We start from the raw sequence: 70653 nt of genomic DNA on the forward strand, positions 1-70653 counted from the left end.
ATGATCTGATTGTCTCTTCAGGCACTCATTTTTCCAGTGCCCCTTCCCCCTGCAAATTGCACATTGATCTCTCCTCAGTGGAATTCTATTTCCCAAATGCCCTCCTACTCTATGTCCTCTTCAACCTCCTTGTCCTTGCAGAAAACCACTTCCCTGAGAGGAAGTTTGTGCCTGGCCAAATGCAGCTGCCAAGATTGCAGCATTTTGCCCCTTATCTTTCAGTTTCTCTTTTTGTTCTTCCTTTCTCTCTACTTCTTCCCTGTTATTGTACACTTTATATTGACATCCCCGACATATCATCTACTTTCTGAAGCTTTCTCCTTTTATCTGGTGCTGATTGTCCTACTTGTCTCTTAATTGTTTGATTCATTCTTTCCACTTTTCCACTGGATTGTGGCCTCCAGGGGGTATGTCAGGAGGCCACTCGTTATTCTCCCATTTTTGCATCCCACCCAAATCTACCTTAATGGATCGCGTCTTACGGGCAACCCTTCTGTCTCCGAGGTTATCATATACCTTTACACCTAACTGAGGTCCACCTGTTTCTGGTAAAAGGAAAAACAAAGGTCTGACAATCCCTATATAACAAATTCCCGACCACCCCGGGGATAAAGATTTACATACTGTGTGTCCACAGATCCAATAATGCCCCTGCTTAGCTCCGACACCCTGAGCAAACGACCCATTCATTCCTGTTGGGAATTGAAAGTAAGTTGTGTCTCTGTTGCCCAGAGGGCTGACAAATGTAACTGCCCCATCACCTATTTGGCCGGTACGATACCAAGCCCCAGAAGTGTCTTTCCATTTGCAGATTCGCTTGTAAGGGGGATAATTAGATTGTCGGTGAACTACAGTTTCATTTTTATTTGACCAGTATCCCTCAAGTCCCCGACTGTGCCCCATTTCATTGAGCCACATCCATAGGTAGAGATTCCTGTTTTTATTGAGTGGCTTATGAGTGAGTGTCCATCGACATTTACTTTCCCCCACTTCGATCCCTCCCTCCTGGGTATGATTTAAAAAATATTACCCCATGGCTGGAAACTGAATTGGCCAGGTCCCACCGTCGTCCCACGGGTCGTCCATGGTTTTGCTATAATTGCTTACGATCTGGTCTGGGGTGAGGGATGTGGACATCCATGGCCAGCTTGATAACCCTATCGGTCCTCCACAAACCCAGCAGTGGCTTAAATTGAAAGTTTGGCTTACTGCTTTCGCCAGCAACACGAATTCGTTGTTCTCGAAGGGATTAAGTGGGTTGGGGGAAGGTAGAGGGAGTGGTCGTTCGTTGCCTTTGTGGATGCATCCTTGAATCAGGATGGTCCAGAGCAGTAGGTGTATCTTGGTCAGATCGCCGCCCTTAAAAACATAAATAAGAACAAACTCACTCCTCGGGTCAGAAGGAGGGAATAATCCATTTTGTGTGAATCTTGTGGATTTTCCCACTAGCATCTTTTGCTCTCCAAATATATTTATTTTTCAGGGTGTCTAATAGGAGTGGTACGGCTCCCATGGTGGGAAGTTCGACCAAAACAGGTTGGCCGGGGGAATGGGATGGGATATCAGGTGGGATCAGAGCTCTGGGAGGTGGGTATGCCACACAGGGGAATTGAAGGGGGACTGTGCCGGGATTACAACTCTCTGTTTTTTTGGGGTCTTTCCCAGAGCATTTGTTTGGAGGGGACCGAGATACCACACCGTTCCGCCTCACTCCGTGTTAGCGCTGTAATTTGGGCCCCTGTGTCAATTAAAAAGGTTACGGGCTTCCTCTTCGGCCCCACCGCTATGGTGATTAACAAATCTCCTTTGTTATTGCAGGTGAGCTGTCTTATACACATCCACCCTCTGCCTCCCCCCTCACCCTGAGGGGGTGGAGGAGCTAGTTTTCCACCTCCCTTTCACCCCCCTCAAACCCCTCCCCCACGTTTAACACCAGTGCGGAAGGTGGTTTCAGTCTGGGGGGGGGTCCCTGTCCGGACCACCCCTGTACCAGAAGCTCTAGTTTTTTGGTCGGGAGCCCGTCCATCAAGTCCCAGGGCACGCCTTTTTGCAGCTCCAGTTGCCATAGTTCCTGCCGGGTCAGGGATCTTTCTCTTCTGGCTAAGTCTGGGCTCCTCCCAGAAAATGCCAGTGGCTTGTTTGCTGGCTCTGCCGCCCGCACGGCCCTAGTTTCCACTTTTTGGTAAGTCCGTCCGACTGGCCCATATTTCCTCCCATAATTGATCAATTCCTGGGCTATCTCTCCCCAGGTCCACACCTTTTTCCCTAGCCGCCCATGCTTGGGGGTTACCATCCCCTCCAGGGCAGCCGCGATCCTCTCCTCGCGGGGCACATTTTGGATTCTCCCCTGCAATTGGATCCCAATAGGTTTCAGGGAATCGGGAAGTCTCCGTATTAGGGGTGTCATCCGCTCGGGATCTACTGGCAATAACATCGGAGAGCTCAGGGTCGGCTTGAGTTCCCGATTGTACATCATTTGCAGACAAGCTGCCTTTTGTACACTTTCCAGCAATTGATTGACAGAACCTGTTATAGCTAGGGGATCCCCCCTTTCCAAAGGGTTCAACCCCCCCGCCCAATATGCAGCCCTCTGAGTCAGGGACCACGGGGCTCGGCGATTGCCGGTTGTCAGGAACACGCCCGGGCCCCAATATCCCTCTGCCTCCTTTTCCGATAGCAGGATTCCGTCCCCCCCCCCGACAGGGATACCCTCCACACATATTCTGTTTCGGATTCCCTAGCCGTTCTAGCAAAATCTTTTCGCAGCTTGGCCAATTCGGTAGCTGTGAAAGGGATTTCTTTGGTAACAACCTAAGGGCGGTTGTCGCTGTCGTCCTCTTATATATATTCCGTTTTGATTAGTGGGCCCATATGGAGGGGGGCGTCTACGGCCTCCTTTAATCTTTTTAGGTCTCTTTGGGGGTAAATTTGGCATACCCCTTTCTCCTTGAGCAGCATCTCAGTTTCGGTGAGGGTGTCTGCCTCCCTCAGGAGCTGGTTTCTTAGCTTCTCTTTCAGTATCAGATTTTGGCGCTTCTCCTCCTCCAGCACCTGCTTGGTTTCCTGTAATTGTTCTTGCAGCGGCGTTAGCACCGCTTGCAGCGAGGCAGCCACAGCCTCCGCCTGACAAGGTGCCCGCTGCCTGTCCTCCACCGCAGCTGCTAGGCACGCTCCTAGCACAGCGCAAACAATAGCTTTCCCTTTTCCTCTCTTAACTTTGGCTTCTTTTTGCAAGACCGCTATTCGGTCCAGTACACTTTGCAATTGGAACCAATGGTCCCGTGCCCAGTCTCATCCCAGGGGTGAGGGACGAGAACGGTGTGCTTCCAAAAGGTCATATAATTTCTCGATTTCCTCATAAGAATCGCCTGCCTTCTGAGCAGCCATATCCTACAAAGGGGATTTCGTCCTGGGAGGGCCAAACCTTAAAGGAGTCCAAGTTTCCCCTATACGCTCCCAGGAGGCCAAACCGTAAGCTACTACAAAAAGTGTCTTACAAAGGGGATTTCATCCTGAGGGGGTCACACCTTAAAATCCAAGTTTCCCCTATACACCCTCAGGAGGCCAAACCGTAAACTAGTATACGAAAGATCTCACCATTCACTCCTTCCTCACTCTTCGTTCGTCTCCGGCCGCTTCCCTTGCGGGAGAGCGGAACCGCGGATCGGAACTCCGCACTCACTTCGTACTTGTTCGTACATCTCGTTCACACACAATCGCTCAGCACACCATACGGTTGTACGATACTCTCATCTCAAGGGATCCAGTCCGTGACGCCAATTAGATGTCCCGATCCAATATCGGGGGGGTTTCGTTACGATCCCAAGGACGAGATTAAGATGCTGAAACCAGCCACCTATCGTACAACCTTTTAACTTTATTTTCCACGGAGTGGGGAGAAAAGGTGGGGAAAGGCAAAGGGGAGGAGAGAGAGAAAAAGAGAGAGAGAGAAAAAGAGAGGGAAAGAGAGAGAGAGAGAAAGGGAAATCACCACCCGTGGATCCAGTGGCGTCCTGTTGGTCCTCTTCACCCTGGGTGTAAATTTTGGTGAAGCGCGTGCAGTAATTACAACTCGAGCAGGGTCCGACCCTAGTTTCCCACTGAAAAGTTCGGAGCCAAATCAAGGCAAATTAAATAAATAAATTGTAATGACACGCGTGCAGTAATTATAGCTCGAGTTGGGTGCCTCCGAAGAGGGACCCCGAACAAAGAAATCCCTGGGCAATGATACTTTCCAATCTTAAGCTCTCCGCCCTTCACACAGTAGTTTGGACCAATAGTAATATTTAGGTCTGGGGTCTCCTGCTCCTTATTGGGTCCCTAGGTAGGTTGTTTACCGTTGTGGTTTCTGCTGACAGATGCGTTTTCATTCTTCGGGTCTTGCCCTTGTCTCTCAAAGCCCTGACAATTTATTACTTCCCCAGCAGTGATGGTAGGTGTTATTTCCCAAGGTCCAGACAAAGAGAATATGATCTGGACCCCGAGATAGCCCAGACCCCCCAATCAGCAGTGTTTCTGCAGCGAGAGGAGGCCCTGCTCCCAAGGGTCCCGGTGCCCAAGCAGGCCTCACTTCAATGCCTTGACATCCTTCCTCCCGGAGCGTGAAGCATGGAAATGCAACCTGCTGGTAACCCCCTTGTCTTTGCTGCCTGCACCAGCTCTGGGGCCCTTTCTCACTGAACTAGGGAGTGCGGCCTAAGGCTTCAGCAAATTTAGCTACTCATGCTAAGCAAGTTTGATAGAAGTTGTGCTAAGCAGCAGTAATTTACAGTCCAGGTCCCAAAGTCTCTGCCCGATCGTGGTCTGGTTCAGCACAGGCTCGATGTGTCCTGAATGGTTACAGGGAGACCATTTTGGGGGTCGCAGCAGCTCAGTCCTGTTCCCGCCGGGAACAGATGGCTTGTTTGGGGTTATGGTTTGCTTGCACCTTATGTACCAAGAAATATTTAAGGCAAAAGTTCACTCATGTGTCCGCCACAAAAGGGAGCCCCCCTCCAAGGGAAACCTGGACCTGGATTGCCCCCTGCCATGATGGGATAGAGCTGTGGCTCAGGGCAGTGCCAGCCCCAGGACCCAGGAGTCCTGGCTGCCACATTGTCCCCTGGAACAGATGGGACCCTAAGGCGGGGTACCACTCTTGTGGCAGCCTCCAGCCCGGTCCAGCCACCCCCACATCCCTGGATCCACAGCCGTTTTTGCAGTTAACAGTCTCTGGGTGACACCTCAGGAAGGAGCTCCCGAAACCCTTACCCTTGGTGGAGAGCTCCAGGAGCATCAGGAACAAGGAACTGTGGTCCAGGCTGATGGTCTTGCTCCAGCAGCCCTCCATCTCGCTTACTTCTTGCTCTCGGCTCGCTTCTCCTGCCGGGAAGGAAGGACGCTCTTCCCATTTTGTCAGCCAAAACTCCTCTCCAGTGTGTCCCTGCTCCTCTGCCCGTCAGCAAGTGGCCCCAGCATGGCTCTACTGCCTCCTGTCCCCACTCCTTGCCATGGAGCAGCTCCAAAGGTCAGCAGTGGGGAGTGCGTGAGCAGTGCCCAGCAGCACCCAGGCCTCACATAGAAGTGAGGACAGTGCTGTGGCACCAAGGAGACCTCCCTGTGATGCAGCACATCCCACTGTGACCTCAGCTCCTGTCATCTGGGGGCTCAGTCATTCATCGCCATGGAGATGCACAGGCAAGGAGAGAGCAGAGCCATTTCCCCTTATGTTCTGGAAAGCAGCCACCTCCCTTTAGCTCCCAGTTCTGCTCCAAAACTTGCTTTTAAATCCTTCAGGAACATCTCTTGATGGTGCCAAAGGCTGTGAAATATTTAAAACGAGGCACTGGAGAGGTCACTTGTGCACCCCTGCACTGACAGGTCTCTGCACTGGGCAGCCCTGTGCAGGAAACTGAGGTTTGGGGGTTGGCGTTTTTCAAAGAGAGCATCAAAGTCACGTGGCATCCCACATGACAGCACAAAGCGTGACCATGTGCTGAGACGCTTTGGTGAGCCTCAAAACTGGTATCTACTGTGGGCCACTCTTTTTGTAGCAGTAGGATGTAGGACAGTATGGGACAGGATGCAGCCTTCCTCCTTGAGGCACCAGACCAGGCTCTTAGCTCTTAAAAGTCCTCAGCAAGTTTTCTCGGTCTATGGCAATGGCACCCCCACCTGTTCCCAAGCTGCTCCCCCAAACAGGCTGTCTTTTGGGTGCAGAGCTCTGACCCCCATTTGCAGGAGGACAGGGGCTGTGGCCACCTGAGGACAACATCTCTGAGCCCAAAACATGCTCTGCCAAGTTGGCAGCATGAAAGGATGCAGGGGGAAGGAAGAGAGGTTCTCCCAAACAAGTATATGCTTTGGGTTTATTACAGGGTGAAGGGTTCATTTCCCATGTGGGCATTTCCAGCAGGCTCTTGAGAGCCCCACAGGAGCTGCAGGACACCGCAGCCTTGAGGACACAGGACCGCTTTCCTGCCAGAGCCAGATCCCAGAGGGGGCCCACTCACGGGGAAACGTGGGTCATGGATTGCTCCCTGCCATGAGGGGGTGTAGCCAGCCCTAGAGGAGGTTCTCAGGGCAGACCCATCCCCAGGCCCCAGGAGTCCTGGCTGCCACGTTGTCCCCTGAGCCAGACAGGACCCTCAGGCAGGGCTCTCATGGCAGCCCCCACCCTGTCCAGCCACCCTCACAGCCCAGGATCTGCAGACATTTTTGCAGTTAACAGTCTCTGTGTGACTCATCAGCAAGGTGCTCCTGAAGCCCTTACCCTTGGTACAGAGCTGCAGGAGTATTGTGAACAAGGAACTGCGTTCTGGGCTGATGGTCTTGGTCCAGCAGTCCCCCATCTCGCTTGCCCACTTGCCCTCACCTCTTCTGTCCATCCAGGGAAAAAGGATGCTCTTTCCGTCTCGTCAAGCAAAACCCTTCTTCAAGCTGCTCCTCTGCCTTTCAGCGAGGGGCCCCAAGGCAGCCCGCTGCCTCCTGTCCCCATGCCTTGCCATGGAGCAGCTCCAAAGGGCAGTGGTGGGGAACGTGTGAGCAGTGCCCAGCAGCTCCTGGGCCTCGCAAGGAGGTGAGGACACTGCTGTGGCACCGGGGAGACTTCCCTGTGATGCAGCACATCCCACTGTGACCTCAGCTCGTGTTATCTGGGAGCTGAGTAGGTCACTGCCATGGAGATGGCACAGCCAGGGAGAGAGCAGACAGATTTTCCCTCCCCTCCCCTTCCTTCACCCCAGGTATTTTCCAAAAACTTGCTGATAAATTCTCCAGGAACTTCTCCAGATAGTGCCAGAGGCTGTGATATATCTAAAAGGGGGGCACTGCAGAGGTCACTTCTGCAGCCCTGCACTGTTAGATCTCTGCACTGGGCAGACCTGTGTGGGAAGCTGGGGTGTGGGGGTTGGTTTGGGGTTTGGCATCTTTCAAAGATGAGATCAAAGTCATGTGGGATGAAACAGGACAAAGTGCGGCCAGAGGCTGAGATGCTTTGATGAGCTTCAAAACTGGTTTCTACAGTGAGTTGCTCTTTTTGTAGAAGCAGGATGTAGGACAGTATGGGGAGAGGATACAGCCTTCCTCCTTGAGGCACCAAAGCAGCCTCTTTGTTTTTAAAAGTCCTCAGCAAGGTGTCCCGGTCTGTGGTGCTTAAGATAGAGATGAGATGCCAGAAAAGAGCAAACGTGCCCTGAACACACCTCATCCTGAGAGCTTTATCTGGGAGCCTGGTCCCTGCCGTGCTTCATAGCTGTGGTTACTGTAACGCATGAACATGATGCTGCCAATTAATAAGAAAGAAAAAAAATATATGGAAGTGGTAAAAATGTGTGAAGTTATTGAAAAGAGGATTTTTTTGTCAATTATCACATTGTGTTATTTCTTGAGAAGATTTCAGCTTATGGCTAGAATCTCCTTTTGGGGCTTGATTCATTTGCCCAGATGGAGAGGCTGTTGCTGCCTGAGATGCCCTGGGATGGTTGTGTTCCCACGTGGTGCTGGAGATTTTGGAGGTGGCTCCTATGGGACCTTTGCTTGTCATTAGGAAATGTATCTTAAAAGAAATCAGTTGAGAAAATCTGTTTCCCTCCATTGACTAGGAAGGAAAGTCCTGACAACTGGGTTAGACAGAGACCTCTGCACTGGCGGGGTCTGGCATGGAGTGAGATCAGCCTCCTCCCTGTTGTCCCGTAAAATGAAGTCACACTTCACTGACTCTGCAGGGAATGAAAAGGGTGTGTGGCTAAATGTTTTAGGGACTCCTTTAAAACGTCACAGTAACACAGGTATGTTGAGATTTGTGCAAATTTGGTCACCCGGAAACGGACGAAGCTGGTCACCTTGCTTTCCTCATCAGTCGAGAGAGCCCAACACCTCAGAGTGTGACGTGCTCTGTGCAAAGAGTGGGGAGTGGCATGGACAGCTGTGGGCAGGGGTAGTTTTCTGAGCACTGGGCTTTGTGTGAGACACAAAAATATCTTGTTTAGTGGTGCAGGCCTGATTATAGCAGAACTGTTTAGAAAATGACATTAAAAATGAAACAAGAAACAAATTAGGACAAAGATTCAAAGTAAAGAAATGTGTTGTCATACTTTCCAGTTTTTCTTTTTTTTTGTGTGTTCTTATTGTCTTTCTTGATTTGTTCTGTTTCAGTATACTAGTCTTCTGGGGTGATTATGCGTTATCTTTTTGTCTGAAAAGGAAAGAGATTTGTCAGAACTGGGCTGGGATGCAGTCACAGGGTCATGGATTTCAGGTGCCCTGGTCCCCTCTGCCCAGCCTCCCTCTGCAGCTCCCAGGGGCTCCGGTCTCCTGCAGGTCCCCTGTGAGAGCTGCCAGGCCCAGGCAGGTCCCTCAGAGACACCGGGGCCTCTCCAAGTGCCACTGGGTGCTTGTGGTTGGACACCTGAGCTGGGCCTGGAAAGGAGAAGAACTGTTCTCAACATTTAAAAAAATATATATATGAAAACATTTTCATCAGCTGGGATGACTGAATAATTTTTATAAAATGCCAGTGTTTTCCCATGATGACATAATGGAAACTTTGAGGAAGGGCGTGAATCTTGGGAGAAAAATGTTGATCTGCCCCCTAACTTGTGTTACCACTGCTCTGTCTGTTATGCTGTGGTTTTAACCTCACTAATCTTTCACCTGTTTCCACGTGCCCTGATTAAATTGACCATTTCTAAAGTCAACTTTGCATCAGATGATCTGGGCATATGCACTTTCCATAGTTTCCCAGTCTTCCTCCTCCCCTTGCTCTTTATCATTCAGATACTTCTCTACTCTCCAGTTGCTGCTTTAAGCTTCTGGGAGTCTAAAGCTTGCATCATCTTTCAGCAGTCTCATTGTCTCTTCAACCAGCTCCTTCACTGTGTGTCTGTCCAGCCTTTCCTATCTATTTGTGAAGAACCTTTCAAGGAAGGTTGTTCCTTGCAGACTGTGGACCTCACTGGTGGCAACTTAATTTGATCACAATTAAGACAAATCCTTCTGTGTCTGTTTACAGCCAGTTCACTACTGAAAGCAGGTGGGAATTGGTGCACATGAGCTGTAACATTCAGCTGCAGCCTTGAGTGGAAAAAGGTCAGATTTTTAACAAGGGTGATCCAAGTCCCCAGTGGCTGATGAGAGAAATGGCAGGGCTGGGGAGGTGGAGAGGAGTATTTCCCATGGATATCTGCCCTCAAAGATGCTGCTTTTCCTCCATGTCCAGACAGCATTAGGAGCCACTCTGGATCAATCTCAGTTGGAGAATGCGGATATCACTCTGTTCTGTAAGGTGAAAAATAAGGAAAACTTTAAAAGCAGGCATCTTTTTTTTTTTTTTGACGCTCATTGAAATCTTTCTCTTGTCAATACACTCCTGAAACCTCTCCAATTAGCTACACAAGACTTGAAGAGCTGAAGAAAATTATGGAAAGAGGCATGGCTCCTTAGGGGTCTGTGCATTTTAATGAGCCCCATGGTGTATTTGGTGCTGAGCCCATGAACCTCCGATGCTGAGACTGAGCAGACTTCTCAAGAATTCAAGTCACAAGCCAAGTTTCCAATTTTCTTGGAGTGTTAATGGGTCCCACTGAGGCCCATTACCAAGAAAGCCTCCCCAAGGGCTGATTAGAGCAGGAAGTTGAAGGCCCTGATTGCAGGTAGGCAAAGGCAGTGTGCAGGTGGCTGTGATGCCAAGTCAACCTGGATATGTGTTATCAAGCAGAATGGCCAAGCCCCACGGCCAGCCCCGGGGTAGGGTGATGCTTTCCCTCCCATGCTGCTCAGGGCTCTTGCTGAGGGCACTGTCAGGGTAGGGGAGGTGCGCAATGCCTAGTACAGGACACAATACAGCTCCGTGGAGGCGAGGAGGCAGCAAGGCCACAGTGCTGTAAGGAAACGTCATCTCCTCATTAGCCACAGTGGCAGAGACACTAGCCATAGCAAGGGGGACAAAGACCTCAGTTCTTTCGGAGGCTTTCAGCCTTGGCATTGCACTCTGTCATCTCCACCACAGACTGTCCGAAGCTGTGCCAAAGCTGTACCTCTTTCCCTGCAGCCTGTAGACACCCAAAATTCTTCCCCACCTTGCTTTCACTGCAGGATCTTCCCACCTTTACTGACACCCCTCTGTCCTTGCTGGCTGCTCCTTGAAACACAAAGCCAGGGGCTGATCACGGAGTCCCTTTGGGTGTCCTGTTGTACCACAGCCCTACCCTACAGGTGACATTCTTGTCACCTGAAGGGCAGTCTGAACCTCTCAAGATGCAGTTTGTGGCTCTTTCCCCTTCTCATGCTGCTTCCCACTACCAAGAAAAGCTCCATCATCTCTGAAACCACCCTTCAAGCACTCACAGGCAACTACTGTACTGGCCTTATCCTCCCCTTCACCAGGCTAAATCAGCCCAGGTCCCTCAGCCTCTCCATACAGGCCATGTGCTTCAGGCCCCTAACCCCATCTTGGCAGACCTCCTCTGGATCCTCTCCAGTTGCTCCCCATTCCTCCAGCACTGGGCAGCCCACTCTGGGACACACTGTTCCAGACGTGACCACAGCAGTGCTGAGTTGAGGGGGATAAGAAGTGCCCTTGCCTCGGTGGCCATTCTTTTCCTAATGCAGTCCTGTATGCAGCTGGCCTCATTTGTGGTGAGCACGCATCACTGGCTCATTGCTTGTAACGTCCAGGCCCTTCTCCTCAGAGTCACTCCTCTGCCAGTCAGGTCTCTGCCTGTCCTGATGAACGTATTGTTCTGCCCTGCTGATGAGCCTTTCAAACAGGACAGGATGTGGGGTATACGGCTGCATAACCTCTGCATACCTGGCTTCCCAGTAAAGCATGACCCCTTCATGAAAACCCTTTGAGCTCGATCATCCAAACAGCTTTTTGCCCCTCTGGATGTCTGCTGGACATCCACTCCTCTCTCCTGCTCCACAAGTGCAGGTCTTTTATCACAGAAGGCGATTAGATGGGTCAGGAAGGATTTACCTTCAGGAAATCCATGCTGACTGTTCCCAGGCACCTTCTTCATGTGCTCAGAAATGTGATCGGAGAGGATGCGCTCCACAACACACGCCTCCCCAATGTGAGGCTGAATGGCCTGCAGCTCCCTGGTTTGTCCTTGTGGCCTTTTTTGAACACAAACACAACATATTGCTTTTTCTGCTCATTGGGACCTCCCCTGATCTCCACAACCTTTCCAAGATGACAGAGAGCAGCCTTACTGTCATAGCAGCCAGCTCTCTCCTTGTCCATGGATGCCAGCTATCCATTCCCATAGACGTCTATGGGTTGAGTGGCACTCATTAGGCACTGCGGATTGGTTTTCTCCTCAGGACTCCTGACTCAAGGCACAACAGCTCAAGAGACCTTGTTGGGGAAGGCTGAAGCCAGGAAAGACTTGACTTCCCCAGACCTATCTACATCCACTTTTGCTAGAATCCCTGCCCCTTTCAGCAGTGAGCCCACATTTCCTTGTTGATTCTTTTACTGTCACTGAAGCAGTAGCAGCTCTTCTTCCTGTCCTTCATATTCCCTGCACGTGTCTCTGTCCCAGAGGACCTTTGGCTTCCTTAGCACCATCTCCACTTTGCTGGACAATATTTCTAAACTCTTCCTTTGCAGCATCTCCCTTATTCTCATTTCCATAGGCTGCCTTATTGCCCTGGAGCTCACGTGTGAGCTCCCTGTTTAGCCCCACTGGCGTCCAGAGATGTCTACTAATTTTACAAACTGTTTGTATGGAGCATTCTCCTGCTTGACAGGTGCTGTCCTTAAGGACCTGCTGGCTTTCCTGAGCTCCTCAGCCCTTCAGAGCTGCCTCCCTTGGTCCATCCCATGGAAGAGCTCCATACATCCAAGATGCCCCTTCACACATAGGGAACCCCCTCCTGACATTCCCTGGTGGTCTCTCGTGAAGAACTTGCACCCTGCCATTGAAGGATTCCATCATGCAAGTGATCCCACCACATCTCAGGTATTCCAACCAGGTGGCACTCCTGTGACAGCTTGTGCATCTCCAGTTGCTCCTGGCTGCACCCCAGGCTGCATGTCTTTGCATATGTGTTGGCTTCAGCACCTCAGCTGTGGTGCTGACAGAAAATTTGTCACAGGAAACTTGTTACCAAGGACCTCATGTATGCAAAGGCTTTGACTGCAAGTGGTGACATGCTGGCATGGATAGCAGGTGCAATGTAATGGTGAAAGGAGGTTCCTACTGAGAGAGCAAACCCTGCAGTGCCCGAGGCAGGGAGAAGCAGAGCTGGGCTGTGCAGGAATGCCAGGAGAGGGGTTTGCTGCCTGAGCTGACTCTGCAGCACCTTGGGGCCTGTGACAGACTTGAACCAATCTCCAGGCAGGACAAGATGCCACTGAAGAAGCCCCTGGGCCTGGGCAGCCCGTGATCCAGCCACCCTGAGGACACTGTTAGCCCAGTGCCTGTTCTTATCATATTGAGGAGTGAGGAGACATTCAGGGGGAGGAGAACTAGAAGGGTTTGAGAGGGTAGAGATTAGAGTGGAGACCTTGCTGTAATGTGCCTCTCCCATTTATGAAGTGTACTTGGATGCAGGCAGTGCAGATTTTGACTAAAGACAGAGGTGGGATTCATTTGTTTGGGCACAGGCAGGAAACCTGAGATGCCCTGGGACACTGGCACAGCAACCACTCTGAAGGGGCATAGTTTTCCTGTAGGTCCCATGCTGTATCTGCTAGGGACACGTGGTTGTCCTGGACATCCCAGGCATCTGAGATGGCCCCGCAGGCCTATTTCTGTGTCATTAAATCAAGTGTCTGCACTGACCCACAACAGCTGTTTTTAACATTGGGATCTTCAGATGTCTCAGCTTCCAAATGAGATGAGCTTTAGTTGTAGTAGGCATGCAGGGTCATTTGAGACGACCAAGAAGATTCCTCATCTGGCCCCCACCTGATGCTGCAGAAGGATGTGGGTCTCCTGGTCGCTCCATCAGAGCAAGCAGAATCTGGCACATGCCTGGGACCACCTCTGTCTCTTCCAATGTCCCCAGGTGTTTGTGTGTGAGCAGCTGACTCCCATCCTCCATCTCCAGTGATTCCAGTGGGAGCTTAGCCAAGGAGCTCCCATGCAGACACCTCTGTTGTGCTCACTTTGGCTTGATAAGGGGAATCTCACCTCCAGTATGTTTGTGGGGTTCACAGGAGGGATCTGAATCCCAGTCCATCCCAGGGGCTTCTAAACTGGCATGAGATGCCCAGCTTGACTCATCCGAAACAACACCTGAAGCATGTGTCAGTGAGCTCCCTTCTTGTCCCTTTTCTAGGTGTCCTGCCTAACTAACAGACAGGAATAGGGGCTTCCAGAGTGGGACATTTCCACTTATCACAGATAGCCATCCTCTGATGAAATAAATTGCAATGTTGGAATCTGTCTCGCTCCAATCTATAGAGAAGGATAACAAGTGACTAATTTAGTCTACTTCAGTGAACATTTCCCAGGAGGAGGGAGCACAAGGGACAGAGAAATTCAGGCCTTCAGCTGGGTCTCTGCTCCTGAGTGGGAGTAGGCTCCTGGGATGGAGGGAGCTCATGGCAACCTGGCAGCACTGCCCAGACACAGCTGTGTGCAGGAGCAGCTCCTCTGCCAAGAGCAGCAGGGCTGCGGGCACTGCCTGCTGCTGCTGACAGGAGATGAGAGAAGGCAGCGAGAAGTGCAAGGCAGTGTGGAGTGGGAGGAGAGAGGAGAGCTGCTTGTGGGAGAAATCTTCACAGCCCCTGACACGGTAAGTCTCTGGCTGCAGGGCAATGCTACTGACGTTCCTGGAGGGGTTTTCTGAATGCAGTCCATCCTATAATTGGTAGATTGAGTCATGAATTCAGTGACCTCTGGCAGGACAGGTTCATTCTCCTGTCAAGAAGGCCATGCGTGGCTCAGGGGTGCCCGCAGCTCGAGCGCATGCACAGGTTATGTCCAAAGAGTCTTTTCAGAGGACGATCAAAAAAGGCTAATTGAAAGGGAAGGAGTTTTCCTTCTAGTAAAAGCTCATTAGTAGTACTAAAACTAGAAAAAATACATCCTAGTTCTGGCAGGGAGAAAAGAGGAAAGAACTTTCTGGTTTGGCAAGGAACATGGACTCCCAAACCTTTACTCTCAGAGATGAATAGGTCTGTGAGAAACTCCAGCAAACCCCTTCAACCCCACCTCAGCCTACAGACAGCACCGGCAGCACCTTTATTGCCTTAGAAGAGTTTTTCTGACCTGTTCCTTAGGACCTGTGAGAACAGAGATACCTGTGCCCAGTGCCCTGTCCTGGGCAGTTTCTGTAGGGCAGAACTGAGCACACAGAGGGTGGGATGGGGTCTGTGAGCAGTGACTGGGAAAAGATGCTGGGACAGAGAAAGAGCTGCCAGCAGGGACAGTGCCAGGCAGCAGAAATGGGCAGGGAATGGGAGGGATCTGCGAACAGAATCATCATGGGAGAATGGATTTGGGCAAGTCTTGGTCAGTCCCTGCAAGGCAGACAGCTTCTTCCAAGCAAGCCTCCCATGTCTCCTCTCCCACCCAGCAGAGCCTCTGCCCTGACAGCCATGGGGTCCAGGGCATGAGCCCCCTCCTCTGCAGCCAGACCTCCAGCAGAGGAGAGGGGCCTCTCTGCTGCCACGGGCCTGTTTACTGCTGCCCGACAAAGGGGCTGAGAGTGACTGCCCTGCGATGTCACTGTCTGTGAGGTGGCATGTCCAGTTGGGTAAGGTGGAGGCTTTCCTGAGTGACCATCTGTCTCTCTCTCCTTGCCTGCCTTGGCAGCAGGATCATGATGTTGCTCCATGCTGCTCCTGTTTTTCTCTCGGGCTCCTTGGGGTCACTCCCTGGCGGGGGGGTGGGGTTCAGCTGCAGTTCTGACACCTGCCCTGCAAGTTGTGCAAGAGAGGGGTCTGCTTGGGAGTGGGGTGTCCACAGCCTCCTTCTAACCTGTGTGACTCCAGAAAATGCAGTCTGTGGGGCTGGGAACTGAGCTGACTCTCCCTTAAGGAGAGCCCATCCTCAGTCCTCACATCCGTTGACCATTCCCGGTCATGTCCTGCCAGACTTTGAGCTGCCCTCCAGAAGGGCACCGCTGCTTCATAGCATCTCTGTGATGTCCGGGAGACCCCTGAAGAATCTGTAGAGATCCTGAGAGTATGGAAATGGTGTTGGGAAACTGCATACAGGCAGCTGAAAAGAGCCCTGTGTGTCCTTGCCTAGAAGGGGAGTATGGAGACCTCCTTCTGGTGCCCTGAGAAAGGGAGAAAGGGTTGGACAACTGTGGTTTTGAAACTGGACTCCTCTGCTCCTAGCAGTGGCTGGGGGTTTTTTTAGGGCAACATATGAGAGTGATGCTCCTCCAGCTCAAAGCAGTGTGAGCACAGGACAGCTGGGAACAAGGCTAATAGACAGACAAGCTGTCCTCACTCTGTACCAAGTGGCAGTGAATCTTTTTGTTTTTCAAGACTCACAGTAGAAATGCTGAGAATTTCTGCCTTTCAGGAACACTCCCCAGGGATGACAAGGACATCTCAGAGAAAATAAACATTATTAAAACTTCCCTAAAACTCTGTTTCTCAACTCTCATTCTTTAGAACAGGTAGTGAAAACACTGAAAAGCTATTCCACATGACGAATAGATTTTGTTTGACAGAAACTGTGAGTGTCAGAGCTGTTGACCCCTGTTCCCATGTTCCCACTACTGTGCAGAAGGACTGAGTGCTCTGGAGCCCATGGGCAGAGGCTTCTGCTCCTCACAGCACACTCAGCCAGCACAAACCAGAGCTCAAGCAAGGTGCTTGCCCAGTGATCCTCCCCCAAAAATAGAGAAGTAATGTGGTGTTTTCAAAGAGAAATGTTACTTTCTTTTTCCTGGGAAGGTCTCTCCTACCTTTTCAATGTTGTTTCCTCCTTAAACAGTCCCGAAAGCCCAGTGGGACCAAATGACCAACGGCAGCTCCTTCAACGAGTTCCTCCTCCTGACATTTGCAGACACACGGGGGCTGCAGCTCTTGCATTTCTCGCTCTTCCTGGGCATCTACCTGGCTGTCCTCCTGGGCAACGGCCTCATCATCACAGCCGTAGCCTGCGACCACCGCCTCCACACCCCCATGTACTTCTTCCTCCTCAACCTCTCCCTCCTTGACCTGGGCACCATCTCCACCATTGTCCCCAAATCCATGGCCAATTCCCTGTGGGACACCAGGGCCATTTCCTACTCAGGATGTGCTGCCCAGGTCTTTTTCTTCTTTTTCTTATGTTCAGCAGAGTTTTCTCTCCTTACAGTCATGGCCTATGACCGCTACATTGCCATCTGCAGACCCCTGCACTACAGGACCCTCATGGGCAGCAGAGCTTGTGTCAAAATGGCAGCAGCTGCCTGGGCCAGTGGTTTTCTCCATGCTCTCCTGCACACTGGGAACACATTTTCCATACCACTCTGCCAAGGCAATGCCCTGGACCAGTTCTTCTGTGAAATCCCCCAGATCCTCAAGCTCTCCTGCTCTGACTCCTACCTCAGGGAAATTGGGCTTATTGTGGTTAGTGGCTGTTTAGGCTTTGGGTGTTTCATTTTCATTGTGCTGTCCTACGTGCAGATCTTCAGTGCTGTGCTGAGGATCCCCTCTGAGCAGGGCCAGCACAAAGCCTTTTCCATGTGCCTCCCGCACCTGGCCGTGGTCTCCCTGTTTCTCAGCACTGTGATGTTTGTCTACCTGAAGCCCCCCTCCATCTCCTCCCCAGCTCTGGATCTGGTGGTGGCTGTTCTGTACTCGGTGGTGCCTCCAGCAGTGAACCCCCTCATCTACAGCATGAGGAACAAGGAGCTCAAGGAGGCACTGAAGAAATTGATCCAATGGGTACAAGGTCAGCACCAGTAGCTGTCCCACATTCATTCACTCACCAGGATATCCGGCATCAAGGGTGTGTGTTGTGCATTTACTTCTTTCTTACTTTTCTCTTTTACATCTACAGTAAAAAACAAAGAAAACTATCCAGTTCATGTCATGTCTCCTCTGGAATCTCTCCTTTGAACCTGACCCAGAGACCATGTTGAAACAGGAAGCCAGGCTTCCCCCTTCATCAGCAGAGGTGGGGGAACCTCAGAGCCCACTAGTTTGAGCTCCCTCGGATGCCCCCAGTGCAATGGGTTTCCCTTTGCAGTGTCTCTTTCAGAACTGACACCAAGGATGCTCAGAGGCCCAGAGCCAGGCTCAGGTGAGCACTGGCAGGGTGAGACCAGAAGTCCGATGTCCATTAGGAGAGCCCAGATCTCCTAGCCACACTCAGGGTGTGATCTCACACCCTTCTCCTGCGAGGGTGGCAGACAGCTGTCACCATGGGCTGGTCCTTTCCCTCTTCAGTGCTCCAATATTCACAGTGGAGTGGGAGCAGAAGGGAGGAGAGTCTGGATGCAGCTTGTGGGGACAGACCCTCTGCTCCTCAGGACCATCCCTACATTGCCGCAGCAGGCATATCCTTGCTGCAGCCTCTGAGTGGGGGCTGCAATGTCCTGCTGTGCTCTCGTGTGTGTACATGGCCTAAGCGCTCCTGTAACATGGTGCTTCCTTGTGCATTTCTGTGAGCTCAGGCAGGACCAGGCCCTGGGCACCCTTATGCCAGACCTGGCCTCCAGAATAACATTTCCATAGTAAAGGGGGTTCTCCTGTGAGACGTGCCTGAAGTCTGTCCTTTCTTCAGAAGATGGAGTCAAAAATATGTTCAAGGGATTGCACCACTGCAGGGTCTGCTGTTCTGCTTGCAAACTCCATGGGCTCTGGGGAATGAGCTCAGAGTCCCAGTGTGATCTGTTAGGGACCGAGGGTTGGATTCAGAGCTTGTTTCTCGGTGACCAGTGCCAGTGGAGATGGGGAATGGCCTCTGAATCGCCTGTGCCAGGCTGTCCCACAGGTGACAGTGCTGATGAGAGATGCCCATCCTTCTGGAGGGCAATCTGAGCCCCCAGGAGAGCTCACGGGGTCTCCAGGGACAGTGTGTGCCTGGGGGTGGGCAGTGAGTGGAGCCTCACAAAGTGAGGCATGGTCCATGGTGCAGTAACCAGAAGGTAAAGCACTAAATCCAGGGATGTAGGGGGAAATGAGGGCTCTGCAATCCCCACAGAGGCAGTGGGGACCCAGGAGGCCCAGGGAAGGGGCACTGGAGAGTGATTCCTGCAGCCTCAGTGAAACACCACAGGCTGGAGCTAGTGCCCACCCAAACACATCTCCTGCCATTGCAGGTGCCCTGGGGTCACTCTGAGCATCATCCATGAGCACAGACAGGTGCCAGCAGTATCAGTGGGGGTGATCCCCGTCCAGCTGGGTCTGATTCCTGCCCTGACCAGCATGGCCAGAGCTGAGTCAGGAGTCACCCCGTGGCCCCACAGCTCACTCACTCTGCAGAGCAGAGAGGGACCCTGCGGGGAGCACAGGGCAGGGGTGCAGGAATGGCCAGGCCAGCACTGACACACTGACTTGGGAAAGGCTCTCTGGGGAGCAGGGATGCCCCAGGAGAGGAGCAGGGCAGCATTCAGAGATAGAAAACGAGAATGAGAAACAGGTTTCTCTGGTCACCAGCTTGGGGCAGGCTGCTGTGTCCCTGGGGCAGCAGGAGCTGCCAAAGGGGCTGCAGGCAGACAGGGAGGGGGATCTGCTGGGCACAAGAGCAGGGGAGGCAGAGAATGACCAGCCTCATAGCAAGGCCTTGAGCCCTTGCCAGGGAGCTGCTGCCCTTGTCCTTGGGCCCGAACTGAGTTATGCCATGGACACGCCTGTGCCTGGTCCTGCACCTCTCGGGTGCTGACCTGAGCCTGTCCCCATCCTGCTCACCTGACTCCTCATGTCTACCTTGGACCTGCCTCCACACTACAGTCACGAAAACTTGGGCAAGGGAAGCTGGCACTGAGCAGATCCCAGAGAAGGCTGTAGGTACAGAAGGTGACCATATGTGTTCACAGCAGCAACCCTTGCCTGACAGCCAATCTGAAGGTACAAGGAGGGCTTCGGATTTGCACCCCCTCCCCAGGTACCACTGCACAGAAAGTCTGATCTGGATTAAAAAGTGAGCGCAGGCACTGGGGTCTGATTTTATGATACACAGTTAGGAGAGCAGGCTTTTCTGTGTCAGAGCTCGAGTGTTTATGCACCATTTGTGACGGGGATCCTGCTACAGAGAGTGTGTTGTCGGGAGCAGCAAGAGCAGGGCTGCTCCAGGTTGGAAGCAGAGCCTGGAGCTGAGGGTGCCAGCAAGGCAGGCAGGGCAGTGACCCACCGATGGGAGGTGCCATCCCCCAGTGCCTGGAAAAAAAAGAGCAGAGCAGGTTTGGGGATGGTAACCAGGGTCAGGCACAGTCCAGCGATCACCAGACAGGACTGTAGGGCTCCAACCAGCCCTGCTTGGTGTGGGAGGTTGGCTGGAGACCTCCAGAGGTCCCTCCCACCAAAACTGCACTGAGACTCCATGAACTCTTGTTCCTGAAGCTCTGCTCTTGCATGGCTGGCAGGGGTATGAGAACACCTAGGGCAGGGCAGAATGAGCCCAGCTGGGAGCCTCAGGGGGAAGATCCAAAGGTGCCTGGCTCAGTCCTGGACTGTGGAAAACTCCCTCATGCACCCTGAGAAGTTCTGTCTGCCTCTTCCACCCTGCCCTGTGCTCCCTCCCCTCAGCCAAAGCAGAGTCCAGCATCGCCTGGGGACTCTCTTCCCCATGGGGAGCAGAGGGAGGGCCTTCCCCAGCCCCACACTGCCTTTCCCACCCCCAGCCTTTGCAGTTGCATGTGCCTGGCTCTGCCCACTTGCTTTCACCACAGTCACGGCTGCACTGGAAGCCTGTGAAAATCCCGGAGCTCCTACCCTTGATCTGGCATCTACCCCAAACCTGGAGCCTGGCTGCTCAAAAAGGCATCACCTGTCCAGTGTCCCAGCCATGCAGCCAAGGGCAGGGGTCTGCGTCCCAATCTCCCTGCTCCTCCCCATGCTCTGGGCACCATTCACGCATGTGAGCTGCCTGCTGGCATTTTGCCTCTTCCAGGCCCTTTCCAGCACAGCCCAGACCCTCCCCAGCTCTCCCCACCTCACCTGCCCTCTCCCCAGCCCACCCAGCAGAGCAGACCAGGCTGGGGTGGCCCCACAGCAGTGCCTGTGGCAGGGGGCTGCAGAGCTCTGGGCACTCACCCCACAGCCCCAGCCCCTCTGCAGGGCACAGCAGCTGCTGGGGGGCAGAGAGGGGTGTCAGCCTCCCCATCAGCCCCACACCTGGGGGCCAGCAATGGCACAAGGAAATGGTCTCATGACCAGAGATCCTTGACCCTGGCTGCCTGCAGCCCCTCTGGGCAGCCCCTCTCCCCAGCACAGCACAAGAGTCCTGGCCCTGGGGCTCCTCCGGCAGCTCCAGTGACAGAGCAGCCTGCCCGGAGCTGACACACACAGAAACAGGTTTTCATTTATTCCTCCCCACAAGCACACAATTGCTCTTCTCCAGGGACGTCCCTGCTCCCCAGAGAGCCTTTCCCCAGGTCAGTGTGTCCATGCTGGCCTGGCCGGCCATTCCTGCACCTCTCCCCTGTGCTCCCTGCAGGGCCCTGGGCTGACGGTGCTGCTCTGCAGGGCGAGCGGGCTGTGGGGCCCTGGGGTGACTCCTCACTGGCCATGCTGGTGAGGGCAGACCCAGCTGGACCAGCATCATGGCACCTGACAAACCCTCCCCAGGATCTGTGGCTGTGGAGGATGCTTGGAGCAATCACAGGGCATTTCACATTGCTCAGGAGGTGTTCAGGGGTGTCATTAGACCCAGCCCACTCCCTCTCCTGAGAGTGCAGAGCCCTGATGTGGTGCATTCCTTGGTTTGGCCCTTTACCTTTGGGTGACTCCACTTGTCTTTGGGAGTCTCCACTCACTGCCCATTCCAGGCACAAACTGACCCTGGAGATGCCCTCTGCTCTCTGGCTGGTTGCATATTCCCTTCCAGAAGGATGAGAGTCTCTCACCAGCCCAGTAATACGTGAGACAGTCCCCAGCAGAGACCTCTTTACCGCTCACCTTCCTCAGGGTCACTGGGCCCCCACAACTGAGGACTGAATCCAGCCCACATTCCCTAACACATCACTTTATGAGCTGATGCCCCTTAGCCCATGGAAAACCCAGATATGGCAACAGGGCCTTTTCAGGTGCAATTCCCTGAGCACATTCCTCTCTTCCACTTTGGAAGAAGAGCCCAGCCTGCAGGCACTGTACTGATGAAATCCCCTTTTATTACAGAGATGCTGCGAGGGAGGCCAGCTCTGACACAGGGATCGGTAGATTTAGGGAAGGTCTCTGAATCAGACAGATGGCGTTTGTGCCTCTGGAGAAGAGGGATGAATTCAGACATTTATGAACAACCATGCTTATCACAGACAGAATGCCCAAACCACAAACGTTGCCTGAGATCTCTTGGAAATCACTTATGAGGAGAGATGGACAGCTTATTGCTGCTGAAACAGTACCAACTGAACCAGTTTCTTCAGGGCCTCCTTGAGCTCCCTGTTCCTCATGCTGTAGATGAGGGGGTTCACTGCTGGAGGAACCACCGAGTACAGAACAGCCACCACCAGATCCAGAGCTGGGGAGGAGATGGAGGGGGGCTTCAGGTAGGCAAACATTGCAGTGCTGACACACAGGGAGACCACGGCCAGGTGCGGGAGGCACATGGAAAAGGCTTTGTGCCGGCCCTGCTCAGAGGGGATCCTCAGCACAGCACTGAAGATCTGCACGTAGGACAGCACAATGAAAATGAAACACCCCAACGAGAAACAAAGACTAACCACAATAAGCCCAACTTCTCTGAGGTAGGAGTCTGAGCAGGAGAGCTTGAGGATCTGGGGCACTTCACAGAAGAACTGCTCCACTGTGTTGCCTTGGCAGAGTGGTATTGAAAATGTGTTCCCAGTGTGCAGGAGAGCATGGAGAAAACCACTGGCCCAGGCAGCTGCTGCCATTTGGATACAAGCTCTGGTGCCCATGAGGGTCCCGTAGTGCAGGGGTCTGCAGATGGCAATGTAGCGGTCATAGGCCATGACTGTGAGGAGGCAATACTCTGCTGCAATTAAAAAGAAGAAGAAAAAGACCTGGGCAGCACATGTTGAGTAGGAAATGGCCCTGGTATTCCACAGGGAATTGGCCATGGATTTGGGGACAATGGTGGAGATGGTGCCCAGGTCAAGGATGGAGAGGTTGAGGAGGAAGAAGTACATGGGGGTGTGGAGGTGGTGGTCGCAGGCTACAGCTGTGATGATGAGGCCGTTGCCCAGGAGGGCAGCCAGGTAGATGCCCAGGAACAGCAAGAAATGCAAGAGCTGCAGCTGCCAGGTGTCAGAGAATGCCAGGAGGAGGAATTCATTGATGGAGCTGCTGTTGGACATTTGCTTCCTTGGGGCTTTGTGGACTGTCCAAAGAGGAACAGAGAGTTTCAGGTTAGAGCAGCCTTCTCTGAGCCAAACCCATTCTGTTTCTCATAGAAAGCCCCACCTTTCCTCTGTTCTTTACCTTCGTTGAACTCCCTTTCTGGAGCTCTGTTTGCACTGGCTGAGTGTGCTGTGTGGAGCAGGGGCCTCTGCCCGTGGGCTCCAGAGGAGTCAGCCCTGCTCTGCTGGCACGGGTAAATGGAGGTGTCAAACTGAGCCTGCTATGTGGTGGGATACCTGAGAATGGGCGCTGGGTGCTGGGAGCAGGGGAATTGGTCCAGGTACCAGTGGGAATAGTCTCTCTTTACCATAATGAGAGCTCAACACAGCTCTCATGCCAGCTGTATTTGAAAGAGAAGACCCTTGTGAGAGATTCATCTCCCCCAGCCTTGCCCTCTTGAACAGAGGTGTCTGGATCTGGATCAGTCACACCAGTTCTCACTCCAGGAAGGCAGAGAAACAGTCAAGTGAAGGCAGGGGGTGCCTGACCCTTTCTCGATGTCTCTGTTCCAATGAGATAGACCCTGTCCTTCCACTAGTTTACCGTTTGCACCCTTCCTCCAGGCACTGCAGAGAGAATGGGAAGTGACTAGCTCTGATGCACACATCCTGCAGCAGAATATGTCCAGCCCGTATGTGGAAGGGCTGTTCAACATTTGGAAACCCATTTTTCTCTGCAAAATGATCAGTGGAGGAGTCTGATGATATATTGATATACATATAGATATATATATGATGGCATACACACACACACACACACACACACACACGTATGTCCATTTTAGATGCATCCTTCTCAGCATGGGAGCATTCTTTGATGGTGTAGAAATTTTGGCATTTCAATTGGTCTCAGCCTGAGCCCTTGTGCATCCCAAGAGGGAAAAAGGACTCGCAGTGACTTTGTAGGGGGTCACAGGACCTGGTCTGTCAGTGAGTCTTGCCCTTCCCTGTCCTGCACTTGCACCTCACTCAGATGAAGGACAACCACACTCACAAGTTCCTCTAAGAAAGACACTGGACTGAGCTGGGAGCGGAGGAGTTCAGTTTCACAGTGATTTCCAAATTCTTCTCTCTCAGCCCAGAAATGGAGAGGGTGATGAAGAGTGTGACAAGGTTTCTGACTCACATGACCAGACCAAGGACTCTCAGATATTGCAGAAATGCTCCACGGAAGCTGTACATTTTTGGAGGGCAGCTTGCAGCTTGGCAGGACAGCCCAGAGAAGCAGTCAAGGGTCCTAAAGATGGACTCTCCTGAAAGGAGAGGCAGCTCATTCTTCAACCTGATGAAATGCATTGCCAGCAGCCCCACAGGTTGGAAGGGGATTGGGGCTCCTCACTGCCATGAAGACAACACCATGCAGGACACACAGGGCTGGTGCCTTAACTGCAGCTGAACACCCCAAAAAGGTCTGAGAGAAACCTCAGCAAGTCTCTTCATCCCCACCTGAGCCTACAGACACCACCAGAATCACCTTCCTGGCCTCATGAGGGTTTGTCTGAGCTGCTCCTTAGAACCTGCAAGCACAGAGGTGCCCCTGGACAGTGCCCTGCCTGTGGGAGGCTTCTGGAGGGCAGGAATGAGCACACAGAGGGTGGGATGGGGTCTGTAAGCACCAACCTGGAAAAGACATTGGGACAGGGAAACAACTCCCAGCAGGGACAGCTCCAGGCAGCAGAGATGGGCAGGCAATGAGAGGGAACTGCTAACAGAAACATTATGGGTGGATGGAGTTGAGCAAGTCACGGTCAGTCCCTGCAGTGCCGACACCTCCCTCAGTGAGCTCAGTTCTCCCCTCCAGAAACCTCCCAGCAGCAGGACACTGTCCAGGGGCATCCCCATGTTTGCAGGTGCTAAGGAGCAGGTCAGCTAAACCCTGATGAGGCCAGCAAAGGGGAAGCTGGTGTTGTCTGTAGACTGAGGGATGGGTGAAGGGACTTTCAGAAGTTCCTAGCAGAAACATTAGCTGCTCATTGAAACTCACTGTCTCAGTCTGTTGTCCAAGCTTGACAGCTCCATTTCCATTTTCCCCTTGCCAGTGGTAGGATATCTAAAGCACCATCTCAGGAAATTGGCTTCTCTGTCAGGAAATCCCTGCCTTCACTTTCCTTTTGAAAAGTCCCCTCTGGAATGTCCTGTGCATGAGCTAGAGCTATGGGCAGCCCTGACCCACACAGCACCCTCTCAATGGGAAAATGAACCTGCCCTGCTTCTCCCTGCAGCACTGTGGGGAGCTCCCCGAGCAGGCTGAGTGCTGACCCTCACAGGCGGCAGCATCACTGCCCTGGGCACACAGCACCCTGGGGTGCAGGGACAGTGCTTTGAATTACAGCCCTGGGCAGGGGTGTGTGCACACCCCGGCTTCACACCCCTGCAGCTGTTCCAGGGAGAAGGGAGCAGGATGCCCCTTTCCTGTGGCACTGTGGCAGGGAATCTCCGCTCTGAAGCATTTTATCCTCTGCAAAGGAGAAACCGGGAGAGCAATCCTTATAAATTCAATCGTATGACTGGATGGGTTTCAAGACCCCGCCAGAAACCTCAGTAGCATTGCCCTGCAGCCAGAGACTTACCATGCCAAGGGCTGTGAAGACTTCTCCCACAAGCAGCTCTCCTCTGTCCTCCCACTCCACACTGCCTTGCACTTCTCGCTGCCTTCTCTCATCTCATGTCAGCAGCAGCAGGCAGTGCCCGCAGCCCTGCTGCTCTTGGCAGAGGAGCTGCTCCTGCACACAGCTGTCTCTGGGCAGTGTTGCCAGGTTGCCATGAGCTCCCTCCATCCCAGGAGCCTGGCCCCACTCAGGAGCAGAGGCCCAGCTGAAGGCCTGAATTTCTCTGTCCCTTATGGTCCCTCCTCCTGGGAAATGTTCACTGCAATAAACTAAAATAATCACTGATGGTCCCTCTCTAAGCACCAAAGGAAGACTGATTCCAGCATTTTAATTTGTCTCATCAGAGGATGGTTATCTACGAGAGGTGGAAATGTCCCACTCTGGAAGTGTCTATTCCTGTGCCTTCACTAGGCAGGAACCTAGGCAGGGACAAGAAGGGAGTTCATTTACCCATGGTTCAGGTGTTGATTCAGATGAGTCAGTCTGGGCACCTTATGCCAGGCTAGAAACCCCTGTTGTGGAGTGGCATTCCGATCCCTCCTGTGAACTCCACAAACACACAGGAGCTGGGATTCCCTTGGCCAAAACTGAAGTGAGCACAACAGAGGTGTCTGCATGGGAGCTCCTTGTCTAACCCTCCATTGGAATCACTGGAGATGGAGGGTGGGAGTCACTTGCTCACACACAAACACCTGGTGACAGCTGAAGAGACAGAGGTGGTCCCAGGCATGTGCCAGAATCTGCTTGTTCTGACGGAGCAACTATGACACCCACATCCTTCTGGAGCATGAGGTGGTGGCCAGGTGGGGAATTGCCTTGGCCATCTGAAATGGCCCTAGATGCCTACTGCAACTAGAGCTCCACTCACTAGGAAGCTGAGGCACAAGCAGATCCCGACATTACGAACAGCTAATGCAATTCAGTGCAGACAGTAGATTCAGTGACACAAAGATAGGCCATAGGCAGGGCCGTGTCCCATGCCTGGGGTGTCCAGCACAACCACATGTCTCTAGTAAATTCAGCATGGGACCTACAGGAAAGCCACCTCCTTTTGGAGTGATTGCTGGGAAAGCACCCCAGGGCCTCTCTGGTTTCCTACCAGTGCCCAAACAACTGAATCCCACCACTGCCTTTAGGCAAAGTCCATCCTGTCTACATCCAACAGTGCTGCATAGATGGGATGCACATCACACCGAGGTCTCCACTGTAGTCCCTGCACTCTCAAACACTTCTAGCTTTTCTCTCCATAAACAACTTCTCGCCCCATCAGATGATATGAACAGGGACTGTGCTAGTGATGTCCACAGGTTGGCTGGATCACAGGACATCCAGGTCCACGGAATTTTTCAGTGGCACTTGTCCTGCCTGGAGATTGGTTCACCTCTGTCACAGGCCCAACAGTGCTGCAGAGTCAGCTCGGGAAGCCAACCCCTTCCTGCCAGGGCTGCACAGCCCAGCTCTGTTTCTCCTTGGCCTTGGGCACTGCAGGATTTGCTCTCTCAGTAGCAAACTCCTTTCACCACTGCTTTGCCGCCTGTTATCTATGCGAGCATCTCTCTGCTCTAAAGTGGGGCCATTGCACATTCAGTGTCCTTGGCCCTTGGTAACTCGTTTCATCATGACCGGTCTATGCTCAGTGCCACAGCTGAGGCTCTGCAGCCCAGATATACACAAGTGCATGCAGCTGGGGGCACAGGCACGGGCAGATGGAAATGCACAAGCCAGATAAGGGTGATGCTTTCCTGGATATGGAAATTGCAAATAAGGAGGAACTGGTCAGGGCTAGGATAGTGTCAGCTTTACCTACAGTGACCATGAAAATGTGGAGTCCCAAATCCTGGAGGGAGTGAGGAAGGACAGTAACAGAGTACAGACCCTGGACTTCAGAGGAGCAGACTTCCTGGGCTGTTCAGGGGACTGGTGGGGCATGCCATGGGAGGCAGCTCTGAGGGGTCCAGGAGCTCCAGAAAGCCAGCAGGCCTTTAAGGACAGACCTGCCAAGCACAAGGATGGGCCATCCCGATACTCGCTAAAACTAGCAGACACCTCAGGGGACCAACTTGGCTAAGCAGGGACCTTGCACCTTAGCTCCAGGATAATAGGGCAGCATGCAGCATGGGGAAGAAGCAAGAGGCAAAGGAGGATTTTATAAATATTGTCCAGCGCCACAGGCATGGTGTTAGGGAAGAAAAATCTCCCCTAGGATTGACACTTGCAGGAGATGTCAAGGGCATGAAGATGAGCTGCTACTGCTCCCGTAAGAATCAAAGAATAAAAAGAAAGATGTGGCTGAGAATTTCTGCCTTTGAGGAACACTCCCCAGGGGTGACAAGGACATCTAAAAGAAAAAAATAAACATTATTAAAACTTCCCTAAAACTCTGTTCCTCAGCTGTCATTCCTTAGAGCAGGTAGTGAAGACACTGAAAAGCCATTCCACATGACAAATAGATTTTGTTTGACAGAAATTGTGAGTGCCAGAGCTGTGGACCCCTGTTCCCATGTTCCCACTACTGTGCAGAAGGACTGACTGCTCTGGAGCCCATGGGCAGAGGCTTCTGCTCCTCACAGCACACTCAGCCAGCACAAACCAGAGCTCACGCAAGGTGCCTGCCCAGTGATCCTCGCCAAAAAAAGAGAGAGGCAGTCTAGTGTTTTCAAAGAGAAATGTTACTTTTGTTTCCCTAGGAACATCTCTCCTAACTTGTCAATGTCGTTTCCTCTTTAAACAGTCCCGAAAGCCCAGTGGGACCAAATGACCAACGGCAGCTCCCTCAGCGAGTTCCTCCTCCTGGCATTTGCAGACACACGGGAGCTGCAGCTCTTGCACTTCTCCCTCTTCCTGGGCATCTACCTGGCTGCCCTCCTGGGCAACGGCTTCATCATCACAGCCATAGCCTGCGACCACCATCTCCACACCCCCATGTACTTCTTCCTCCTCAGCCTCTCCCTCCTCGACTTTGCCTCCATCTCCACCACTGTCCCCAAATCCATGGGCAATTCCCTGTGGGACACCAGGGCCATTTCCTACTCGGGATGTGCTGCCCAGGTCTTTTTCTTCTTTTTCTTATGTTCAGCTGAGTTTTCTCTCCTTACAGTCATGGCATATGACCGCTTTGTTGCCATCTGCAGACCCCTGCACTACGGGATCATCATGGGCAGCAGAGCTTGTGTCAAAATCGCAGCAGCTGCCTGGGCCAGTGGTTTTCTCTATGGTCTCCTACATACTGCTACCACCTTTTCAATACCACTCTGCCAAGGCAACACAGTGGACCAGTTCTTCTGTGAAATCCCCCAGATCCTCAAGCTCTCCTGCTCTGACTCCTACCTCAGAGAATTTGGGCTTATTGTGGTTAGTCTTTGTTTATTCTTTGGGTGTTTCATTTTCATTGTGGTGTCCTACGTGCAGATCTTCAGTGCTGTGCTGAGGATCCCCTCTGAGCAGGGCCGGCACAAAGCCTTTTCCATGTGCCTCCCGCACCTGGCCGTGGTCTCCCTGTGTGTCAGCACTGCAATGTTTGCCTGCCTGAAGCCCCCCTCCATCTCCTCCCCAGCTCTGGATCTGGTGGTGGCTGTTCTGTACTCGGTGGTTCCTCCAGCAGTGAACCCCCTCATCTACAGCATGAGGAACAAGGAGCTCAAGGAGGCAGTGAAGAAATTGATCCAGTGGGTACAAGGTCAGCACCAGTAGCTGTCCCACATTCATTCACTCACCAGGATATCTGGCATCAAGGGTGTGTGTTGTGCATTTATTTCTTTCTTACTTTTCTCTTTTACATCTACAGTAAAAAACAAAGAAAACTATCCAGTTCATGTCATGTCTCCTCTGGAATCTCTCCTTTGAATCTGACCCAGAGACCATGTTGAAACAGGAAGCCAGGCTTCCCCCTTCATCAGCAGAGGTGGGGGAACCTCAGAGCCCACTAGTTTGAGCTCCCTCGGATGCCCCCAGTGCAATGGGTTTCCCTTTGCAGTGTCTCTTTCAGAACTGACACCAAGGATGCTCAGAGGCCCAGAGCCAGGCTCAGATGAGCGCTGACAGGGTGAGACCAGAAGTCCGATGTCCATTAGGAGAGCCCAGATCTCCTAGCCACACTCAGGGTGTGATCTCACACCCTTCTCCTGCGAGGGTGGCAGACAGCTGTCACCATGGGCTGGTCCTTTCCCTCTTCAGTGCTCCAACATTCACAGTGCAGTGGGAGCAGAAGGGAGGAGAGTCTGGATGCAGCTTGTGGGGACAGACCCTCTGCTCCTCAGGACCATCCCTACTACTCCCTACATCCCTACTGCCACAGCAGGCATATCCTTGCTGTAGCTTTGGAGTGGGGGCTGCAGCTTTCCTGGAGACTCATCCACCAACAGCAGCAGGAATTTCTCTTTTCAAGGCTGTTCTCCTAATTTCCACACTGTCCTGCTGTGCTCTCGTGTGTGTACATGGCCTAAGCGCTCCTGTAACATGGTGCTTCCTTGTGCATTTCTGTGAGCTCAGGCAGGACCAGGCCCTGGGCACCCTTATGCCAGACCTGGCCTCCAGAACAACATTTCCATAATAAAGGGGGTTCTCCTGTGTGACGTGCCTGAAGTCTGGCCTTTCTTCAGAAGATGGAGTCAAAAATATGTTCAAGGGATTGCACCACTGCAGGGTCTGCTGTTCTGCTTGCAAACTCCATGGGCTCTGGGGAATGAGCTCAGAGTCCCAGTGTGATCTGTTAGGGACTGAGGGTTGGATTCAGAGCTTGTTTCTCGGTGACCAGTGCCAGTGGAGATGGGGAATGGTCTCTGAATCGCCTGTGCCAGGCTGTCCCACAGGTGACAGTGCTGATGAGAGATGCCCATCCTTCTGGAGGGCAACCTGAGCCCCCAGAAGAGCTCACGGGGTCTCCAGGGACAGTGTGTGCCTGGGGGTGGGCAGTGAGTGGAGCCTCACAAAGTGAGGGATGGTCCATGGTGCAGTAAGCAGAAGGTAAAGCACTAAATCCAGGTATGTAGGGGGAAACGAGGGCTCTGCAATCCCCACAGAGGCAGTGGGGACCCAGGAGACCCAGGGAAGGGGCACTGGAGAGTGATTCCTGCACCCTCAGTGAAACACCACAGGCTGGAGCTAGTGCCCACCCAAACACATCTCCTGCCATTGCAGATGCCCTGGGGTCACTCTGAGCACCTTCCATGAGCACAGACAGGTGCCAGCAGTATCAGTGGTGGTGATCCCTGTCCAGCTGGGTCTGATTCCTGCCCTGACCAGCATGGCCAGAGCTGAGTCAGGAGTCACCCCGTGGCCCCACAGCTCACTCACTCTGCAGAGCAGCACCACCAGCCTGGGGCCCTGCGGGGAGCACAGGGCAGGGGTGCAGGAATGGCCAGGCCAGCACAGACACACTGACTTGGGAAAGGCTCTCTGGGGAGCAGGGATGCCCCAGGAGAGGAGCAGGGCAGCATTCAGAGATAGAAAACGAGAATGAGAAACAGGTTTCTCTGGTCACCAGCTTGGGGCAGGCTGCTGTGTCCCTGGGGCAGCAGGAGCTGCCGGAGGGGCTGCAGGCAGACAGGGAGGGGGATCTGCTGGGCACAAGAGCAGGGGAGGCAGAGAGTGACCAGCCTCATAGCAAGGCCTTGCCCCCTTGCCAGGGAGCTGCTGCCCTTGTCCTTGGGCCTGACCTGAGTTATGCCGTGGACACGCCTGTGCCTGGCCCTGCACCTCTCGGATCCTGACCTCACCTTGTCCCCATCCTGCTGACCTGACTCCTCATCTTTACCTTGGACCTGCCTCCGCACTACAGTCACGAAAACCTTGGCAAGGGAATTTGGGACTGAGCAGATCCCAGAGAAGGCTGTAGGTACAAAAGGTGACTGCGCATGTCCACAGCAGCAACCCTTGCCTGACAGCCAATTTGAAGGTGCAAGGAGGGCTTTGGATTTGTACCCCCTACCCAGGTAGCACTGAACAGAAAGTCTGAGCTGATTGAAAAAGCAAGTGCAGGCACTGGGGTCTGATTTTATGATGCATAGTTAGGAGAGCAGGCTTTTCTGTGTCAGAGCTCGAGTGTTTATGCACCATTTGTGACAGGGATCCTGCTACAAAGAGTATGTTGTCGGGAGCAATGAGAGTGAGGCTGCTCTGTGTGGGAAGCAGAGCCAGGAGTCAAGGGTGCCGGCAAGGCAGGCAGGGCAGTGCCCCACCGATGGGAGGTGCCATCCCCCAGTGCCTGGAAAAAAAAAGCAGAGCAGGTTTGGGGATGGTAACCAGGGTCAGGCACAGTCCAGCGATCACCAGACAGGACTGTAGGGCTCCAGCCAGCCTGGCCTTGTGTGGGAGGTTGGACTGGAGACCTCCAGACGTCCCTCCCCACTGAAACTTCTGTGACTCCGTGAATTCTTGCTCCTCAAGCTCTGCTCTGGCTCGACTGGCAGCAGGATGAGAGCTCCTAGGGCAGGGCAGAATGAGCCCAGCTGGGAGAGCCTCAGGGGGAAGATCCAAAGGTGCCTGGCTCAGTCCTGGGCTTTGGAAAACTCCCTCATGCACCCTGAGAGGCTCCGTCTGCCTCTTCCACCCTGCCCTGTGCTCCCCTCCCCTCAGCCAAGGTGGAGTCCAGCATCGCCTGGGGACTCTCTTCCCCATGGGGAGGAGAGGGAGGGCCTTCCCCAGCCCCACACTGCCTTTCCCACCCCCAGCCTTTGCAGTTGCATGTGCCTGGCTCTGCCCACTTGCTTTCACCACAGTCACGGCTGCACTGAAGCCCATGAAAATCCCGGAGCTCCTACCCCTGACCTGGCATCTACCCTGAACCTGGAGCCTGGCTGCCCACAAAGGCATCACCTGTCCAGTGCCCCAGCCATGCAGCCAAGGGCAGGGGTCTTTGCCCCAATTTCCCTGCTCCTCCCCATGCTCTGGGCACCATTCACGCATGGGAGCTGCCTGCTGGCATTTTTCCTCTTCCAGGCCCTTTCCAGCACAGCCCAGACCCTCCCCAGCTCTCCCCACCTCCCCTGCCCTCTCCCCAGCCCACCCAGCAGAGCAGCCCAGGCTGGGGTGGCCCCACAGCAGTGCCTGTGGCAGGGGGCTGCAGAGCTCTGGGCACTCACCCCACAGCCCCAGCCCCTCTGCAGGGCACAGCAGCTGCTGGGGGGCAGAGAGGGGTGTCAGCCTCCCCATCAGCCCCACACCTGGGGGCCAGCAATGGCACAAGGAAATGGAGGCCAGGCACTCCATGTCTCCACTGCTCTCGTGACCAGCGATCCTTAACCCTGGCTGCCTGCAGCCCCTCTGGGCAGCCCCTCTCCCCAGCACAGCACAAGAGTCCTGGCCCCGGGGCTCCTCAGGCAGCTCCAGTGACAGAGCAGCCTGCCCAGAGCTGACACACACAGAAACAGGTTTTCATTTATTCCTCCCCACAAGCACACAATTGCTCTTCTCCAGGGACGTCCCTGCTCCCCAGAGAGCCTTTCCCCAGGTCAGTGTGTCCATGCTGGCCTGGCTGGCCATTCCTGCACCTCTCCCCTGTGCTCCCCATGGGGCCCCAGGCTGGCGGTGCTGCTCTGCAGGGCGAGCGGGCTGTGGGGCCCTGGGGTGACTCCACACTGGCCGTGCTGGTGAGGGCAGACCCAGATGGACCAGCGTCATTGCACCTGACAAACCCTCCCCAGGATCTGTGGTTGTGGAGGATGCTTGGAGCAATCACAGGGCATTTGACATTGCTCAGGAGGTGTTCAGGGGTGTCATTAGACCCAGCCCACTCCCTCTCCTGAGAGTGCAGAGCCCTGATGTGGTGCATTCCTTGGTTTGGCCCTTTACCTTTGGGTGACTCCACTTGTCTTTGGGAGTCTCCACTCACTGCCCATTCCAGGCACAAACTGACCCTGGAGATGCCCTCTGCTCTCTGGCTGGTTGCATATTCCCTTCCAGAAGGATGAGAGTCTCTCACCAGCCCAGTAATACGTGAGACAGTCCCCAGCAGAGACCTCTTTACCGCTCACCTTCCTCAGGGTCACTGGGCCCCCACAACTGAGGACTGAATCCAGCCCACATTCCCTAACACATCACTTTATGAGCTGATGCCCCTTAGCCCATGGAAAACCCAGATATGGCAACAGGGCCTTTTCAGGTGCAATTCCCTGAGCACATTCCTCTCTTCCACTTTGGAAGAAGAGCCCAGCCTGCAGGCACTGTACTGATGAAATCCCCTTTTATTACAGAGATGCTGCGAGGGAGGCCAGCTCTGACACAGGGATCGGTAGATTTAGGGAAGGTCTCTGAATCAGACAGATGGCGTTTGTGCCTCTGGAGAAGAGGGATGAATTCAGACATTTATGAACAACCATGCTTATCACAGACAGAATGCCCAAACCACAAACGTTGCCTGAGATCTCTTGGAAATCACTTATGAGGAGAGATGGACAGCTTATTGCTGCTGAAGCAGTACCAACTGAACCAGTTTCTTCAGTGCCTCCTTGAGCTCCCTGTTCCTCATGCTGTAGATGAGGGGGTTCACTGCTGGAGGAACCACCGAGTACAGAACAGCCACCACCAGATCCAGAGCTGGGGAGGAGAGGGAGGGGGGCTTCAGGTAGGCAAACATTGCAGTGCTGACACACAGGGAGACCACGGCCAGGTGAGGGAGGCACATGGAAAAGGCTTTGTGCCGGCCCTGCTCAGAGGGGATCCTCAGCACAGCAGTGAAGATCTGCACGTAGGACAGCACAATGAAAATGAAACACCCCAACGAGAAACAAAGACTAACCACAAGAAGCCCAACTTCTCTGAGGTAGGAGTCTGAGCAGGAGAGCTTGAGGATCTGGGGGATTTCACAGAAGAACTGGTCCACTGTGTTGCCTTGGCAGAGTGGTATTGAAAATGTGTTCCCAGTGTGCAGGAGAGCATGGAGAAAACCACTGGCCCAGGCAGCTGCTGCCATTTTGACACACGCTCTGCTGCCCATGATGGTCCCATAGTGCAGGGGTTTACATATGGCAACATAGCGATCGTAGGCCATGACTGTGAGGAGAGAATACTCTGCTGCAATTAAAAAGAAGAAGAAAAAGACCTGGGCAGCACATGTTGAGTAGGAAATGGCCCTGGTGTCCCTCAGGGAATTAACCATAGATTTGGGGACAATGGTGGAGATGGTGCCCAGGTCAAGGATGGAGAGGTTGAGGAGGAAGAAGTACATGGGGGTGTGGAGGTGGTGGTCACAGACTACGGCTGTGATGATGAGGCCGTTGCCCAGGAGGGCAGCCAGGTAGATGCCCAGGAACAGCAAGAAATGCAAGAGCTGCAGCTGCCAGGTGTCAGAGAATGCCAGGAGGAGGAATTCATTGATGGAGCTGCTGTTGGACATTTGCTTCCTTGGGGCTTTGTGGACTGTCCAAAGAGGAACAGAGAGTTTCAGGTTAGAGCAGCCTTCTCTGAGCCAAACCCATTCTGTTTCTCATAGAAAGCCCCACCTTTCCTCTGTTCTTTACCTTCGTTGAACTCCCTTTCTGGAGCTCTGTTTGCACTGGCTGAGTGTGCTGTGTGGAGCAGGGGCCTCTGCCCGTGGGCTCCAGAGGAGTCAGCCCTGCTCTGCTGGCACGGGTAAATGGAGGTGTCAAACTGAGCCTGCTATGTGGTGGGATACCTGAGAATGGGCGCTGGGTGCTGGGAGCAGGGGAATTGGTCCAGGTACCAGTGGGAATATTCTCTCTTTACCATAATGAGAGCTCAACACAGCTCTCATGCCAGCTGTATTTGAAAGAGAAGACCCTTGTGAGAGATTCATCTCCCCCAGCCTTGCCCTCTTGAACAGAGGTGTCTGGATCTGGATCAGTCATACCAGTTCTCACTCCAGGAAGGCAGAGAAACAGTCAAGTGAAGGCAGGGGGTGCCTGACCCTTTCTCGATGTCTCTGTTCCAATGAGATAGACCCTGTCCTTCCACTAGTTTACCGTTTGCGCCCTTCCTCCAGGCACTGCAGAGAGAATGGGAAGTGACTAGCTCTGATGCACACATCCTACAGCAGAATATGTCCAGCCCGTATGTGGAAGGGCTGTTCAACATTTGGAAACCCATTTTTCTCTGCAAAATGATCAGTGGAGGAGTCTGATGATATATTGATATACATATAGATATATATATGATGGCGTATACACACACACACACACACGTATGTCCATTTTAGATGCATCCTTCTCAGCATGGGAGCATTCTTTGATGGTGTAGAAATTTTGGCATTTCAATTGGTCTCAGCCTGAGCCCTTGTGCATCCCAAGAGGGAAAAAGGACTCGCAGTGACTTTGTAGGGGGTCACAGGACCTGGTCTGTCAGTGAGTCTTGCCCTTCCCTGTCCTGCACTTGCACCTCACTCAGATGAAGGACAACCACACTCACAAGTTCCTCTAAGAAAGACACTGGACTGAGCTGGGAGCGGAGGAGTTCAGTTTCACAGTGATTTCCAAATTCTTCTCTCTCAGCCCAGAAATGGAGAGGGTGATGAAGAGTGTGACAAGGTTTCTGACTCACATGACCAGACCAAGGACTCTCAGATATTGCAGAAATGCTCCACGGAAGCTGTACATTTTTGGAGGGCAGCTTGCAGCTTGGCAGGACAGCCCAGAGAAGCAGTCAAGGGTCCTAAAGATGGACTCTCCTGAAAGGAGAGGCAGCTCATTCTTCAACCTGATGAAATGCATTGCCAGCAGCCCCACAGGTTGGAAGGGGATTGGGGCTCCTCACTGCCATGAAGACAACACCATGCAGGACACACAGGGCTGGTGCCTTAACTGCAGCTGAACACCCCAAAAAGGTCTGAGAGAAACCTCAGCAAGTCTCTTCATCCCCACCTCAGCCTACAGACACCACCAGAATCACCTTCCTGGCCTCATGAGGGTTTGTCTGAGCTGCTCCTTAGAACCTGCAAGCACAGAGGTGCCCCTGGACAGTGCCCTGCCTGTGGGAGGCTTCTGGAGGGCAGGAATGAGCACACAGAGGGTGGGATGGGGTCTGTAAGCACCAACCTGGAAAAGACATTGGGACAGGGAAACAACTCCCAGCAGGGACAGCTCCAGGCAGCAGAGATGGGCAGGCAATGAGAGGGAACTGCTAACAGAAACATTGTGGGCGGATGGAGTTGAGCAAGTCATGGTCAGTCCCTGCAGTGCCGACACCTCCCTCAGTGAGCTCAGTTCTGCCCTGCAGAAACCTACCAGCAGCAGGACACTGTCCAGGGGCATCCCCATGTTTGCAGGTGCTAAGGAGCAGGTCAGCTAAACCCTGATGAGGCCAGCAAAGGGGAAGCTGGTGTTGTCTGTAGACTGAGGGATGGGTGAAGGGACTTTCAGAAGTTCCTAGCAGAAACATTAGCTGCTCATTGAAACTCACTGTCTCAGTCTGTTGTCCAAGCTTGACAGCTCCATTTCCATTTTCCCCTTGCCAGTGGTAGGAAATCTAAAGCACCATCTCAGGAAATTGGCTTCTCTTTCAGGAAATCCCTGCCTTCACTTTCCTTTTGAAAAGTCCCCTCTGGAATGTCCTGTGCATGAGCTAGAGCTATGAGCAGCCCTGACCCACACAGCACCCTCTCAATGGGAAAATGAACCTGCCCTGCTTCTCCCTGCAGCACTGTGGGGAGCTCCCCGGGCAGGCTGAGTGCTGACCCTCACAGGCGGCAGCATCACTGCCCTGGGCACACAGCACCCTGGGGCGCAGGGACAGTGCTTTGAATTACAGCCCTGGGCAGGGGTGTGTGCACACCCCGGCTTCACACCCCTGCAGCTGTTCCAGGGAGAAGGGAGCAGGATGCCCCTTTCCTGTGGCACTGTGGCAGGGAATCTCCGCTCTGAAGCATTTTATCCTCTGCAAAGGAGAAACCGGGAGAGCAATCCTAATAAATTCAATCGTATGACTGGATGGGTTTCAAGACCCCGCCAGAAACCTCAGTAGCATTGCCCTGCAGCCAGAGACTTACCATGCCAAGGGCTGTGAAGATTTCTCCCACAAGCAGCTCTCCTCTGTCCTCCCACTCCACACTGCCTTGCACTTCTCACTGCCTTCTCTCATCTCATGTCAGCAGCAGCAGGCAGTGCCCGCAGCCCTGCTGCTCTTTGCAGAAGAGCTGCTCCTGCACACAGCTGTGTCTGGGCAGTGCTGCCAGGTTGCCATGAGCTCCCTCCATCCCAGGAGCCTGGCCCCACTCAGGAGCAGAGGCCCAGCTGAAGGCCTGAATGTCTCTGTCCCTTGTGCTCCCTCCTCCTGGGAAATGCTCACTGCAATAAACTAAAAAAATCACTGATGCTCCCTCTCTAAGCACCAAAGGAAGACTGATTCCAGCATTTTAATTTGTCTCATCAGAGGATGGTTATCTACGAGAGGTGGAAATGTCCCACTCTGGAAGTGTCTACTCCTGTGCCTTCACTAGGCAGGAACCTAGGCAGGGACAAGAAGGGAGTTCATTTACCCATGGTTCAGGTGTTGATTCAGATGAGTCAGTCTGGGCACCTTATGCCAGGCTAGAAACCCCTGTTCTGGAGTGGATTCCTATCCCTCCTGTGAACTCCACAGACACACAGGAGCTGGGATTCCCTTGGCCAAAACTGAAGTGAGCACAACAGAGGTGTCTGCATGGGAGCTCCTTGTCTAACCCCCCATTGGAATCACTGGAGATGAAGGGTGGGAGTCAGTTGCTCATACACAAACACCTGGGGACAGCTGAAGAGACAGAGGTGATCCAAAGCATGTGCCAGAATCTGCTTGTTCTGATGGAGCAACTATGACACCCACATCCTTCTGGAGCATGAGGTGGTGGCCAGGTGGGGAATTGCCTTGGCCATCTGAAATGGCCCTAGATGCCTACTGCAACTAGAGCTCCACTCACTAGGAAGCTGAGGCACAAGCAGATCCCGACATTACAAACAGCTAATGCAATTCAGTGCAGACAGTAGATTCAGTGTCATAAAGACAGGCCATAGGCAGGGCCATGTCCCATGCTGGGGGTGTCCAGCACAACCACATGTCTCTAGTAAATTCAGCATGGGACCTACAGGAAAGCCACCTCCTTTTGGAGTGATTGCTGGGAAAGCACCCCAGGGCCTCTCTGGTTTCCTAGCAGTGCCCAAACAACTGAATCCCACCACTGCCTTTAGGCAAAGTCCATCCTGTCTACATCCAACAGTGCTGCATAGATGGGAGGCACATCACACCGAGGTCTCCACTGTAGTCCCTGCACTCTCAAACACTTCTAGCTTTTGTCTCCATGAACAACTTCTCGCCCCATCAGATGATATGAACAGGGACTGTGCTAGTGATGTCCACAGGTTGGCTGGATCACAGGACATCCAGGTCCAAGGAATTTTTCAGTGACACTTGTCCTTCCTGGAGATTGGTTCACCTCTGTCACAGGCCCAACAGTGCTGCAGAGTCAGCTCGGGAAGCCAACCCCTTCCTGCCAGGGCTACACAGCCCAGCTCTGTTTCTCCTTGGCCTTGGGCACTGCAGGGTTTGGCGTCTCAGTAGGAACCTCCTTTCACCACTACTTTGCCGCCTGCTATCTATGCGAGCATCTCTCTGCTCTAAAGTGGGGCCATTGCACATTCAGTGTCCTTGGCCCTTGGTAACACATTTCATCATGACCGGTCTACGCTCAGTGCCACAGCTGAGGCTCTGCAGCCCAGATATACACAAGTGCATGCAGCTGGGGGAACAGGCACGGGCAGATGGAAATGCACAAGCCAGATAAGGGTGATGCTTTCCTGGATATGGAAATTGCAAATAAGGAGGAACTGGTCAGGGCTAGGATAGTGTCAGCTTTACCTACAGTGACCATGAAAATGTGGAGTCTCAAATCCTGGAGGGAGTGAGGAAGGACAGTACCAGAGTACAGACCCTGGACTTCAGAGGAGCAGAATTTCTGGCCTGTTCAGGGGACTGGTGGGGGATGCCATGGGAGGCAGCTCTCAAGGGCCCAGGAGATCAGCATAACCAGCAGGCCTTTAAGGACAGACCTGCCAAGCACAAGGATGGGCCATCCTGATACTCGCTAAAACTAGCAGACACCTCAGAGGACCAACTTGGCTAAGCAGGGACCTTGCACCTGAGCTCCAGGGTACTAGGGCAGCATGCAGCATGGGGAAGAAGGGAGAGGCCAAGGAGGAATTTAGAAATATTGTCCAGCATCATAGGCTTGGTGTTAGGGAAGAAAAAAATCTCCCCTACCTTTGACACTTGCAGGGGATGTCAAGGGCATGAAGATGAGCTGCTGCTGCTTCTGCTCCAGTAAGAATCAAAGAATTAAAAGGGAAATGTGGCTAAATGGGACAGGGAATCTTGTAGCAGCAGATGCAGATAGGTGTGAGGAACTCAACCCATGGTTAGCTTCCGTTTCCACAAGCAAGGTCTCCTGGGCTGTTGTGCCTTGAGTCAGGACTCCAGAGGAGAAAAACAGCCAATGGTGGATGAGGTTAGTGAGGGATTCCTTGTGAGAACTCAAACTACATCAGTCAGAGGGGTTGGATGGGCTGCATGTGAGGATGCTGTGAGAGCTGACTGCTGTCACTGCAAGGCCACTCGCTACCATCTTTGACAGGTTGTGGAGATGGGGCAAAGTCCCAATGACTGCAGAAAAGCAATTGTTACCATCTTCCAAATTGTTATCCATCTTCCAAAAAGGCCACAAGGACAACCTGGGGAGCTGCAGGCAGTGCAGCCTCACATTGGTGAGGAGTGAGTCCTCTTGGATCACAGTTCTGGGCACACGAAGGAGAAGAAGGTGCCTGGGAACACTTAGCATGGATTTGCCCAGGGTAGATTGTGCCTCGCCAACCTGATTGCCTGCTATGAATAAAAAACTGTAATTGTGCATGGAGAAGAGTCAATGTCTTTTACCCAGACTTCAGCAAGGTGTTTGACACTGTCTCCCTCAATATTCTTGCATTCATGTTAGAGCGTTACAGTCTAGAAGAGTAGACAACCGGATGGGTAAAAAGCTGCTTGGATGGCCAGGCTCAGAGGGCAGTGGTGAATGGGTAGCACTCTTCCTGGAGGTCAGGGAGAAGTGGAGCACTACAGGGTCTCTCCAGGAACTTGTCCTGTTTATCATCTGTATTAGTGACATGGAACAGGCAAAACTCATCATGCTTGTGGATGACCCCAAAGTGGGAGAGGGAGGGACCAGTCATATGCTCGAGGGCTGCCATTCACAGGCACCTAGACAGGCAGGAGGAATGGGCTGTCAGGAACCTCACGGAATTCAACAAGGACACATGCCAGATGTTGTACCTCGGATAAACCAACACCCCACAGTGATACAGGCTGGGGCCTGAGCGCCTGGGGAGTGGTTCTGTGGAAAAGGACCCGAGGGTCCTGGGGGACAGGAGGCAAGACATGAGCCAGCAGCATTCCCTGCCAGCAAAGAAGGCCAGAAGCATCGTGGGCTGTCTGGCCAGGAGCACAGCCAGGAGGCTGAGGAAAATGATGATCGCTTTCTAGTCAGTATTCATTAGACCATGTCTAGAATACTGCATCCAGGTTTGGGTTCCCACAAAAAGAGGCTGATAACTGGGAGCGAGTTTGACCGAGGGCCCTCACGGTAGTCAGGGAGCTGGAGCACTTGCTCTGTGAGGAAATGGGGCTTGTTCAATTGCAGAAGAGATGGCTTTGGAGGGATCTCATAGCAGCTTTCCAATGGCTACGGGAAGGTCATTCAGAAGAGGGAGCAGGGCTCTTCACCAGGGTGCACAGTGGGAGGACAAGAGACAATGGGCATAAGTTGAAAGAAGAGATGTTTGTGCAGGAGATAAGGAAAAGCTTTTCCATTACGAGGATGGTCAAGCATTGGAAGTGGTTGCCCAGAGAGGCTGTGCAGTCCTCTCCCTTGGAGGTTTCCAAGACCTGACCAGATGAAGCCCAGAGCCACCTGGTCTGATCCCAGAGCTGACCCTGCTCTTAGCAAGGAGATTGGACTAGAGGCCTCCTGAGGTCCCCTCCACCTCAGTCTCCAAGACAGCCTTGATCAGTCCTTTACTTTGCTTTCAAATTTCTTGGTTTTTTTTCTTTCTCCCCTTTTAAGTTTGTCTCCTTTACCATCCTGATCCCTTCCCCTACAATCGGCCCCACCCCTGCTTACCCTTAACTCATTGATGCTGTTTTGGTTTCTTTCTTTTTTGTTTGTTTGTTTGCTTGTTTGTTTGTTGTTTTGACACAGGAGGAGCTACAGTCCAGAAGGATCTTGCGGAACTTGGGTGATTCGGACAACAGGTACCTCATGAAGATTTACAAGAGAAGTCTCAGTCAAGTCCTGTGCCTAGGCAGGAATAACCCCGTCCATGAGGAGAGGTTGAGGGACCTGGGCTTGTTTAACCTGGTGAAGTGCAGGCAAAGGGCAGTAGAGTAGTTGCCTGTGACTGCTTGAAGGGTTGTTTCAGAGATGATGGAGCTTTTCTTGGTAGTGGGAAACAGTATGAGAAGGAGAAAGAGCCACAAAGAGCAGCCTGTAGGGTTTAGATGTGACTTTAGGAAAAGAAAATGTCACTTGTAGGGTAGAGCTGTGGTGCTACAGGACACCCAGAGGGAGTCTGTGATCAGCCCCTCGCTTTGTGTTTCAAGGAAAAGCAAGTGAGGACAGGAAGACATCAAGAGAGGTCAGGAGATCTCGGGGTGAGAGCAAGGTGGGGAAGCAGGTTGGGTGTGTACAGTGTGCAAGGAAACATGCACAGGCATGGGAAAGCACAGGACAGTCTGTGGTGGAGATGGCCAGAGGCACTACCAGGGTGGAAAGCTTCTAATAGAACTAGGTATTTGTCCTCTTGTCTATGGCTGTTGTCTCTGTCACTGAGGCCCACGAGAAGACACCATTCCTTAAAGCACTGTGGCCTGGCTGCCTCCTTGTCCCCAGGGAGCCCAGGAGGTGCCATATCATGGTCCTGCACTCAGCATTGCACACCCCCACCTGCACACTGGCCCCAGGAAGAGCCCTGAGCAATGCATGATGGAAAGGATCACCGTACCCAGGGACTGGCTGTCAGTGCCTGGCTGCTCTGCTTGATAACACACATCAAGGTGGACTTGGCATCACAGCCACCTGCACATTGCCTTTGCCTACCTGCAATCCGAGCCTCCAAGCTTTCTGCTCTAATCAGCCCCTGGGGAGACTTTCTTGGTAATTGCCCTCAGTGGGACCTGTTAACGCTCCAAGAAACTTGGGATTTGCTTCTGAATTTAACTTCTTGAGAGGTTTCTTCAGTCTCTTCTCAGCATCGGAGGTTCATGCGCTCAGTACCAAGTACACCCGAGGGGTGATTAAAAACCCTCTAAGGTGCCATGCCTCTTTCCATAATTTTCTTCAGTTCTTCAGATCTTCTGTGGCTAATTAGAAAGTTTTCAGGTGTGTATTGAGATTAGGCAGATTTCAATGAGCACCTGAAAATGAAAGATGTCTGCTTCTGAAGCTTTCTTTTTTCTTCAGTTTTCAGAATAAGCGATACCCACATTCTCCAATTCATACTGACCCACTGGGTCTCCTAATGAAGTCTGGGCATGTAGGAAAAGCAGTATTTTTGATAGGAGACACGTATGGACAACCTTCCTCCCCAGCCCTGCCAGTTCCCTCATCAGCCACTGGGGACTTAGAGCACTCTGCTTAAAATCTAAGCTTTTTCCTCTCAAGGCTGTAGCTGAAGGTTACAGCTCATGTGCACCAATTGCCACCTGCTTGCCTTAGAGAAGTAGCTGCAAACAGGCACAGAAGGATTTCTCTTAATTGTGATCAAACAAAAATAAATTTTGAAACAGCTTCATAAGAGAGACTGTCCTCAAGTGTATGTTAAGTCCAAGCTTCCTCCAGTGAGCTTCACCACCCGCAAGAAATAACCTTCCTTGAAATGTTTTTGACAGATAGATAGGGAAAAAAAAAACTGAAAAACAGAACAAAGGAGGTGGCTAAAGAGACAATGAGACTGCTGAAGACGAGGCAAGCTTCAGACTCCCAGATGCTCAGAGCAGCAACTGGAGAGTTGAGAGGTATCTGAATGGATAAAGAGCAAGGGGAGGAGGAAAACTGGAGAACTATGGAAAGTGCATACACCCAGATCATCTGAGCAAAGAGGACTTTAAATATGATTGAGTTAATCAGGGCACGTAGAAATACGTGAGAGAGCACTGAGATTACATCCATAGCCTAATAGACAGAGCAATGGAAACACAAGGTCAAGGGCCAGTCAATATCTCTTTTCCCAAGATTAAGACTCTTCCTGAAGATTTCCACTATTTCATCATAGCAAAACATTGACATTAACATTAGCCAATCATTTGAGCTAATGAAAGTGGTCTTGTATTTTTGAAATGTTGAAACAATTCTTCACCTGTCCAGGCTGAGCTCAGGTGTCCAACCACAAGCTCCCAGTGGCACTTGGAGAGGCCCCGGTGTCTCTGAGGTACCTGCCTGGGCCTGGCAGCTCTCACAAGGGATCTGCGGGAGACTGGAGCCCCTGGGAGCTGCAGAAGGCCTACACTATTAAAAATACTATTTGTGTGTCTCGCACAAGTCCAGTTCCCCTCAAACCACTCCCTGCCCAGGATCATTCTTGCTGCTCCTTGCTCTTTGCACACAGCGAGTCACACCATGAGGTGTTGCACTGTCACAGCTGATAGAGGAAAGCAGGCTGATCAGCTCAGTGAAAACACTCTATTTATCAATGGCCTTACTTGCACCAATCTCAATGTACCTGTGTTACAGTGATGTCTTAAAGGAGTCCCTACACATCTAACCGCAAATCCTTTTCATTCCCTGCATGGTCATGAAGTGCGACTCCATTTCAGGTGACAGCAGGGATGGGAATTATCTCACCTAATGCCAGACCCCTTCAGCGCAGATGTCTCTGGCTAACCCAGTTGTCTGGACTTCCCTTTCTAGTCAATGGAAAGAAATAAGTTGTCCAACTGAGAGGTCTGGAGATGCCTCTCCTGGTGACCAGCTAATGCTCCAGAAGGGTCCCCATAGTTCCTGAGTCACATTTCCCAGCACCACATGGGAACACAGCTACACAGGGCATCTCAGGCAGCAGTGGCCTCTGTATGTGTCTAGAAGGGCCAGAATGTAAAGTTCTCGTCATAGCCTTAAATGTATTCAAAAAATAGCTCTATGCAAGAACTGAAAAAAAATCTCCATTTTCAGAACTTTAAACATTCTAATGACTATTTTCTTTCTTTTTGATTGGCAACACCATATGCATGCGCTGCAGAAATTACCCTATGTGAGTTTACATGTGTATACCTTTGTCTATGTTATTCTTCATGATACACTTCCTGGCAATCCTCTGAATGGAGAAACCTTGTTCTGAGAAACTACTGCATTCAAATTGACATGTCTCCTCTCTCTTCTTCTGCCTCTCTGTCCTCTCTTCCTCTGCCTAGTCTGTCTTTACAGAGGCCTCATGGCCCCTCTGCCCCCCAGGGAACTCTCCTGGGGGATCCTGCCAAGCACATCCTCTATTAGCTGAAATCAGCTCTCCTGCAGCCCTGGGCTGTGATTCGGCTTCTTGTCTTACGTCTCCACCATCCCACAATCTTTGCAGCCATAGCTGCCCTCAACCTTTACATCCCCATCCAGGTCTGCTTGTGACTGACAGAGTCCAGCCGTTGTGGGCTTATTGATCGCCTGTGCCAAGAAACTGTTCTCAGCACTCTCCAGGAATCTCCTGGGCTGCTTGTGCCCAGGCCCACTGCCCTCCCAGCAGATTTCAAGGGGGTGAAACTACCCTGTGAGAACCAGGTTGTGTGACCATGAGGCTTCCCCCAGCTGCCTGCACAAGGTTTCAGCTACGTCCCTTCCCTCCTCAGGCAGCCGTTAGCAAACACAGGATGTCACCCAGACTGCTGTGTCCTCTTCTCCTTCCTACAAGGTCTCCACTGGCTCATCACCTGCTCCAAGGCAAAGGTCTCTGCACTCCAGCCACCCCTTTGCACAGAGCACACCTGCACCTCCTCGCCACCCCAGCAACCATGTCCATCCCCCTGGAGAGCTAAACTACTGCTGGGCACCAAGTGACCATAATGCTCCTGAGGTATGGTGATCACCAACCCCATAGTCACAAGAGGACGGCTCTCCGGTTCCAGGGTTATTTCTTTGTGTGGAAATTGCAGATCCAACCCTGCACTCCCGGGCATGGCTCACATGGGGAGGCAGGCTTGGGGGTGCAGCTGTTGCACTCTAAGCACATGCGGCCGCTCCATGGATTCCCCTTGGAAACAAGCATATGGGATGGAGCCACGGCGTGGGTGGTCCTTGAGGCAGGCAGTTGCCTGATGAATGTTTTTGCTCCAACCCCTGAGAATACCAGAAGAGGACAATCTGTGCAGCTGGTCTTTGAGCAGCCTGTTCATTTGCTCTGTCAATCCTGCCCTTTGCAGATGGCAGGGTATGTGACATGTCCAGGCTATTCCCCGCTCTCCAGACCAATTCCGAACATCACTGCCTGGAAAGTGAGTGCCCTGATCACTTTGGATTTCCATTGGGGAACCACATAACCCAATCAAGACTTCTAATGCCTTAACGGTGTGAGCCTGGGTGGCTGTGGTGCAGGCGTGGGTGTACATAGACCAGAGCAGGTATCTACAGCGGTCAGGACATATCTGTGCCGCTGGCTCTCTGCTAACGGTCCAATGCAGTCAATTTGCCACTCCTCGCTAGGCTTCTGTCCTCTGCAGATATATCCCTTATTGGTCCACAAGCGCTGTGGAGCTAAGCAGGTGCAACGGGGGGCAATGCTGCCAGGACCCTGCTTGTGCCACTGGCTGCTCCCCCTCTGTACATACTGCTGGTGGGGCAGTGGGTGTCGGGGATCCCCCTTGCGCTCTCCTGGGACCCTGGGGCAGAGCCCCCATCCTGCTGAGCTCCTCTCTAGTAAAATAAACTGCCTCTGCCCCATCATCCCACAGCCTGAACAGCCACTCTAACAGCCCTTCACAGGGCGGCTGCCTGCAGCGCCCCTGCACATCCTGCAGCTCTGATGCTTTAAAATCGCCAGTAGTTGTGGTCCCTTGTAGATTGGCTGCATTTGGTCCAGTGAGCAGCTGCTTTGCCACCGGCCGGGCAGCTGCCTCCTCCTCCTGCTTTGTCTGACTCCGAGCTGGGTGGCTTATCAGGGTCCCAGACATTGACATCCCAAGTTTCTGGATCCCAATCCACTTTTCTCACCAGTGTCCACACTGCCAGGGACGGACATCTCACCGACACCCCCGTCGCTGCCAGTGATTTGCAATGTGGGTAGACAAAAGAGCACACCAGTGCTCCAGCTTCTCGGCTCAATCCATGATTGCAGTTGAAACCTCCTGGGTCAATTGGTGAGCCTCCTTAGCAGCGTTGAGATCACTTTCCAACTGCCCATTTTGCTGGCGCTGCATCAGTAACGCCTTGTCCAGGGTGTGGAGAGCAGTCAGGAGGATCCACCCCAGATCACTCATCGCCTTTCACACTGCCAGCCCTGTTTTTTCCAGCTGGAGCTTGGAAACCAGTTCCAGGAGCCGCTCTGGGGATACCTCCGGCTCACTCTCTAGCTCTGACCATGCAGTGGGGTGACTCACCCCGCCAGCCTGTGAGCCATGGGTAACCACCAACCTGTAGCGGCCACCCAGGAATATGGCTCCCTGCCTCCCCCATGTCCTTTTGCCTCCAAAGAGGCATCTCCACACTGGTCTCCTGCCAACTACACCAAATGTGACCTCAAGGCGGGCAAGAGAGGGTTGGATACCAGCAGAGAGAGACACTCAAGGTTCATAAGGGGTTATACAGGATGGATTTAATAAAGGACTTACGCTCCAAGCTGCGTGTGGAGCCCCAGGAACTGGACGGAGAGGTCACTGGCAGGAGGCTGCTGGAAGCATGGGTCGGACGCATGGGTTGGACGCTCAGGTGGGGCTCAACTCGTTGTATCCTAAGGTCCCCTTAAATCTACCAGAACTATTTCCTTATCTCAGCTGCGCTAACCTTGAGAAACTACTGTCCGGGAAGCAGTTAGATGTTGTTGACAAAAGGGAATATGCGTGCCTGGCCATGATGGGAATTTGGTGAGTGTATAGTTTCACACGCTGGGCCTGCTGCCACGTACTCTGCCAGTCCCTGACTACTCGCCAGGTCTTCCACAGGTGTTCTCACTACAGTGGGGAATGGCCAGTGCTGGAAATGGTTGATACAAGGGGCTGGGTTTGTGAGGAGTTTCCTGGGACAGCTTCTGCTCTCAGTTCATGCAACAACAAACTGGGCTGGACCTTTGGTCTTTGGATCTTTGGATCATTGTTTGAGGCCCCCCACAAGATGAGGATGGCCTATAGGCCCAGCAGACAGCCTCAGGATCTCCTCCACATGCTCCCTGCCAGCCCTGCAGAGGACTCTGGGAGGGGGCTCATCCTGCCGGAACTCACGGCAGGATGTCCAGTCCTCCAACTAGTCACAGAGCCTTGTCTGGGTGTGACTTTTGGGGTAAGGACCAGTGCACAGGGTGGGGGGTGAGTGTCGCAAGGACATGTGGGGACAGCAGCAAACTGATGTAGCTCCTGGGTCCTGCTTCCTTCAACGCAAGCTCCCACAAGGAGCTGTCCCCATCAGGAGGGACAATGGCACAATCAATGAGCTGGGAGGGTGGGGAGCATTAATCCTTCTGCAGCCACTTCCCAGGCCATGTGGAGGCCAGGACAGCAAGGGCTTCTGGCTCCGCACTGTGAGCTCGCTTTAGTGTACCCACACTCTGAATGTTGTCTTGGATTAAATGTCAGCATTTTTCTCTCCAAGACGCTTTCAAGCCCAGTTCCGCTGCCTTCTTATCTCTCCCAATCCCTCCTCTGATCTCGCTGGCCATTCCCATACCCCCTCCCCTTTTCTCTAAGGCCTTGAGTGGTGATGCTGCTCTGCAGAGCAAGTGGGCTGTGGGGCCACAGGACCATGGGGTGACTCTGTACTGGCTGTGCTGGTCATGATGGGAGGCAGATGCAACCAAATGGGGATCGCAGCTTCTCATCCCTCCAAGGGACTGCACATGTGGCAGGTGCTTGGAGGGACTATGGAACATTTCCAAGGGTGCTTGTAGTGTCCGTGTGCACCTCTAGATTCTGGCCCTGGCATTTGACAGAGGGTGACCTGAATCACTCTCCAGTCTCCCTTCTCCGTGACAGCTGGGTCCTCACTGCCTCTCCTGGAATTGCAGAGGCCTCCTTTGCCCACGAATATCTGGGTTTAGCACTTTACCCTTAGGTGACTCGACGTTGGAGGATCTCTCCCTTTGTGAGGCCCCCCTCACTGCCCACCCCAGGCACACGCTGTCCCAGGAGATCCCCTGTGCTCTCCTGGCAGCTCCAGCTTCCCCTCCAGAAGGACAGGCATCTGACACTGGGCCCTAACACGTGGGACAGCTCTGGGTATGTAAATTTGTGACCATTCATCCCCTCCACTGTCACTGGACACCGATGGGTGAGTCCTAAATCCAGCCCTTGATCACTAAGAGATCATTACATGATTATGAGCCTTTTGCTCCTGAACCCATGGAGAACTCTGCACAGTAGGCCATTCTGGGGTGCAACTCCTTGGGCCTATTCTTGACACCACCTTTGGAAGAAGAGCCAACTTTCAAGCACTGCACCAGGAAGAACCTACTTTATTGCAGAGATCCTGTGAGGGAGTCAGCTCTGACCCAGTGTTACACACAATTTTATATGGGCACCAGATGAGACGGAGCAGTCTCAGTGAAGGTGGAATGAACCCAAGAATTGTGTAGCAACATGATTGCAATTACTACTAATAATACTAACAATAGTAATAATAAAAAGAAAAAACAATGCTTAGTCCTGGTACAGGATATCGTGGGAGTCATTTGTAGAGAGAAATGGCAATGTTACCACTGCTGAAAAATGTCCATGCAATCACTTTCCTCAGGGCATCCTGGAGCTCCTTGTTCCTCATGCTGTAGATGAGGGGGTTCACTGCTGGAGGCACCACCGAGTACAGAACAGCCACCACCAGATCCAGAGCTGGCGAGGAGATGGAGGGGGGCTTCAGGTAGGCAAATGTGCCTGTGCTGAGAAACTGGGAGACCATGGCCAGGTGCGGGAGGCACATGGAAAAGGCTTTGTGCCGGCCCTGCTCAGAGGGGATCCTCAGCACAGCAGTGAAGATCTGCACGTAGGACACCACAATGAAAATGAAACAGGCAAAGACTAAACAGGCACTAACCACAATGAGCCCTACTTCCCTGAGGTAGGAGTCTGAGCAGGAGAGCTTGAGGATCTGGGGAACTTCGCAGAAGAACTGGTCCACCACATTGCCTTGGCAGAGTGGTATTGAAAAGGTGTTCGCAGTGTGCAGCACAGCATTGAGAAAACCAGTGCCCCAAGCGGCTGCTGCCACTTTGACACAAGCTCTGCTGTCCATGAGGGTCCCATAGTGCAGGGGTCTGCAGATGGCAACATAGCGGTCATAGGCCATGACTGTGAGGAGACAATACTCTGCTGAACATAAGAAAAAGAAGAAAAAGACCTGAGCAGCACACCCGAAGTAGGAAACGGCCCTGGTATCCCACAGGGAATTGGCCATGGATTTGGGGACAGTGGTGGAGATGGAGCCGAGGTCGAGGAGGGAGAGGTTGAGGAGGAAGAAGTACATGGGGGTGTGGATGTGGTGGTCACAGGCTACAGCTGTGATGATGAGGCTGTTGCCCAGGAGGGCAGCTAGGTAGATGCCCAGGAAGAGCGAGAAGTGCAGGAGTCACAGTTCCCGTGTGTCTGCAAATGCCAGGAGGAGGAACTCCCTGAGGGAGCTGCTGTTGGACATTTGCTCCTTTAGGGCACAGGGGGACTGTCTGAGGAAGAAGAGACATTGACAAGTTAGGACAGACTTCTCTGAGCAAAGCTTTCTCATAACCTCCCCCCAGAAAGCACTCATTACCTCTCCCCATCTCAGCAGCACCGTTGCTGAGCTCCATGGCTTAAGCTCTGGTTTGTGCTGGCTGAGTTTGCCATGATCTGCCCATGGGCTCCAGGGGAGTCAGCCCTGACCTACAGCACTGTGTACATGAGAACAGGGGTGACTGAAATGTTATATTCCCAGTTCCAGTCAGATTTAATCCACTCATAATGTAGACGAGCTTTTCAGCTTCTTCCCTCCCACTTCTAAGTAATGTGGGTCCATTAATAGATTTAGGGCTTTTTTCGTTTCTTTAGCTGATCCTGTAACACCAGAGGAGGATTCCTGGAGGTAGAACTCCTCAGCATTGCTGTTGCACTCAGAGGAACCAGCTGTGATTCCGGAGAGCCAAAAGGATTCACTCTGGCTTTAGTGCAAAGGGAGGAGAGCTGGCCTGTCCAGCTGCCTTGTTCCCAGCTGCCCTGTGCTCGCACCTCGGAGGTGGAGGGCAGTTGCACTCGTGTTACTCAAAAAAGAAACAACATCACAGAGAGCAGAGGAATCCACTTCCAAAGTGCCCATCAGCACTCTTCTTGAGGGTGTGTGAAGCAGGTCTCAGCCCTCCCCTTCTCGCCAGCAACACCTCAGGCTCCTTCCAGCTGCCCACATCCAGCCACCCAGCAGCATGTCCATGGCCTCAGTGTCTAGGTGGCTTCTCCCTGGGGCACCTAGATAACAGCCAGCTGCAATGGGAGAGCTGGGCCCTTCTGGAGGGCAGCTGCAGCCCAGCCAGACACCCCAGGGAAATGGCAGAATGTCCTAAGGATGGGGTGTCCTGACGAGAGAGCTGGCTCATTCCAGCCCCCCCCCACTGCATTGCCCAGAGCCCCACAGGCCAGAGGGGCACTTGGGCACCTCACTGTCAAGGACACGTCTGCATGGCAGGACCCGCAGGGTCAGTGTTGTCTGAACTGCATCAGAAACCCCCCTGCCCAGAGAGTCCAAGCAGAAGGACAAGGGCAGCATGGGCAGGTGGGAAACATGGAGCAATACCATGACATTTGTGCCCAGGGAGGCAGGGACAGGCAGGCACAGAGGGGCACTCAGGAGTGTCTCCTCTCCTGCATGTCCAGCTGCCCAGGAAACGACCCCTGCCCTGGACCCCACAGCCTTGAGAGCAGAGGGATGTGCTGGCTGGCAGAGCAGAGGAGGTGCTGGAGTTGATGGTTTCCTCTCACACTTTGAGCATGACTCTGCTGCCTGGAGCCGTCCCTGCGGGCAGCTGTTTCTCTGTCCCCACGTCTCTGCCCTGTCAGTGCTCACAGACCCCATCCCACCCGCTGGGTGCTCAGCTCTGCCCTGCAGAAACCTCCCGGGGGCAGGACACTGCCCAGGGCACCTCTGTGGTTGCAGGTGCTCCGGAGCAGGGGAGACAAACCTTCCTGAGGCTGGAAAGGTGCTGCTGGCTCTGTCTGTAGGCTTCAGGGTGGAGGAAGGCATTTGCTGAGTGCTTCCCACAACTGTTCCTCCCTCAGTGTCACCGTTTTGGAGCCTCCACCCCCTGCCTAAACCTGACAGATCCATTCCCATTTCCCCCCACCCAAAGAGAGTAAAACTGAAAGCACAGAGTCATGACAGCTCCTTCCATGTACCCCCTGCCTTGACTTTCTTTCTGAAAAGGCCCCTCCAGAAATGTTCTCAGGGTGAGCTGGAGCTGTGAGCAGCCCAGACCCACGCAGCACCCTCTCAGCAGGAGAAGAAACCTGCCCTGATGGGGTGTCTCTTCCCACCCAGAGCTTCTCCTCACAGCACCATGGGGAGGTCCTGGCACAGGCTGAGTGCTGACCCTGGCAGGCAGCAGAGTCACTGCCCTGCACACAGCACCCTGGGGCACAGGGATGCTGCTCTGAATTACAGCCCTGGTGCACACCCCGGCTTCACACCCCTGCAGCGTCCCTGGGAGAAGGCAGCAGCATGCCCTGTCCCTGTGACGGTGTGGCTGGGAATCCCTGCTCTGAAGCATCTCCTGCTCCACACAAGAGGGACTGAGATTCCCAACCTGACAGACCCTGTCAGCCATGGGATGTGGTAGCTTCAGAGGACCTCTCAGGGTATCTCACCTGCACTGCCCTGCAGCCAGAGACTTCCTATATTAGGAGCTGTGAAGATTTCTCCTCCAGTGAGCTCTCAGCTGTCCTCCCACTCCTGACTGTCCTTAACTTCTTTCTGTCTCACTCATCTTGCTCATCTTCCTTGTCTCGTCTTGGCACCTGCAGGCAGTGCCCGCAGCCCTGCTGCTCTTTGCAGAGGAGCTGCTCCTGCACGGAGCTGTCTCTCAGCAGTGCTGCCAGGTTGCCATGAGCTCCTTCCATCCCAGGAGCCTGGTCCCACTTGGGAATAGCTGCCCAGCTGAAGGCGTGACTTTATCTGTTCTTTGTACTCTCTCCACCTGGGAAATGTGCACTCAAGTAGACTGAAATAATCACTGATGGTCTCTCTCTAAACACTGAAGAGGCACTGATTCCAGCATTGCAATTTGTCTCTTCAAATGGATGATTATCTATGAGAGATGGAAATATCGCACTCTGGAAGCCCCTACTCCCATCTCTTCTCTAGGCAGGACAGGTAGAAAAGGAGCAATAAGGGAGGTCATTTACCCATGGTTCAGGAGTTGATTCAGATGAGTCAGTCTGGGCATCTTCTGCCAGCTTATGAGCCCCTGGGCTGGAGTGGGATTCAGCAAACTCCTGTGAACTCCACAAACACAGAGGAGGTGGGATTCCTCTTGCCCAAGCTGAAGTGAGCACAACAGAGGTGTCTGCACGGGAGCCCCTTGTCTAAGCTCCCATTGGAATCACTGGAGATGGAGGGTGGGAGTCAGTTGCTCACACACAAACAGCTGGTGACAACTGAAGAGACAGAGGTGGTGCAAGACATGTGCTAGTGTCTGCTTGCTCTGATGGAGCAACAGTGAGACCCACATCCTTCTAGAGCATCAGCTGGAGGACAGGTGGGGAATTTCCTTGACAATCTGAAAGGAACCTAGATGCCTACTACAACTAGAGCTCTACTCACTAGGAAGCTGAGGCTCATGCATCTCTCTACGCTGCAGACCACCGATGCAATTCAGTGCAGACACTTGACTTAATGACACAGGCAGGGCCATGTCAGATGTCCCATACCACTGCGTGTTTCTAGCAGGTGCCTCATGAGACCTAGAGGAAAACCATGCCCTTTTGGAGTGGCTGCTGGGCAAAAACCTCAGGCCCTCTCAGGTTTCCTACCTGTGCCCAAAATACTGAATCCAACAACCGCATTTAGGCAAAGCCCGTCTCATCTACATCCAAACGTTCTGCAGAAATGGGAGGCACATCACACCAAGGTCTCCATGCTAGTCTCTGCACTCTCAGACCCTTCTAGCTCTCCTCCCTCTGAACCTCTTCTCACCTCCTGATGATATGAAATGGGACTGTACTAATGATGATCACAGGCTCCCCAGGCCCAGAGACTTTCTGGTTGCACCTTGCCCTTCCTGGAGATTGGTTCACCTCTGTCACAGGCCCCAAGGTGCTGCAGAGTCAGCTCAGGCAGCAAGCCCCTCTCCTGCCATTCCTGCACAGCCCAGCTCTATATCTCTCTGGCCTTGGATACTACAGGATTTGCTCTCTTAGTGGGAACTTCATTTCACCATTACATTTGCTATGGATGCCAGCATGCCTCATGAAGTAACAGGTTTCCTCATGACTAATCTTGCAGCCATGAGAAACTTGGGGATTTGGCAACAAAAAACCTCATAAAGTCGTGCATCTGGATGGGCTGGGTCTTGATGGGCAGAAGAGTGACCCTGAGGAGAAGGGCCTGGACATCACAAGGGATGCCATATGAACCTGTGGTGTGTGCTCACCACAAATGTGGCCAGCTGCATATGAGGCTGCATTAGAAAACGAGTGGCTACCCAGACAAGGTGAATTATTATCCCCCTCGTCTCAGCACTGGTGTGGCCACATCTAGAATAGTGTGTCCCAGTGTGGGCTGCCCTGTGCTGGAGGAATGGGGAGGAACTGGAGAGGGTTCAGAGGAGATTTGCCAAGATGGCATCAGGGCCTAAAGGACAAGGCCTTTATGGGGAGGCTGAAGGACCTGGGCTTCTTCAGCCTGGTGAAGGGGAGGCTGAGGGCAGTAGAGTAGGAGCCTGTGACTGCTTGAAGGGTTGTTTCAGGGGTGATGGAGCTTTTCTTGGTAGTGGGAAGCAGCAAGAGAAGGGGAAAGAGCCACAAAGTGCAGCTTGAGAGGTTCAGCTGTGACATTAGGAAAAGGAAATGTCACTCATATGGTAGTGCTGTGGTGCCACAGGTCACCCAGAGGGAGCCTGTGATCAGTGCCTGGCTTCGTATTTCAAGGCAAAGCAAGTGAGGACAGAGAGACACCAGTAAAGGTAGGGAGATCCTGGGGTGAGAGCAAGGTAGGGAAGCAGGTTAGGTGTCTACAGGCTGTAGGGAAAGAGGCACAGGCATGGGACAGTGTAAGACAGCCTGTGGTGGAGACAACCAAGGGCACTGCCAAGGCTCAAAGCCTCCAAAGGCCTTTGCCCTCTTGGCTATGGCTGTTGTCTCTGTCACCGAGGCCTCTGACAAGATGCTGTTTCTTTAAAGCACTGTGGCCTCCTTGTCCATGGGGAGCCCAGGAGGTGCCATATCATTGTCCTGTGCTCAGCGTTGCACACCCCCACCCTTACGCTGCCCCCAGGAAGAGCCCTGAGAGTGATGTCTGAAAGGAGTCCCTAACCATCTAGCCACACTCCCGTTTCCTTCCCTGCACGGTAAATGAAGTGCTACTCCATTGAGGCGCCAATGGGATGAGGCTGACCTGACCCAATGCCAGGCCATTTTAGTGCACTTGTCTATGTCTAACGCAAGTGTCTGGACTTCCCTTTCTAGTCAAGGGAGAGAAATAGGTTGTCTCACTGAGAGATCTTGAGAGACTCCTCCTGGTGACCAGCTAATGCTCCAGAATGGTTCCCATAGATCCTGGGTCACATTTCCCAGCTCCATATGGGAACACAGCCACCCCAGGGCATCTCAGGCAGCAATAGCCTCTATCTGTGGCAAATGAATAAAGGCCTGAACACCGACTTCTAGTCATAAGGTAAAACCTATTAAAAAAAATAACTCTATGCAAGAACTGAAAAAAATCCTCATCTCCACAACTTTTATCAATTGGAATGGATTTTTTATTTCTTTTTTTATTGTATATATTTATTATATACGCATATATATATACACACTTGCAGTTATTCATTCCTGATTATTTCCTACCAGCACTCTGCATGGAGAAACTTTGTTCTGAGGAACTACGGTATTCAAACAGATGTATTTCCTCTCTCTTCCTCTGCCTCTCTGTCCTTTCTTCTGCATCTGCAGAGGATGGGGAGAGGCAGGCAAAAGGACGTGCCTGCAGTGTTGATTGTGAGGTCACTGCCACTGCAGCTGCCTGATTGGCCCTCAGCAGATGTGCTGGCCAGCAGGCAGTATGATGAGCACAAGCTCAGGGACAGAGCAGCCTCCTTGCACAATGCTGCTCTTTTTGGAGGGAAGGAGCCTGCTTTCTTTGGGCAGAGCAGGCTGCTGCTTTCCACCCCCATCCCCTCATCAACCTCCAGGTAGCGATTGGGGGACGGTGATTTTTTTTTTTAGTAATACAAAAGTTATGGGTACACTGTAGAACATTGGAGAGTCCTGAAGGCCTCCTGAGCCCAAAGTAGCCTCGGTTCCTTTCCTTCAGTGCCTTGGACAAGGAGCCCCTGTGAAGGGAAAAAGGGTGCAGAGGCTTTGACATGAGGCCCAAGCAAGGAGATAGCCCCAGACTGGAGCTCTGCTGAAATGCCAGCTGTCCTGGCATGCGTAGGCTCTGCTGCAGCAGCATTTCAGGCTCCGCGCTGGGTTCACAGAACACTGAGGGCTGGGTGCTACGGGCAACCTGGGCCTGGGCACAGCTTCACCCCTCACAGAGACAGCAGCTGTGAGACTTCCTCAGTTCTAGCTACGGAGACTCTGAGGCACTCAGACAAAGGCACTCAGGAGATGCTGGCATGTAGTATAAGGGTCTTGGACTCATCTTATATGCCACCACAACCTTCTAGGAAAAGGAGGGGGCACAACAGCATTTGCCGAGCAGGCTGCCAGTAACAGCATTTGTGGGACACGGAATTAGCAGCACAGCAGAGGTACCAGGAGGTGAACCCACACCTCAAGTCACCCATGGAAGCCTGGCACATTTATGGAAGCCTTTGCATCCATACGTAGCCTCATCTCATTCACTTCCAGCTGTTTTCACAGAGGGCTCACAATGTTGGCAGAGATGTTGACAGGTACAGTGACACACCCTGGCATCCTGCCTCCATCCTCACGTGCTCTAGGCCTGCACTGGGAACCTACATGAGTGGAGCAACCTAGAGAGAAAGAAAGAATCCGAGTGTTACTGTCAGTTCTTCTGGCCTTGCAGAGTCGCAACAGTCGGGGCAAATGTCTCTCCTCTCTGCTGGGCTGTATTTGTGAGAGCACAGCCAGCAGGGCCACCAAGGCGTTCTACCCCTCTTTTCGGCACAGGGGAGACCATGTCTGTATACCGGCTCCCATTTGGGCTCTCCCGTTCTGGAAAGGCACTAACACACAGGAGGGAATCCAGCACAGGGACACCAAGATGGTCCAGCCCAGACCATCGGGCATATAAGGAGAGGCTGGGAGAGCTGCGTTTGTTCAGCCTAGGCAAGAGAAGACCAAGGGGCATCTTCATGCTGTGCACAGCTACCTTACGGAGGGCACAGAGAAAACAGAGCTGGAATTTCTTGCAGGTGCATGGTAACAGCATGAGATGCAACAGGGACAATTTGGACTATGGGAAATTCTTCTTAGAGTTTCTTCTGTCTCTTCTTAGATTTTTCTCAATGAGGGTGGCCAAACTGTGGCACAGGGATCCAGAGAGGTTCTCAGATCTCCATCCTCAGAGATAATCAAAACTTCACTGGAAAAGGCCCCAGGATACCTCCTCTCCTGGGACCTGCCTTGAGCAGGACATTGGATCCCCACCTCCAGATGTCTCCCCCATTGCAGGCTCAAGGAATCTGCTGTTTTGAGACTCTTGCAAAGGGACCAGAGGTTTTGGAACTGTTGCCTCCACCACTGATCAAGGACAGGTGTCTCTGAGCCACCCATTGCCCTGAGAGGCCTGACTTCTGGTGAGGTGGCATCTGCCCTGTCTGCAAGGGTCTGGGGAGGCACAATGTGGAGAAATGGCTCTGACTGCTTTGATTAACCACCCATCTCTCAGATGGATGGGAATGGATTAGGGTCTGAGGTGGGAAGATGCAATGAGGGTCCAGCTTCAACAGAAAGCCTTCAAGGAGTGAGAAGAAAACTTTCTCCAGCAGAGTCAGTAAAATCCCAAAGACTCACGGAAGCATCAAGACCGTCAGAAACTGCAAGCCTGAACCTCAGCTGACAGAAACCACCAAACTGTGAGGATCCCTGGCTCGCACCAGGATGCTCCAAGGAGGGAACACGGTCACCAACAGTCCTCACCCAGGTCTCCCAGAAGGACTCCGTGATGGCAGGCTGGGCCCTGGGAGCAGAGCACTGCTCTCTCCAGACATCTCCTCCCGTGCTCAGCAGCAAAACACTGGGGCCACCACCCAGCTCCACCACAGGGCACCCCGCAGTGGGACACACTGCTATCCCAACAACTCACAGAGGGTTGGCAGCCAACACGCGCCTCTGCATCAGCAACACACAGGGCACAACACCATGCAGCAGACATGGCAGCAGATAGGGCACGCCCAAGTGCCCCAAAACACTGAAAGCCCAACTCTCCAGCCCCTCAATTCCCTTCTAGTCCTCCAAGGCCTTGCAACAGGCCCTGCCTCTGAACAGCCACTCACAGCCTGGGGCCTGCTCACTTCCCACCTCCAGGAAGCAGAGGAGAAGGGCTCTCACAGGGGCTGATCAGGCAGCTCTTGCCTCTCGCTTGTGCCTCAGCTTCTCTGAAAGCCTCTCAGAGCAACTCGGAAATGCCATTTTCAGAACAGAAGAGACCCCTGGGAAGGGCCCCTCGCGAGGACACCAGCAGCCTGCTCACACTTTGCCCAGCAGCTCCCAAACGCAGCTCTGAGCAGCACCTGGGGGCTGCGATGGCAGCAGCAGCTCCGGGAAAGGCTGGACAAGGGGTCTGCGACCCAGGGCAGGGGCAAAGCTTCCTGCCCCCAACCCCCCCCAGCCGCCCCGACCCAGCTGCTCGGGGGCAGCCGGCACGTCTGGCTCTCAGGGCAGCTGCCCCGGGGCCAGGACGCTTTGTCCCGTGCTCCCGGCCCCACCAGCCCCTGCTGCAGCTCCGGGAGGAAAGCAGCCCCGGGGCAGCACCACTGCCCCTGCTCCGGCGGGAGGGCACCCGCTGCCATCGGGATGCGCCCGCAGCCCCGCCAGCCCCGCTTGCACCCGCTCTCACCCGTCCCCTCGCTCCCGCTTTGCTCCCGCCCCGCTTCCAGGGCTGGGGTTTTCCACATGCTGCACTCCAATTGGCTCATAGAGCCACCAGTCAAACTCATCCCCACCTTCCTCCTCACACCAGCCAATAGGAGGCAGCACTGGGGCGTTGCTGGGGGAACGTTGCAGCCTCCTGCCTGGCAATCAGCTCTGCCCCTTCCTCCCCCCACACCTGCCGTGGGGCACCATGTTGTGGGCAGCAGCGGGGGGTGCGGCGGGGCACGGCGGGGCCTGGGGGCAGCCCGGCACCATGTGCCCGGGCAGTGCGGGGCCCTGGGGCTCGGCTGCTGTCCCGCAGGGTCTGGGCTCTGCCGCAGGGGCCCCGCAGGGCTCCTGGCTGCCCTGCGCCCGGGGGCTGTGCTGGGTGTGAGGGAGCAGCCCCAGGGCCAGTGCTGCTGCCAGCCCTGGTACCAGCACAGGGGCCCTGGGCATGGCCGGGGCACCGGAGCCCGTGGGGCAGGGCAGGGCCAGGCTGGGCCGGGCAGGGCCCTGTGTCCCCTGGGGCCTTGGCCCCCTGCCCATGGCAGCCCCGGGGCTCAGCAGCCCTTGCGCTGCGCCCGGCAGGGCTGGGCTATGGCCAGGCAGGGGCTGCTCTCTGCAGGGCCGGGCTGGGCCCCGGCACGTCCCTCCACAGGTCTGAGGAGCCACAGGGCCCCGGGGCAGCAGTTGGGGGCAGCGATAGGGAGAGCAGCTGTGGGCCTGCTGGTGGTGTAAGGCCTGGAGGAGGTCTGGTGTAGATGGCCCTGATGGACTCACCCCAGCACTGCCCATCACGGCTCAAAGAATGCTTGGGATCAACCAGGACTTGTGGGATGGCAATGTCACCCCCACCTGTTTCCAAGCTGCTCTCCCAAGCATACTTTCTTCTGGGTGCAGAGGTGTGACACCAATTTGCAGGAGGACAGGGGCTGTCACCACCTGAAAATGGCATCTCTGAGCCAGAACATGCTCTGCCAAGCTGCAGGCAGAAGAGGATCCATGGGGAAGAACAGAGGTTCTCCCAAACAAGTAGACTACTAGGATTTATTACAAGGTGAAGGATCCATTTCCAGCAAGGGTGTTTCCAGCAGGCTTTTGAGAGCCCCACAGAACTGCAGGCCACCCCAGCCTCTGGATTGCAGCACACCTTTCCTCTCAGAGCCAGATCCCAAAGGGGGACCCACTCCCAGGGAAACCTGGCCATAGATTGCCCCCACCCCCAGAGGATCCTAGAGGCTCAGGGCCAAGCCCCAGGCCCCAGGAGTCCTGGCTGCCACATTGTGCCCCCCAGCCAGTCAGGACTCTACAACAAGGCTCTCTTGGCAGCCCCCACCCTGTGCAGCCACCCCCACAGCCCAGGATCCACAGCCCTGTTTGCAGTTAACAGTCTCTGGGCGACCCCTCAGGAAGAAGCTCCAGAAACCCTTACCCTCAGTGGAGAGCCGCAGGACCACTCGGAACAAGGAACTGGGGTCTGGGCTGATGGTGGTGGTCCAGCAGTCCTCCATCTTGCTTGCCCCCGTGCCCTCAGCTCACCTCTCCAGATCAGGATGCTCTTCCCGTCTCATCACTGAAACCTCCTCTCCAACATGCCCCTGCTCCTCTTTCTGTTGGCAAGGGGCCCCAGCGCAGCTCTCATCTCCTCTCCTTGCTACGGAGTGCCTCCAAAGGGCAGCAGTGGAGAGTGCACAAGTGGTGCCCAGCAGCAGTCGGGTCCTGCAGGGAAGTGAGGGCACTGCTGTGGCACCGGGGAGACCTCCCTGTGATGCAGCACATCCCACTGTGACCTCAGCTCGTGTCATCACGGGGCTCAGGGGGTCACTGCCATGGAGATGGCAGCCCGACTGCTGTCCCACAGGGGCTGGGCTCTGCCACAGGGGCCCCACAGGGCTCCTGGCTGCCCTGCACCCGGGGGCCGTGCCGGGCACAGGGGAGCAGCCGCGGGGCTGGTGCTGGTGCCGGCCCCGGTGCCAGTGCTGGGGCCCTGGGCAGGGACGGGGTGCTGGAGCCTGTGGGCAGCGTCCTGCTGCCCCAGGGCAGGGCAGGGCAGCGTCCTCTCACCCCTTCCGCTCCACTGGGACCCTACAGCAGGGCTATCACGGCAGCCCCCACCCTGTGCAGCCACACCCACAGCCTGGGATCCACAGCCCTGTTTCCAGTTCACAGTCGCTGTCCGAGCCCTCAGGAAGGAGCTCCCAAAGCCCTTACCCTCAGTGCAGAGCTGCAGGAATGCTGGGAACAAGGAACTGTGCTCTGGGCTGATGGTGTCAGTCCAGCAGTCCTCCATCTCCGTTGCCTCCTTGCCCTTGGCTCGCCTCTCCAGCTGAGGATGAAGGTCACTTTTCCCATCTCATCACCCAAAACTCCTCTCCAACATGCCCCTGCTCCTCTGCCTGTTGGCGAGGGGCCCCAGCGCAGCTCTCGTCCCCTCTCCTTGCCACAGAGTGGCTCCAAAGGGCAGCGGTGGGGAGTGCAACAGTGGTGCCCAGCAGCGGTCAGGCTTCTCAGGGAAAAGAGGGCACCGCTGTGGCACCGGGGAGACCTCCCTGTGATGTAGCCACTCTGACCTAAGCTCGTGTCCTCTGGGGGCTCAGGCGGTCACTGCCATGGAGATGGCACAGCCAGGGAGAGAGCAGACAGATTTCTCCTCATGTCCTGGAAAGCAGTCAGCTCCCTCCACCCCGGTTATTTCCCCAAACTTGCTGAGAAATCCTTCAGGAATATCTCCAGATGGTGCCAAAGGCTGAGAAATATCTAAAATGGGGCACTGGAGAGGTCGCTTCTGCACCCCTGCACTGACAGGTCTCTGCACTGGGCAGACCTGCACAGAAAGCCGGAGCTTCAGGCTGGTTTAAGGTTTGGCATTTTTCAGAGCCAGGATCAAAGTCATGTGGGATGAAACAGCACAAAGCATGGCCACAGGCTGAGATGCTTCAGTGAGCTTCAAAACTGATTTCTGCTGTGGGTTGGTCTTTTTGTCCAAATAGGGTGTAGGACAATATGGGACGGGACATGGTCTTCCTCCCTGAGGCAGCAAAGCAGGCTTTTCATTTTTAAAAGTCCTTGGCAAGGTTTCTCCATCTGTGGTGCTTAAGATGAGGATGATACACCAGAGAAGAGCAAATGTGCCCTTAACATGCATCATCTGGAGGGCCAGCCCAGGGAGCAAATCTGGGGAAGTTCTCCCATTTCCCATGCGTTTTGCCCAGCTTTCCTTCTGGCTGAACCTAACCTGAGCCTAGCGAAAGCCGTTTCTCCTGCCTGGGCCTCTTTTGGACCATGGGCTTTTCAGTGTCCCTTCGAAGCAGTGCTTCTTGCCTGGGGGTCACTAAAGCCTCTGGCACCCTGGACACAACCTGCCACCACCCAAGCTCTCCTGGGGGTCTGTACATCCCTGGCACCCTGGATCTCCCACATTTTTGACCCTGGGCATCTCAGGACATGCCCACACACTGCAGTGCTGCTGCCCAGGCTCCAGTGCACAGCCTGTAAGGTGGTGCAGTGCCTCAGGACCTGCATTTGGGATCATTCAGAAGTTTGTGAGGTGACCGTCTACCAGCTCTGCAGCTGTTGAACCTTGAGAACATCCCTACAACCAGCTTTTCTGCTCTTCCTAGTCTCTGCACAGTCCCGGGGTGACTCTTGCAGAAGGGAGACTCCATCCCCCTTGAATACTGTCAGAGATGGGGTTTTCCAAGTCACTGCAAAAGGAAGGACTCGTTTACTTCTTTGGGTTGCCTATCCAGCCTGTGGCACCCCCTCTGTGATGCTGTGAGCCCAGCTGTGCACCCTGAGGTCTCTGCCCTTTCTCTGCCCTGTCTCCTGGGTGTCTGCCCAAAGTCTTGCCAATGCACCAGGGCCATGGGAAGTGTTGCTTTAGAGAGATCACTTGAAGCTGTGACATGTTGTGGAGCTGCAGGCCTGACAGAGGCTAACCTGGGACGTGGCCATGCCCCCATGCTCCCTCCTGCTCCTGGCCTGAGGGCCCAGGAAGGTCCCAGGATTGAGAGCAGTGGGTTTGGTGTGGGTGGGATGGGTTTCCCTTGACATGCCTGAGTCCTGCCTGGGTTGCTCTGAGGGCCCAGAAAAATCCCTCTTCTCTAGGGCCTTGCATAGAGGGTTTTCCAGAATTCTGTACAGAAATACAGCCTGCTCCAAGATGCCCAAGGGCAGCACAGCCCCTGGCTTGGTCCAGGACCCCCAGGAGCTGTATGGCTCTCTCTTCTGTTTCCACATGTCCTGATTACATTAACAATTTCTAACATCCCCTTTACAGCACAGTCTCTGGACATTGTAACATTGCAACTCCTTCCATCACTCTCTGTTCATTCCCATACAACGCTGCTGATTTGCGCTTTGGGGAGTTTAAAGCTTGCTCTGTCTTTCAGTAGTTTGTTCCTCTGGGCAAGTCCTTCATTCTGTTTCTATCTAGCATTTCCTATCTATCCAAAAGCTTTCTAGTCCATCTATCCCTTGTGGACCTCACTGCAGGCAGCTTAGACTTAGCATAAGGTTGAGGAGTGCAATTATTTTTAGGAAACTGCATCATGATTTTCTTTTTTTTCTGGCTTGCAATTAAGAAAAATTCTTCTCTGTCTGTTTGCAGCTCGTTCTCTAAGGAAAGCAGGGGGGAACTGGGACATATGAGCTGTAACATTCATTTGCAGATGTCAGTGAAAAAAAGATAGACTTTAGCAGGAGTGATGCAAGTCCCAGGTGGCTGATGAGGGCAATGGCAGGGTTGGGGAGATGGGGAGGAAGAGTGTCTGTACAGTGTCTGACCTCCGGGACACTGCTTTTCCTACATGTCCTGACTTCCTTAGGAGACACTCTGGATCTATATCATTTGGAGAATGTTGCTGTCACTTATTCTAAAAGCTGAATAAGAATACTAATCATAAAAAGCTTGAAAAGCAGAAATACCTTTACACTATGTTCTAACTGAAGTCACTATCATTCCGCTACACTGCTGAAACCAGTCCAATTAGCTGTACATTACTTGAAGAAAATTATAGAGAGAGACGTGGTTCATTGGGGCTTTTTGCATTGTAATGAGCCCCATGGTACATTTGGTGCTGAGTCCATGAACCTCAGCTATTGCGAGGAGATTGAGCAAAATGTTCAAGTCAAAGTCAGAAGCAAATCCCAAACTTTTGCAGAGCATTAATAGATCCCACTGAGGGCCATTACCAGCAAAGACTCACTTGGGGCTGATGAGAGCAGAAAATTGTAATCACAATTTGCAGGTTACAGGTAGGCAAAGGAAATGTGCAGGTGGCTCTGGTACCATGTTAACCCTTGATATGTTTTTCGAGCAAAATGGCCAAGCATGGACACTGAGACCCTGGGAAGGGAGATCCTTTCCCCCCCGTGTTTTCCATGGCTCTTCCTGGGGGCAGTGTGCAGGTGGGGGTGTGCAATGCTGATGCAAGACAATGACATGAGACCTCCTGGACTCTCCAGGGGACAAGGGGACAACGAGGCCTTGGTGTCTACTCATAGACCTTGGTGGCAGAGACACTAGCCATAGCAAAGGGGACAAAGACCTCAGTTCTTTTGGAGGCTTTCAGCCTTGGCATTGCCCTCGATCATGTCCACCACAGGCTGTCCTAAGCTGTCCCAAAGCTGTGCCTCTTTCCATGCAGCCTGTAGACACCCCACCTTGCTGTCACTGCAGGATCTCCCCACTGTTTCTGATGTCCCTCTGTCCTTGCTGGCTGCTCCTTGAAACACAAAGCCAGGGGCTGATCACGGAGGCCCTCTGGGTGTCCTGTTGTACCACAGCACTACCCTACAGGTGACATTCTTGTTACCTGAAGCACAGTCAACCTGCAGTTTGTGGCTCTTTCCCCCTTCTCATGCTGCTTCCCACTACCAAGAAAAGCTCCAGCATCTCTGAAACCACCCTGTCACAGGCAGTCACAGGCAATGACTGTACTGGCCTTAGCCTCCACTTCAGCAGGCTAAAGCAGCTCAGGTCCCTCAACCTCTCCATACAGGCCATGTGCTTCATGAGCACAGCCCCATCTTGGCAGACCTCCTCTGGACCCTCTCCAGTTGCTCCCCATTCCTCCAGCACTGGGTATCCCACACTGGGACACACTGTTCCAGACGTGGCCACAGCAGTGCTGAGTCAAGGGGGATAAGCACTGCCCCTGCCTGGGTGGCCATGCTCTTCCTAATGCAGTCCTGTATGCAGCTGGCCTCATTTGTGGTGAGCACGCATCACTGGCTCATATGGCATCGCTCGTAAGGTCCAGGGCCTTCTCCTCAAGGTCACTCCTCTGCCAGTCAGGTCTCCGTCTGCCTTGATGCATGTGTCGTTCTGCCCCACTCATGAGCCTTTCCAACAGGACAGGATGTGGGATATACTCCTGCATATCCCACCTTTACCTGGCTTTCCAGTAAAGCATGATCCATTCATGAAAACCCTCGGAACTCCATCATCCAAACAGCTTTTTGCCCCTCTGGATGTCTATTGCACATCCACTACTCTCCTTTCCTCCACAAGTGCAGGTCTTTTATCACAGAAGGCAATCAGGTGGCTCAGGAATGGTTTACCTTCAGGAAATCCATGCTGACTGTTCCCCCGCACCTTCTTCATGTGCCCAGAAATGTGATCTGAGAAGATTTGCTCCATGACACACTCCTCACCAGAGTGAGGCTGAATGGCCTGCAGCTCCCTGGTTTGTCCTTGGGGCTTTTTTTGAAGATGGGCACAGCATATTCCTTCTTCTCCTCATTCAGACCTCCCCTGATCTCCACAACCTTTCCAAGATGACAGAGAGCAGCCTTGCTGTCATAGCAGCCAGCTCTCTCCATGTCCATGGATGCCAGCCTTCCAATCTCAGAGACTTCTATGGGATGACTTCTAGAGACTTAGGCACTGCAGGTTGGTTTTCTCCTCAGGACTCCTGACTTGAGCCCACAACAGCTGACAACAGCTCAGCAGACCTTGTTGGTGAAGGCTGAAGCCAGGAAGGACTTGACTTCCCCAGACCTGTCTACACCTGCTTTTGCTAGGATCCCTGCCCCATTCTGCAGTGAGCCCACATCTCCTTGTTGATTCTTTTATTGTCACTGAAGCAGTAGCAGCTCTTCTTCCTGTCCTTCACATCCCCTGCAAGTGTCTCTGTCCCAGGGGAGCTTTGGCTTCCTTAACACCATCCCTACTTTGCTGGACAGTATTTCTAAACTCCTCCTTTGCAGCCTCTCCCTTCTTCCCCTTTCCGTATGCTACCTTATTGCCCTGGAGCTCATGTGTGAGCTCCCTGTTTAGCCAAGCTGGGGTCCAGAGATGTCTACCAGCTTTACAAACTGTTTGTGTGGAGCATTCTTGTGCTTGACGGGTGCTGTCCTTAATTACCTGCTGGCTTTCCTGAGCTCCTCTGCCCTTCAGAGCTGCCTCCTTTGGTCCATCCCATGGAAGAGCTCCATACATCCAAGATGCCCCTTCGCACCTACGACACCCCCCCCCTCATCCTCCCTGGTGACCTCTCGTGAAGAACTTGCACCCTGCCATTGAAGGACTCCAGTCATGCGAGTGATCCCACCACATGTCAGTTTTTCCACTCATGTGGCACTCCTGGGAGAGCTTGTGCATCTCCAGTTGCTCCTGCCTGCACCCCAGGCTGCATGTGTTTGCATTTGTGTTGGCTTCAGCATCTCAGCTGTGGTGCCGCCTGAAGATTTGTCTCAGGAAACATGTTACCAAGGACCTCATGTATGCAAAGGCTTTGATTGGAAGTGGTGACCTGCTGGCACAGATAGCAGGTGGCAATGTAGTGGTGAAAGGAGGTTCCCACTAAGACAGCAAACCCTGCAGTGCCCAAGGCCAGGAGCATGAACAGAGCTGGGCTGTGCAGGGATGGCAGGAGAGGGGTTTGCGGCCTGAGCTGACTCTGCAGCACCGTTGGACCTGTGACAGACTTCTTGAACCAATCTGCAGGCAGGACAAGGTGCCACTGAAGAAGTCCCTGAGCCTGGACAGCCTATGATGCAGTGACTCTGAGGTCATCATTAGCCTAGTCCCTGCTCATATCATCTGGCAGGGTGAGAGGAGGTTCAGGGGAGGAGAGCTAGAAGGGTTTCAGAGTGCAGAGACTAGAGCAGAGATCTTGGTGTGATGTGCCTCTCCCATATATGAAGTATGCTTGGATGCAGACAGTAGAGACTACCCAAAGGCAGAGGTAGGATTCATTTCTTTGGGCACAGGTAGGAAACCCAAGATGTCCTGGGGCACTTGCCCAGCAGCAACTCCAAAGGGACATGGCTTTCCTGAACGTGCCCTGCTGTGTGTGCTAGAGAGATGTAGTTGTGCTGGACTCCTCAGGCATCCGACATGGCCCTGCAGGCCTGTATTAAAGTCGTTAAATCAAGCGTCTGCACTGAATTACGTTACCTGCTTGTAACACTGAAATCTGCTTGTGTCTCAGCTTCCTAGTGAGGGGGCTCTAGTTGTAGCAGGCATCTAGTGTCATTTCAGATGGCCATGGAAATTCCCCACCTGGCCCCCACCCGATGCTCCAGAAGGATGCAGGACTCACAGCTGCTCCATCAGAGCAAGCAGACACTGCACATGCCTTGGACTACCTCTGTCATTTCAAATGTCAGCAGGTGTCACCAGCTAGCTGACTCCCACCCTCCATCTCCAGTAATTGCAATGGGAGTGGAGACAAGGAGCTCACGTGCAGACCCCTCTGTTGTGCACACTTCATCTTGGTAAGGGTAATCCCACCTCCTGTGTGTTTGTGGAGTTCATGGCAGGGATCTGAATCCCACTGCAGCCTGGGGGCTTTTAAACAGGCATGAATGCCCAGACTGATTCATCTGAATGAAAACCTGAATCATGTGTCCATGAGCTCCCTCCTTCTCCCTGTCTAGGTGTCCTGCCTAGTGAAGAGATGGGAATAGGGGCTTCCAGAGTGGGACATTTCCACCTCTTTCAGATAACCATCTGATGAAATACATTGCAATGTTGGAATCAGTCTCTGTCCACTCTTTAGAGAAGGACAATAGGTGATTATTTTAGTCTACCTGAGTGAACATTTCCCAGGAGGAGGGAGCACAGGGGACAGAGAAATTCAGGCCTTCAGCTGGGCCTCTGCTCCTGCGTGGGGCCAGGCTCCTGGGATGGAGGGAGCTCATGGCAACCTGGCAGCACTGCCCAGACACAGCTGTGTGCAGGAGCAGCTCCTCTGCCAAGAGCAGCAGGGCTGCAGGCACTGCCTGCTGCTGCTGACATGGGATGAGGCAGTTGCACATCTCTGACAAGGCAGACAGAAGTGCAAGGCAGTGTGGAGTGGGAGGACAGAGGAGAGCTCGCTGTGGGAGAAATCTTCACAGCCCTGGACACGGTAAGTCTCTGGCTGCAGGGCAATGCTACTGAGGTTCCTGGAGGGGACTTCTGAACCCAACCCATCCCATGACCGACAGGCTTTTTAAGAAATGCTCTCCCCGTTCTTCTAGTGCACAGGAGAAAGAGATGCTTTAAAGTAGGGATTCCCTGGCACGTGGTCACAGGGACAGGGCACGCTGCTCCCTTCTCCCAGGGGCAGCTGCATGGGGGTGAAGCCTGGGTGTGCCCTCAGGTCTGGGCAGGGCTGTAATTCAGAGCAGTGATTCTGCCACCTGCGAGGGTCAGCACTCTGCCTGCCCTGGGAGCTCCCCACAACACTGCAGGGAGAAGCTCTGGGTGAGAGGAGTGACCCCCAGCAGGGCAGGTTTATTTTCCCACCGAGTGTGCTGTGTGGATTAGGGCTGTTCACCGCTCTAGCTCATGCACAGGACATGTCCGAGGAGCCTTTTCAAGAGGAATATCGAGAGAAGGGGTGCTTGAAAGAGAAGGAGCTTTCCTTCAGGTGTCCGTGCTTTCAGTTCCCTAATTTTGTCAGGGAGAAAAAAAGAGAGTTTTCTGTTTTATCAAGGAACTGGGACTCCTGAACCTTCACTCTGAGAGACGAATAGTTTTGTGAGAAACCTCAGCAAGCCACTTCATCCCCACGTTAACCTAGAGACAGCATCAGAATCACCTTTGTGGCCTCATAGGACTGTATGTGACCTGCTCCTTAGGACGTGCGTGCACAGAGATGTCCCTGGACAGTGCCCTGATCCGGGAGGTTACTGTAGGGCAGAACTGAGCACACAGAGGGTGGGATGGCATCTGTGAGCACTAACAGGGAAAAGATGTTGGGACAAAGAAAGAGCTGCCAGCAGGGACAGCTCCAGGCAGCAGAGATGGGCAGGGAATGAGAGGGAACTGCTAACAGAGACATCATGGGAGAATGGAGTTAGGCAAGCCATGGTCAGTACTTTTGATGCCGACACCTTCCTCTGAGCAAGTCCCCTGTGTCTCCTCTCCCACCCAGCAGAGCCTTTGCCCTGAAAGATATGGAGTCTAAGGCATGAGCCATCTCCTCTGCAGCCAGACCTCTGGCAGAGGGGAGAGGCCTCTCTCTTTCCACGGGCCCATTTCATGCTTCCTGACAAAGGGGATGAGAGTGACTCTCCTGCAATGTCACCATCTGCAAGGTGGCATGCCCAGCTCGGTAAGGCTTTCCTGAGTTCCCATCTGTCTCTCTTTTTCCTTCCCTCTTCTGGCAGCAGGATCATGGGGTTGCTCCTCCTTTCTCCTCCTGTCCATGCTGCTCCTGTTCTTGCTCTCAGCTCTCAGGGTCGAGGTTCAGACATCAGCGCTGCAAGTTGTGCAACAGAGGGATCTGCATGGGAATGAGGTGTCCCCAGCCCCTTTCTCACCTGTGGAGCTCCCCTAAGGAGAGCCTAGCTTCAGTCCTAATGGTCCTTTGACCATTTCCCTGTTGGGTCCTGCTGGGCTGCAGGCTGCCCTCTGGAAAAGCACTGCTGTCTCACAGCATCTCTGTGATATCTGAGAGACAAATGAAGGAGCAGCAGAGATGCTGAGAGTATGGAGATGGTGGTGGGAGGGTGTAAGTGGGCATCTGAAAAGAGCCCTGTGTGTCCTTGGCTAGAAGAGGAGTGTGGAGACCTCCCTGTGGTGCCCGGAGAAAGGGAGGGAAGGTTGGAGATCTGCACTTTGAAACTAGATTTGTCTGCTCTCAGCAGGGGCTGGTTTCTTTCTAGGGCAACATATGAATGTGGCTCATGCTCCAGCTCAATGAGGTGAGCACAGGACAGCTGGGAACAAGACTAATAGACAGACTAGCTGTCCTCTCTCTGCAGCAAGGGACAGTGAATCCGTTTTTCTCAGGACTCAGTAGAAATGCCAAGGATTTCTGCCTTTGAGGAACACTTCCCGGGGGTGACAAGGACATGCAAAAGAAAATGAACGATATTAAAAAATGCCTAAAAACTTTTTTTACTCAAACCTCATTTTTAACAATTCTGAGTGAAAACGCTGAAAAGCCCTTCTACGTGCAAAGCAGATTTTACCTGACAGAAATTGTCCCCTGTTCCCACTGCTGTACAGCAGGACAAACTCCTCTGGAGCCCACGAGCAGAGGCCTCTGCTCCTCACAGCACACTCAGCCAGTGCAAAGTGGAGCTCAAGCAAGGGAGCTGCACAAACATCTTCTCAGTAAAGGGAGGCAAAGTTGGGGGTTGTATGGGAACTGAAATATTTGGGGGGGGGGGGGGTTTGCTTGAAAATTCTCTCCTAACTTCTGAATGTCTTTTATTCTTTGGACAGTCCCCTGTGCCTGCTTATAGCAGAATCTCCAACAGCAGCTCCGGCAATGAATTCCTCCTCCTGGCATTTGCAGACAGACGGGAGCTGCAGCTCTTCCACTATGTACTGTATCTGGGC

The 70653-nt window shown here is 53.3% G+C and overlaps 2 protein-coding genes across 2 annotated transcripts; one reads left to right on the plus strand and one right to left on the minus strand.

Moving 5' to 3' along the window:
• Window positions 1–16609: 16609 nt before the first annotated feature.
• On the plus strand, window positions 16610–17245 carry LOC135326973 (olfactory receptor 14A16-like; the record flags this gene model as incomplete). The annotated part of the gene is made up of 1 exon (XM_064504614.1): window positions 16610–17245. A coding segment is annotated over one exon (636 nt), but the record flags the coding sequence as incomplete, so codon positions are not given.
• A 5036-nt stretch (window positions 17246–22281) lies between these two features.
• Window positions 22282–60379, minus strand: LOC135326923 (olfactory receptor 14C36-like; the record flags this gene model as incomplete). The annotated part of the gene is made up of 2 exons (XM_064504563.1): window positions 60301–60379; window positions 22282–22883 (listed from the first exon to the last, which is right to left on the minus strand). Coding segments are annotated over exons 1-2 (681 nt in total), but the record flags the coding sequence as incomplete, so codon positions are not given.
• Window positions 60380–70653: the final 10274 nt, after the last annotated feature.

The sequence above is a fragment of the Dromaius novaehollandiae genome, unplaced genomic scaffold, assembly GCF_036370855.1.
Source record: "Dromaius novaehollandiae isolate bDroNov1 unplaced genomic scaffold, bDroNov1.hap1 HAP1_SCAFFOLD_41, whole genome shotgun sequence".
In the NCBI taxonomy this organism is placed as follows: Eukaryota; Metazoa; Chordata; class Aves; order Casuariiformes; family Dromaiidae; genus Dromaius; species Dromaius novaehollandiae.